The sequence below is a fragment of the Neofelis nebulosa genome, chromosome 10 (genome assembly GCF_028018385.1).
Source record: "Neofelis nebulosa isolate mNeoNeb1 chromosome 10, mNeoNeb1.pri, whole genome shotgun sequence".
Classification (NCBI taxonomy): Eukaryota; Metazoa; Chordata; class Mammalia; order Carnivora; family Felidae; genus Neofelis; species Neofelis nebulosa.
Genome location: NC_080791.1, coordinates 61137120 through 61209208, shown reverse-complemented (window position 1 = coordinate 61209208; position 72089 = coordinate 61137120). Strand labels below are relative to the sequence as shown.

Here is a 72089-nt window from a genome sequence, read left to right as displayed (position 1 = left end):
TACTGGATAGTGTAAGTCATATTCCAGTTTAATAAGGCATTTGACCAGTGTTTATGAATTATAATGTAGGGGTGCCAGGGTGGTTTACTCAGAGCTCATGAGTTTGGAGCCTGTTTCGGATTCTGTGTCTCCCTCTCTCTTGGCCCCTCCCCTGCCTGCACTCTGTCTCTTTCTCTCAAAAATAAACAGTAAAAAATTTAAAAAATTTTAAATTATAATGTAACAAACAGGATTCAGTATTTGTAATCTCATTATTATTATATTTAATAGGTCTCTTTCTAACTAATAAACAGTATACACACCATGTTAGAGGGATCAATACAATATTCTAGGATCATAAAAAGAATCCTGTTATTGGAATCTACTTACATCAAAATTATATTTCACTTGTTTTTATGTAGATGTATGTGTGTGGATAAATGCTTAATAATAACAAAAGAAACACATGATAATGATTATTTTAAAATGTTACAGATTATAAAGTTTAAATGAAAGGGCTAATTTTTTAATCATTTGTTTAAAATCTCTTTGAGAGTCTTCCTTGGGGCACCTGGGTGGCTCAGTTGATTAAGTGACTGACTTGATTTTGGCTCAGGTCATGATCTCACGGTTTGTGAATTCAAGCCCTGCATCAGGCTGTGCACTAATAGCACAGAACCTGCTTGTGATTCTCTCTCTCCCTCTATCTCTGCCCCTCCCCTGCTCGCTCTTTCTCTCTCAAACTAAATAACCTTTAAAAAAAATTAAATGAAATCATCTTGAGAAATCTGACTTGAAGATTGTGAAAAATATTAATAGGTTATAGTTGACTAAGACTGACCACTGTGCCACGAAATATTGAGTATAGCATAATGAAAATATCATGGATTTGGCAGTCATGCAGAGTTTTGTGTTAAGAGTTCTGATCTCTCGCCAGACTTTCTGTGCTGCCATTGCATTATCTGTAGCACTCTGGGCTTCTGTTTCCTAACTGGTAAAATTGGCAGAAAAATATTTGGTTTGCACTGGTTTTCTAGCTAAAATGAACAAATAGAAGGATTCCAGGACAATGTCTTTTTTTCATGTTAGGATCAACTAAGTATTACTTTTCTTCCTTACTTCGTATAAGAAATAATTTGAACTGAAATCACACTAATAGTGTAGAAATCAAAAGAGGTAACAAGTGCATGTATCTCTGTAGTGACTAGTATATTCAAATACAAGTAATAAAAGTTCAGAACTGGACACAGAATGTACAGAACAGAAGAGAACTTAGTGGAAGCATGAGTATTAAATGACTTTGTGAAGACTATGCAGAAGACAGGTGAGTCTGTAGTGCTCCATCAGAAAGGCCAGTAATGCCTTGCAGCTCCTGGGGCTTGGTTCTGTGACAGCACTAGAAAAAACAGGACTGTCTGAGAAATGAGTAACTATACTTGAGAAAGTGAGACATCGGCTAGAAAATTACATTTCAGGATGACATTGAGAAGGCTGCTGAACTAGATAAATTCTAAGATCCATTTTGCCTGTAACACCAGATATTTTAGCAAAAGCTAATCTGGCCTTATGACTGAATTGAATTGTGAATTCAAGGAGTGGCATTGAGTTTTATTGTACATGGATGTTACAAAGTTGGGTTTTTCTGCTTTGTTTTGAACAAATTTGTGAAATTCATGACTTGATTGAGAATAAGGGCTTTGTGTTGGGTTGCATAGTTTTGCCTAGTGTTACTAAGTTTTTTTCACTCTAAATTATAACCTGAATGTTTTCTAATGTGATATTTTGGGGTCTTCCAGTTTTGTTTTCCATTTGTTGCCAGATTTGATTGTGATGATCTTGCCAGAAAACTTTTGCCCTAAAAAGGAGGATTGCTTCCACAAAAGACAGAGAGCAGCAGTACTATGGGACCAGCCAATAAATCTCAAACATCTCCAGATACCTTCTTGCTGATGGGCATCCCAGGACTAGAGCACCTGCATATCTGGATTGGGATTCCCTTCTGCTCCATGTACATGGTGGCTGTGGTGGGGAATGTGACCATCCTGGCCGTGGTGAGGGCAGAGCGGAGTCTCCATGAGCCTATGTTCCTCTTTCTGTGCATGCTTTCTGTCACTGACCTGGTCCTCTCCACATCTACACTGCCTCGCATGCTCTGTCTCTTCTGGCTTGGAGCGCGTGACATTGCCTTTGATGCTTGCCTGGCTCAAATGTTCTTCATCCATAGCTTTACTGCTATGGAATCAGGATTTTTCCTGGCCATGGCCTTTGACCGTTACGTGGCCATTTGTCATCCACTGCACCATACCACGATTCTCACCCATGCTCGCATTGCCAAAATGGGAGCTTCTGTGGTACTCCGGGGAGTGGCCTTCTTTTCCCCACATCCTATCCTGCTCAGGCAGCTGCCCTACTGCAGAACACGAGTCATTACCCACACCTACTGTGAGTTCATGGCCGTGGTGAAGCTGGCGTGTGTGGACACAGGAGCTACCAAACGTTACAGCCTCAGTGTAGCCTCTGTCATTGGTTCCTGCGATGGCTTTTTCATTGCTGTCTCTTATGCCCTAATCCTCCGTGCAGTCTTTCGCCTTCCATCACAGGAAGCAAGTTTTAAAGCTCTAGGAACCTGTGGCTCTCATGTCTGTGTCATCCTTGTTTTCTACTCCACAGCTGTCTTTACCTTCCTCACTCACCGCTTTGGCCACAATGTGGCCCCCCAAATTCATATCTTTATTGCCAATATGTACCTTCTGGTACCACCTTTCCTTAACCCCATTGTTTATGGTATTAGAACCAAAAAAATTCGAGACCATGTCCTTAGTTCTCTAAAGGTAAAAGTCACTTGATTATCCTGGAATTGTTTGCAGAGATGGTATCATAATCAGAAGGGAAGTAGGGAAATAATTGATCCCATTTTCATAAATGACATGGAATTTTCTCCCACTGAAATCAGACACAGAGAAGAGTGACCACACATAATAGAAATTCCACAATTGTAGTGAAACTAGAGGGCATGAGACATTTTGTGCACACATGGATTTTAAGGAGCTTCCTTAAAGCTTTTTTAATTGGAAAGCAGTCCCCTTCTGCTCCTTGCTGCTACTGATCTGTGTTGTAACTGGGGGTGGTAGTTTATTTTGAAGTAGGCGTGATTTAAAAAAAAGTGAAGAAGCCCATGAGAACCTCAAAAATTCCATGTAAAGTATTTGCAATTGAAAATTTAATGATCACTATCAATATTCTGCAGAAGAGGCAATATAATAGGATTGATGTCTTTTTAATACAGGACATAGTAATTGTGTATTTTAGTCACAAGAATGGACACACACAAGACAAGTTGTCAAGCAGAAATGTGGAAAAGTTCAATAGTGCAATAATCAAGCCCACAGAATTTTTAAACATATTGCTCATAGAATATTCTGTCTCCACAAAGCATAACTTGTGCCTCTTATTGTTTTGTTATCTAAACTAAGACTGGGTCTCTTAAAGATATTCTCTTTACCTTCATCACAAATTATCCTGAAACCAGAAACAACTTTATGCTTGATGGTATGTATCTACTTGGGAATTTGCCCAGAGCTTAGGCCCAAGCCCACTGAACTAGATACAGATATTACATGTGCTTGCTCAAGGAGGTATCTATCATTATAAATAACTCAATTAATACATTTTTAGTGATTATGCTCCTGGTGATAATTAAAAATAAAATTATTAATGGGGCGCCTGGGTGGCGCAGTCGGTTAAGCGTCCGACTTCAGCCAGGTCACGATCTCGCGGTCCGTGAGTTCGAGCCCCGCGTCAGGCTCTGGGCTGATGGCTCAGAGCCTGGAGCCTGTTTCCGATTCTGTGTCTCCCTCTCTCTCTGCCCCTTCCCCGTTCATGCTCTGTCTCTCTCTGTCCCAAAAATAAATAAAAAACGTTGAAAAAAAAAAATTAAAAAAAAAATAAAATTATTAAAAAAGATATAAGTATTTTACTGGTAAAAGTCTGAATATTTTCTCTTTAAAAAATATGATTTCTTCACTTCCTGGCTTGTACAAAATGGAAATTACTCCAGAGTCACTCAATAAACACATGCTGAATTTCCTTGAATTGATGTTCTCTTTTGTGGTTTTCTATTTGTAAAGTATTATCTGTACCTTCTTTCTTCTGTTTAGTATAGGAGCTTCTTAGAAGTAAATATCTGGGCCGCTTCTCTGTATTCCTTTTCCTTAGACTCTGTTGCAATGTTGTTCAAGCTTTTATAATTTTAAATTTGGGATATTTCAACAGTTGCCACTGATATGTTCAAAGCATTAGCTTTTAATTACTATGTCTAATACATCCTTTACATTGAGATCATAGTTATCCTCATAAAAATTTAGAAAACAAACAGAATTGGGGCACCTGGGTGGCTCAGTCGGTTGAGCGTCCGACTTCGGCTCAGGTCATGATCTCGCAGTCCGTGAGTTTGAGCCCCGCGTCGGGCTCTGTGCTGACAGCTCAAAGCCTGGAGCCTGTTTCAGATTCTGTGTCTCCCTCTCTCTCTGCCCCTCCCCTATTCACGCTCTGTCTCTCTCTGTCTCAAAAATAAATAAACATTAAAAAAAATTAAAAAAAAAAGAAAACAAACAGAATTGATATGTCAGACCCATGTAAGCACCAGAATAGCAAAGCAAAACTTAATGAAATTCTTTTCTGCTCCTTCTCTTCTCATTCTTATATATCATTTGAACTGGTCCTGTTCATAAAGTCCCCCGCCTTCATTCAAACAATACGTCTCTCCATATCTTCATGTTTTGCTTAGAATGTTTCTCTCCTACCTATTCTCTTTGTCACCTGGGAAGAACTTAATTATCCTTCAAGATCCAGCTCTTGTTTAAACTCCCCCACCTTATCAGAAAGATTACGTTTCTTTCCTCAAGTCAAATTAACTAAAAATTCCCTCCACCTCTATTGTAAAAAATGCCATGATATATTTTAGTTAAATTCTTAATATGCCTTTTGCCAATTAAACTCTTGGTATGGTTTGGGGTTAAGTGCACTGGCTCTAGAAGCAGAGTGCTGAGTTCATTATTCATCTCTGTCACTTTCTATCTGTGTGCTCACAGGCAAGTTGTCCAAACTTTCTGGACCTTGTTGTCAAAATTAATAAAATGAGGATTGTAAGATTTCTTGCCCCGTAGAATTTTAAGGATTAAATGAATGAAAGCATATAAGACACTTAACATAGTTAACATCGTGGATTATCATAACAAGTATAATTTTGTGTATTTATTATATGTCAGATTTGCAAGACATAGGTGTGCATTTATATGTATATATGTGTGTGGGTAAATGTGTACATTGATACGTATACATGCAATTTAAATTATATAATTATCACCATAATCACTAGATTATTAGTCTTGATTTTACATGTGAGTAATTTAGACTCAGAGAGATTAAATAATTTGCTCATAGTCACATATTGACTAAGTGGTATAGTCTGGATTTAAACAAAAATGACAGTAATTAATCCCACTTTAAAATCCATTTACTTTTATTTTATTTTTTTTAATTTTATTTTAAATTCCAGCACAGTTAGCACACAATGTTGTATCTGTTTCAGGTGTACAATATAGTGATTCAGTAATTCTATAGATTACCCAGTGATCATCATGACATGTGTCCTCTTTAATCCCATCACCTATTTAACCCATCCTTCCACCCATCTCCCCTCTGGTAACCATCAGTTTGTTCTCTATAGTTAAGAGTCTTGTTTCTTGGTTTTCTTCTCCTTTTTTCCCCCTTGTTTGTTGTTTCTTAAATTCCACATATGAGTGAAATCATATGGTATTTGCCTTTTTATGACTGACTTATTTCACTTGGCATCATATTCTCTAGCTCCATCCATGTCATTGCAAATGGCAAGATTCATTCCTTTTTATGGCTGAGTAATATTCCATTGTGTATATATACCTCATCTTCTTTATCCACTCATCAGTTGGTGGATATTTGGGCTCTTCCATCATTTGGCTATTGTAAATAATGCTTCTATAAACTTAGGGGTGTGTATATCCTTTTGAATTAGTGTTTTTGTATTTTTTGAAATCCCATTTACTTTTTATCTATAACACCTCCAAGTGTCCTGTGAACCTATGTGTTCAGTGAATGATTCTGAAGGAATGAATAAAGCAATAAGATGTTTGAATTCACATTTCCTGTATTTTAGAACTCCCGATCATGTGATAGTTGTAATAAAGGGACCTGCATTAAAGCCATAAGGGTTATCTTTCAATGATCTTTTTTTGTAAGATAATGGAGAGTAATGACAATGACAGTAGAGACAGATCTCTCCCAGTCTAAAGAGAAAAGACGTCTTAAGGAAACGTAAACTCTGAGACTATTGCCATTATGTTGGATGTTTCGTGAAGACAAGTCTGGACCTTCTTGCTATATTTTTTGTTATTTGGAGTACCATGAACCATGGAATTTAATTATATATCCCCTGACAAGTATCAGCATTGCTTTACATGTTAGGTTTGGAAATAAAAACTAAGGAGTTATACTCACAGATTATATACCAATGGATGGCAAATAAGAAATGTCCAACAATAACAAACACAAAGCTAAATCTAAATCTTCAAAGATTCTGAATTGAATTCTAATTAAAGGAAGGAAGATATACAACTTATTCATATATTCATGCATCAAAAAATGATGGAGTGGCTAAAATGGGCCAGATTGTGCTAGGTTCTGAGAAGAGGTGAGCAAAACACAAGTCCATGTCTCAGGGACTTTACAGTCTGGGGAAATGTAATGTGAAATAATTAAATGATGCTCAAATGCATAATTACACTGGATACTAAGGGCTGTCAAGTAGAAACAAAGATTTCTGTAAGTGCACATAACATGGGGTTTTGCTCTAGTCTAAGGGAGTCAAGGAAAGCTTCCTTAACAATAATATTTGAGGGGCGCCTAGGTGGCTCAGTTGGTTGGGCTTCCGACTTTGGCTCAGGTCATGATCTCCCAGTCCGTGGGTTCGAGCCCCACATCAGACTCTGTGCTGACAGCTCAGAGCCTGGAGCCTGCTTTGGATTCTGTGTCTCCCTCTCTCTGCTCTGCCTCTGCTCGCACTCTCACTCGCTCTCTCTCTCTCTCTCTCTCTCAAAAATAAACATTAAAAAGAAAATTAAAGAAAAACATATTTGAATGCCAACTGGGAGTTAAGCAGCTGAGAAAAGAAAGATCATGAAATGGTACTGGTGATGTTACAGGGAAAGAGAACAGGATATGTGAACATGTGTGGGTGGATCTTTAGATAGGAAGTGGCACCATATGTTTGAAAATTTGGAGAGAGTCCATTTTGTGGGCTGAAGGACAGAGAGTGAAGTGAAGAGTGGATGTCTGGGGCTGAGGATTCTCAGTTTTATCCTAAAAATGAGAGGAAGACTGTGAACATTTTATGCACAGGAGTGACATCATGTTTGTGTTTTTAAAAGATCATTGTGGGGCACGTGGATAGCTTAGTCCATTAAGCATCCAACTTCGACTCAGGTAATGATCTCATGGTTTGTGAGTTCCACCCCACATGGGGATTTCTGCTGTCAGCACAGAGCCCATTTCAGATCCTCTGTCCCCTTCTCTCTCTCTCTCTTGCACATGCACACTCTCTCTCTTTCTCTCCCCCTCTCAAAAATAAGGAAACATGCAGGGAAAATAAAAAGACCATTGTGACTACAGTGAGGAAAATGTTTCGCGACAAAGAATGGAAGAAAGGAATGCAAAAGGCCTCTTAGAACATTATAAAAGTTTTTGAGGACAATATGATAATAATTTGATCCAATTGGTAGCAATCATGATAGAAAGAATTAAATTTATTTGAGTACCCTGAGTATACTTTAGGCTAGGAGAAAATGGCTTAATGAAGACTTTGACAAGCTCACAGGTTGCAGGACTGTTGGTTACCCTTCAGGTGTTGTTATAGGCCTAGAGTCTAGAGTGGAGACCTGTGGGAGCAGGGGCAGAGTGTGTGCATTTATTCATATGTAAACATTGAAAGACCTGCAATTCACCAGGTACTGGGGAAATAACAGTGAACAAACAAGATCCAGTCGCTATCATTAGGATCTTTATATTTGACCACCAGCAAAACAGTTAACAGATTTTCCCTCTCTTTACCATTTACTCTCAGATTGAGCTTCTGACTTCTGCCAAAGGTCTTTCTGAAACTCAGTCTCTCCTAAACCCAGTATTGTGCTTTTTAAAAATTTTTTTTATAGAGCTCCTCTCTTGTTCCTACTTTAATCTCACTCCTTTATGTTTCTTTTTATATATCTTACTTACCTAACAAGGGCCTTATTTAGTCACTTAAGATGTATTTCAGTGGATACATTTTTTGAAGCGTAACTAACATATAGTTATATTAGTTTCTGGTGTAGAGTATAATGATTCAGAAATTCTGGGAGCACCTGGGTGGCTCAGTCTGTTAAGCGTCCGACTTCCACTCAGGTCATGATCTCACAATTAGTGGGTTTGAGCCCCAAATCAGACTCTCTGCTATAAGCAAAGAACCCACTTTGGATCCTCTGCCCTCCTCTGTCCCTACCCCTCTCCTGCTTGGGCTCTCTCTCTCTCTGTCTCTCTCAAAAATTAATAAATAAACTTAAAAAAAATTCTGTACACTTCTCAGAGCTCATCAAGATAAGTGTGCTCTTAATCCCTCCTTTTTTTTCCAACTTTTTGTGGATTTTAATTGCATCTAGGAAATCAAGACTCCTAATTTTAGTTTAAGTTTTGCTTATAGAGGTCCCAAAGTCACTGGAAATGAAAATGATTTCAACTATTGGTTTGGAAGCAAGCTGTAGCAATTTTAAAATGCTTATAGCTTCACACACATCTGCCTTCTGTTACTCCAGGTGTGCTTTAATTTCCATCCTAAATGATTCTCCAGCCCTTACTCTTTCTCTCTAGGGTTTCTAAACCTTATGAACAGTTAGATTTACAGTGCTCCTTAATATCTGCTCTTATTCGTACGTGGTATCCTTAGTGATTGGCTCTAGGATTGGTTTTCCAGGATATCCAGGCTAAATAAGGCACTTTGCCAACAGAGAGGCCAGTAGGGATCCCCAAGGACCAGAACAAACAGCATAAATCTGCCTTTTATTCTGGTCATCAGCAGATCTTCCCCATACCTTCAGTAAATGAATGCTTTGCTGCTCCCAGTCCCACTGTGACTAGACTCACAACCATCTACAGGTACTACTTACTCTAGGAAAAGAGAGGAAAAGGAGGGAAAAGAGTAGAAAATCCTGGGATGCAAGGTCGTGGAGGGAAAAAGAGATTCTCTTTTAATCCACATACTACCATCACCAGCCCTTGTAAGGCCATGGTTGGAATCTACAATCTTTAGGATACCCAGTGACACTCTTTAGAAAATAAGTATATTTCTAATTTTTATGTCTAAATTGGTGGTGTCTTTACTTATGATTAATGTTGATATAGTTGTTCCTGGCAACTGTTTGTGATTGCTCAGACAGAACTTTACCATGTTGTTAAAACTCTATAATGTCCTAATGTCCCCATCACATGGAGAAATTTTATCTACATTATTCCTCATCGTTCATAATTCAATTTCTACCTGAAAACTCCAATTGATAGTGAGCTTCTGGTGTCACAGGACTGTCTTTTCTATTTGAATTTGTGATAGGATCATTTCCCCTATTGGACTAAAATGCACCTTTTAAAATTTTTTAACATCCTTTATTTGGCCAGATACCTATTTCTGGTGACACTATTTTTTTTTTTTTGCTCTTTAGTATTTGAAGATTAAGTTATTTAGGGCCATCAAATATTCCTTTTTATGGTGTCATTTAAAGAGTATTAATTATCCTCGTTACAGTTCTTTCCAAGAAACAACCAAAAGAACATTACTTTCTCCATATCTCACTTAAAATTTGTACTTCTAGAAAAAGAAGAAAATTTGCATTTATAGACTATCAAAACATTCGGAAAATTATGCCAGGATCATTGCATGTTTTATACAATATTGAAATTTAATCATGGATTTAATCCTCACTTCAAGCTTTGAAAGGTAAGCCTCATCCCAATTTTGAGATGAGGAAATGAGGCTTTGTCTTAAACGGCTTGATCAAGTCACTTAAGTGGCAGGACTGAGATTGTATCCCAGACATGTGTTTTCACAAAGGCTTTGCTATTTTAACTCCCAAGTTACCTTCGAGGAGGTCTGACTGTCCTGTGGCTATCGTGTGCTTTTTGGCAAATGCAGTTGACACATGAAATACTTAGATCTCAATTTATGATGTATAAACATTACAGTAGTATGTTAGCAGATATGCCACTCTTACTGGGGGCTCTTCAAAATTTAAAATTTATACCTGAGACTGCTTCTCCCTTCTTCAGTGAGAGTAGCCTAGGATTATCTCCCTCCACACCTTAAGTAACTGAAGCTTTTGATCATTAGTTTATGCAGTATAATTATGATTATTACCATAAGCTACTGAATACCCAGCATTTTAGGTGCAAATGATGCTGTGATTTCAAAATGTCCCTTGTTTCTTTCTCCCTAGGAATCAGACTGTTAGGAGTTCAGATTAGGGATGTCCTCTTGCAACAACTCCATTCCTCAACCCTTGACATTTGTCCTGGCTGGAATTCCTGGCTTGGAATCTTCCCATGGCTGGTTCTCTGTGCCTTTTTTCTTGGTATTTGTCATTACAATGATTGGGAATGCCGCCATCTTATGCATCATCTGGGTGGAGAAGAGTCTTCATGAGCCCGTGTTTCTCCTCCTGGCCATGCTGTCTGTTGTTGACCTGTCCCTGGTCAGTGTCACTGTGCCCCGCATGCTAGGGATCTTCTGGATGAATGCCAAAGACATCAGCTTTAATGCCTGCCTCGCACAGATGTTTTTCATCCCTTCATTTTATGTCATGGAGTCTGGGATCCTCCTAGCCATGGCTTTTGACAGATTTGTGGCTATCTGGTACCCTCTGAGATATACGACCATCCTTGCTAACAACATACTTGTGAAGATGGCCCTGGCTGTCCTGACAAGGGCAGTGGCAGTGCTGACTCCAGCACCCATCCTGGCAAAAAGACTGGAAAGCTTCCAAACCCACATCATCTCTTACTCCTACTGTGCCTACATGGCTGTGGTACAGATAGCCTGTGGGGACATCTCCAACCACATTGTCTATGGCCTCATGGTTATTGTAACATCTGTGGGATTTGATTTGCTTTTTATCATTCTGTCCTATGGGCTGATCCTTCATGCTGTCTTTCGGATCCCCTCTTGGGAGGCAGGGGGCAAAGCTCTCAGTACATGTGGCTCCCATCTTTGTGTCATAGCTCTCTTTTATTCTCCTGTTGTCTTCTCTGTCCTGGCCCAGATTTTAGGCTACCATATGGCTCCCTATATCCAGATTATCATTGACAACCTCTACTTCCTAGTGCCTCCCATGGCCAACCCCTTGATTTATGGAGCCCGGACTAAGCAAATGCGGGAGCGGGTACTACGGATCCTCCGCTGTCATAGAAACTGAGGATGATATCTGAGGTGGACAGGATACCTGTGATATGGAGCTGGAAATCTTGTTAGGTTGAAGGTAGAGATAATGGCTGCCTGATTTCAGGTTTCCTGGGCAAAGGAATAGCAAAGGCAAAAGAAGGATTCGGTGAGTGTGGGCACATAATGGGGGGCATGTTCTCTCCGTCAGAATGTAGTTTTTATGAAACTCTCATGACCAGAACCTTCCCCAAATGTTTATGTAAATTATAAAGTAGGAGATATTTTGTTGTTAATTCTATTATTTAATCCCATCAGAGAACATAAATTGTAAGCTCTTTTTTTTTCAAATGATGTAAAAAATGAATTTAGTCATACATTCTCATGATCTATGGGCAAAAATAATTATCCAAATTTTTTGTTGATTCCATGATTTTTCTTCCACACCTATGTTTTCAGATATTATACCAACATAAAATTATATATCATAAAAAACAATCCTAATGGGAATAAACATGTATAAATATCTATGATCATGTCTGAGTAATGAGCTCCTTTTTGGTCTGAATGGTTTTAATGCAGAAGAGTCATCTTTAGAGAGTTACTATTGGTGTCTAAATATGGAACCAATATACAGTGGGTTGGACTTGGTAGGTAAGTATTTAACAAAGGCGGGGGGCGGGGGGAAAGGCCTTTAACAAAGTTATTTTTTCACTAGCTTCGTTTTCTCCCTTCCACCTACCTGACCTCATATACTTTCATATATTCAAGACACCCGAATTTGTATCTTAAATCATGAATTATGTCTGTGTTCCAGAAAAAGAAAACCAACACATTATAATAGCCTTGTGAACAACTCTTCATATATACCCTCAACTTAAATCTTCCCAAACTAAACTCTTAGTCTTCTTCCTAGCTTGATTGTCCCTCTGCATTCCCCATTCTTTTCTTTTGACTTCAGTTAAATTAAATAAAAAAGCTTGAAATTACTTAGTTGTCTTTATTTCTTTTCTTTCATCCAACCAGTGACCAAGACATGCCTGCACATTTCCACTCTCTACTTCTCTACCTCATACTTTCATCAGTGTACTGCAGATTCTCCTAACTTTCCTATACCAAATCTCTCTCCTATCCAAAGTTGTTATTAGCACTGCAACACGTCTTTCCCAAGCAAATATCTCATTTTGTCCACTTAAATCTCCAGCAGCCTATGCCTCAAGACAAAGTCTAAACTCCCCAGCACTCAAGTTATTGCTTGACTTGATGCCCATCTGCCTTGCCAGGTGCTTTCTTTTCACTAAATCATAATTAGGCATCAATCCAGCTAAAGCTGACTGCTTTATTTGAAAAGAAACAACACATTCCTTGCTACTTTAGCTCATTCTTAATGCTATTTTGGAGGCATTTTCACTTGGTCTTTCTTACTCAAAATTCTTCCCATCTCACACTTCAATTTGTTTTCCTTAATGCCTGCCTTCAGATGATATCACTCAGTCATTTTCTGTATTGCCAGACACTAGGTTTCCTTGATCCGGCCTATACTTCAGATGCTGGTCTGCATGCCTTCCCATTACCCTTACACTGACATTTCTTTAAGGGCCATGCCCAGAAACTGAATTTTTCACTGCACATAAGCAGATTGTAATCCTCCTTGTCTTAGTTTTTCAGAAACAGTATTGAACATCAACTCATAAAACATGGGATAACCTATACATGTAAATCATACCCATCTTCCTATCTCTAATGTTCACAATTTAGATATCCCTAGGTCTAACTGGAACAAAATTACACAGATAACATTTATGTCGCACAAATGTATACAAATATACATGCTTTTTGTTTCATATACATGCTTACAATCATCATATTCGTCTATAAACATCTCTTTCTCTCAGTCTCTCTCTGAAACATGCTATCATATTCATATTTATACACATTCATACACCATACCTGAGAAACGCAAGCATTCACAAGCACATATATGTACACGTGTATCTGACGTACATATTAATTACGTCCATAAATATGCAAAACCACGATTAAACTCCTTGCAGTTTGCCTGAACAAGTTTTCAGAGACCTAACTTTGCTCAGATAAATTAACGACTCCTCTCCGAATGCCCCTACCACATGCTGTTCATCATTATCTGGGACCCATTTTATGCAATACTTTCTATGTAAGCCTTCCTTGACCTCCCCTCTCTTCTTTTTCTCTACTCTCTATTGGGTTCATTTTCAGTGGTCTCCAGTGTCACTCAATCCTTCCTTAATTGTAACACACGATTACTTCATATGACAATTGCCTCTTTACATGATCTTTTTCTACACTAAAATTAAATATATAATATTATAGTGAAATCTTTTCGACTCCATTTCTGAATATTATTTAGGGCATGTTCTTTCACCTTCAGTGTACCATTGGTGTTCCCTCAAATATAATTCCCCTTCTCAATTGTTATAATTAATTTAGCTAGGCTATAAACAACTCCCAAATTAAGAGTTTGGGATTGTTTGGGCTCAATACTCTCATTTCATTTTTCTCTCATGGTTGCATGGCAAAAAGGGTTGTGTAGGGCTAGAATCTTGTGAAGAGTCGGTGAGAATGGACATCCAATGTGGCTTCTTCATGGACAAGCCTGGTGCCATAGTGCTCCTCCCCCTAGGCTCTCTCTCCATAACATTAGCCTGGGTTTCTTACCTGGTGTTTCAGGGCTTCATGAGGTAAAGACCAGAAGCTGCTGGACCAGATATGGTCTATACCCAAGACTTAGCATCACTTTTGTAGTATCTTATTGCTCAAAGCAGTCAAAGGATTTGACCAAATCAAGGGGTTGGAAAGTAGACTCATTATTGATGATTAGATTGCAGAAAAACATTGAGTTTAGAAAATACTGTTATAGCCATCTTTGACAGATCCAGTCTGGCATAGTTTCTTCTCTGTCTACAACAGTTCACATCCCTTTCATAGGCAGCATATACTTAACATATCCTCTAAAATTCCAGGCCTCATCCTATTATGATATCTGTCCAGAATTTCATCATCTAAATCATACCCAGATGTAGGTGAGGCTTCAAAGGTTTGGTTCCTTAGATATAGTTCTTTGTGTACAATTTCCTTTTTCTATGAATATCTATTAACTGAAGAGATAAGTCTTCTGCCTCTTACACTGCCAACATAGAATGTTAGTACAGCAATTAGAAAACTGTAAAAACATTCCCATTCCAAAAGAGGAAGAAAGATGGAGCATGGGAGTCGCTGGTCCCTAGCATGCTAAAATCTAAGGCACACATTCTCAGCTTCTTGATTAAGTTCTTACCCTGCTCCATGAGGATAATTCTGCTTCTTTGTGGTTCTTGGCTTTACCTTCTGAGACCTAGACCCCGTACTCTGTATCATCACTCATTTTCTAAAAGAAGTGGACCACATTTTCATTTTATCTTCCTAAGCCTATAGTTTGGGGACTCCAGTGGTTCTTTTCATTTTGAGATGCCTGTGCTTTTCAATCTAACCAGGCAGTTCTTCTGACTAGTAAAGGATCTTGAAAATGCATACTTTTATCCAGAAGCTAGCTCATGCTTTAAGAGTATATAATGTCTAGAGAAAAAGTGAATGAGAAACAATTTTGTGTTCGAACTCAGAAATACCTGAGGCTTCTGTGGCTGTTATGAGTAGTGTTTGCAAGTTAAACACTTACTTCTTTAACTCATTTTTCTCTATACATATTTTATTACAAGTGGCATTGTCAACATTGTCTGGAAGTTTCCTTCATTTTTTATTTTCTACCTTAAAAAAGTTCCACCATCCACAGATAGCTTTATTCTCTGGTACACAATGACAAGTTTGTCATTCTATTTAATGCCTTCATTAACAGTCTTATTGGTATCCTTCAAGATTCTGTCCGTCCGCTCAAAGCCAGTGCTTCATATTCTAGGGGTTTCTGTTATTGCAGAATCTAGTTGTTAACATCATTTTTCATATGTATGTATGTGTGTGTGTGTGTGTGTGTGTGTGTTTTATTGTTTATTTATTTTTGAGGAGAGGAAGGGGCAGAGAGAGGGGAACAGAGAATCTGAAGTGGGCTCCACGCTGACAGCAGCAAACCTGATGTGGGGCTCGAACTCATGAACCGCAAGATCATGACCTGAGCCGAAGTCAGACATTCAACTGACTGAGCCACCCAGGCATCCCTTTATATTTTAACTGGTGATGTGTAATATAACACTGCGAAACTTAGTGGCTTTAAATGGTATTTTATGATTTTTTTTTTCTCTCAAGGTACTATTGATTGTCTGGACTCATCTGTATAGTTCTCACTTGGGAGTCTCTCAAGCAGTTGCAGATAATGTTTAGAACAGGAATCTAAGACTGGATACTCAAGCCTTCTTCATTCATATGTTAGGCATTGCAGTCTACCTCCACACTGACTCCTGTTCCTTCGGATTAGAATTAGGTGGGTTCTTACATGGTGGCATGAAAACAGAAAAGGTTGTGGTATTAGTTAAGGTCTCTACCAAGACCTGGCACAGATTGTTTTCTGTTGTATTCATGGCAGATGAAGGGCCTTAAACATATCAGGGTATAGGGAAGAGTCCATTCTTGACTGAGGAGTGGCAAGAGCACATAACAGAAAAGTGTGTGATGTGGAAGATATGGTTATTAGCCATTCTTGGAAGATAGAATTTGCCACACTCAACTTTTCTTTCACTTCCATCATAAATGATTTTTCAGTTTCTACCTCTTCTCAATGGTTCCATATTATGTTCCTAAACATTTCTATCATTGCTCACCAGTGATGATTTTCCAGTGCTTCCCATATTAGGTCTCATACATATAATCAGTCTACTCTCGATTTTGTGAATTAGTTTTATTCTTTAGAGATTCCAAGGCAGCCAAGGTGTTTTGGATACAGAGATTTATAGGGATTCATGACAGCCAGGGCACACCAGCACACACCTATTCCTTTCCAAGACAACATGCCTAATTCTATACAATAGCAATTTTCTTCCCATGACTCAAAAAATTAGCTTCCCTTCTGATTACTGCTCTATTGAGAAATGACTCTCAAACAACTCTAGTTTCTATTCTAGAAAAAAAAAAGTTGGAGTGGGTACAGTTATGGAATGTAAAGTCATATGGAAAAAAGAAATACTCAAATATTGTCACTGATTAAATACACCAACAACCAGTTGTTAGTTCATATGCCTACCCACTGAAAATAATTATCATTCCTTACAGCTCTGACTCAACCCAACCAGTGGTACTTATAGTTGCTGTGATTTTCTTCTAATTCCATCTGCCGCATGAAGAATGTCGATCCATAGAAAGGATTGCTCAATTCCTATTTGAAAATCTCCTCTGATAGAGAGCTTCCTCCACGTGCACACCTAATGGCACTATGTGGCATAATTTACCTAATTCACACTATGGCATTTGTGTTTCCGTCGAGTTCTTAGCAATAGTGAGCTCAAATTTACCTTCTTTTTATCATCCACTCCTGAAATATATAAGATCTGGTGGCCACAAAAGAAATATATTTTGTCTAGCGTATTCTTGCAATTGAAGTGACAGTTACCAGAGACTTCAAATTCTACTTTAATAAAGGTAAAAATTCAAAGTTCCTTAATAACATTAGTCACTTTCAATTCAATTACTCACAACAAATGTTTAGTTTGTAGATTACTTTCAAGGTTTTCCACCCCATAGGTAAGAAATATATTTTTACTTTTTTAAAAAATGTATTTTAGGGGCGCCTGGGTGGCGCAGTCGGTTAAGCGTCCGACTTCAGCCAGGTCACGATCTCGCGATCCGTGAGTTCGAGCCCCGCGTCGGGCTCTGGGCTGATGGCTCGGAGCCTGGAGCCTGTTTCCGATTCTGTGTCTCCCTCTCTCTCTGCCCCTCCCCCGTTCATGCTCTGTCTCTCTCTGTCCCAAAAATAAATAAAAAATGTTGAAAAAAAAAATTAAAAAAAAAAATGTATTTTAGAGAGAAACAGGGAGAGTGTGAGGCAGGGAGAGGGGCAAAGGAAAAGAGAGAATCTTTCTCCAGTCAGTGTGGAGCCTGATGTGGGGCTTGATCCCATGACCCTGGGATCATGACCTGAGCCAAAATCAAGAGTGAGACACTCAACCAACTGAGCCACCTGGGTGCCCCTATACTTTTTTAGTACAGATTAAGTGCAAGATTAAATTTTGCCATTTAACTATCTTATCACAATTGCAAAATTTATATTATTTTTTTCATCAAATTGGGACATTAAAGCATAAACTTAAAACAACCATGTCCAAAGTCACCTCTAATAAACTCTGAATGTATCTCAGATATGTGGTACTTCAAAGCCTTTGATCTTTGGGTTATACCAGCTTACCTTCCTACATGCCATTATCATTTAGCTGTGTTTTCCCTTGTACCAAATACAGCTAGCATTTAAAGCTCCTTGATCTGATTAATGTCATCAACCAAGAACAATACTGTATTAATCTTTAAACATCTGGGGCACATAAAGTTTGACTCAAGCAGTTTGAAATCAACAAGAGAGAAGAAACATTTTTTTTTCCCAAAATATGACACCATTTTTGTTATTTTTAAAATGAAAACAGGGACTGTTGGTGGGAATGTAAATTGGTATAGTCACTATGGAAGACAGTATGGAGGTTCCTCAAAAAACTAAAAATAGGGGCGCCTGGGTGGCGCAGTCGGTTAAGCGTCCGACTTCAGCTAGGTCACGATCTCGCGGTCCGTGAGTTCGAGCCCCGCGTCAGGCTCTGGGCTGATGGCTCGGAGCCTGGAGCCTGTTTCCGATTCTGTGTCTCCCTCTCTCTCTGCCCCTCCCCCGTTCATGCTCTGTCTCTCTCTGTCCCAAAAATAAATAAATAAAAAAAAGTTGAAAAAAAAAAAAAAATTTAAAAAAAAACTAAAAATAGAACTACCATATAATTCAGTAATCATACTTCAGGGTATATACCCAAGGGAAATGAAAAGAGAATATCAAAGAAATATTTCTACTCCCATGTTTATTACAGCAATATTAACAATAGCCATGATACGGAGACAATCTAAGTGTCAATCAGTGGATGAATGGACAAACACACACACACACACACACACACACACACACACACACACAATGGAAGATCATTCAGCTATGAGAAAGAAGGACATCCTATTGTTTGTCACAACATGGCTGGACCTTGAGGGCATTATGTTAAGTGAAATAAATCAGAAAAATACAAATACTATATGATATCACTTACATGTGGAATCTATAAAGGCCAAACTCATAGAAACAGAGTAGAATGGTGGTTACCAGGGGCTGGGGATGGAGGAAGGGGAGATGTTGATCAAAGAGTACAAATTTCCAGTTAATAAGATAAGTTCTGGGCATCTAATGCATATTATAGGGATTATAGCTAGCAATACTGTATTATATACTTGAAAGTTGTTGAGAGATAACATCTTAAATGTTCTTACAACAGAAAAGAGATGGTTATTATGTGACATGATGCTGGTGTTAGCTAACACTGTGGTGGTATCATTTTGCACTCTATGTGTTTTGAATCAACACATTGTACATCTTAAACCTGAACAGTGTTATATGTCGATTATATCTCCACAATGCTGGAAAAGAAATAAATGCAATGTAGAATTTAATTCTGCTGTGGTTATGAAGTAGGAGCTTGAGTCAGATTACACATAGGAATTTTCTCTCTAAATGATCTCACTTGGGCATTGGCACGTGAACATCTATTAACACATAATATGCTATGATTGTAAAGGCATAGACATTTATTGGAGTTTTTATAGAATTTAACTTCAGGTTTTCCCTAAAATCAACTTCCATTAGAAGTCATAAACTGTCCATGTATCAAATATTTCCTTTAGGATGTTTCAAATTTGCACGACTTTTTAAAATAGGTATTCTTATTTCCATTCAGAGCAAGAAGCTGCATATCAAGAGGACTAGAAAGGAAATATAAATTTTATTATAGTAAGATTTTCTTCAATATATTAAAATTTTATAGTGGAAGCAACAAAAAAATACACCGCAAGTGTTTCCTTACTCCATCTATTTTTCCTTATCTCAGGTCGCTGTCATAACAATGACTTCCTTGCATTTTATATTAAATTTTTAATGCCTGTCTTCATTATTATTGTTAACAATTTTAATAATGATAATAACTATCTTTGAAGCGCCTTATCATTATGTGCTATGCTTAAAACACATTTTAAATTGTTATGTCCATACAATCGTCCTTTAAGGGAATTATTATTATCCCAATTATAAAGATGAGGGAAACTAGGTTTAGACAATTAAAATATTTTTAAATTTTCTTTTTATAACACACAACTATTAGATAGTAGAGTCAAAAGTCAGGCTTACATCTGTCTGATCAAAATATCCATGTTTTTAATATTTTTACAGTACTGTTTTCCTGGAGAGAATTTCTTGAGGGCAGGGACTGCATGAACATTATTTAGGCTCTTTCAGAGCCTTTCATACTATGTACACAATATAGATACTGAGTTTAAACAAAATGAATGAATTAATAAATGGATAAATAGATTAATAGCTCTCACACCTGTTTTGGGTTTTGATTCAGATAGTGGCAGGAGGATTGAAAGTTTCCTTCACTAGTATATTCCATATTTTTTTTTTGAAGACAGCTAGTTTATCTTATTTGGAAATCTCACTCTTTTGGTCTACCTTTTGTATGTCTTTCTTTTAAAAGACTCTAGATGGGGGTGGGGGGATACCTGGGTGGTTTAGTTGGTTAAGCCTCTGACTTAGGCTCAGGTCATGATCTCATGGTTGGTGAGTTGGAGCCCTGCATCGGGCTTTGTGCTGACAACTCAGAGCCCAGAGCCTGCTTCAGATTCCGTGTCTCCCCCTCTCTCTGCCCCTCCCCTGCTCACACTCTGTCTCTGTCTCTCTCTCTCTCAAAAATAAATAAACATTAAACAAAATTTTTTAAAGTAAAAAACATAAAAGCCTCTAGATGGAATTCTAGTCCCACAAAATATATAAAAGAATCTTTCTTATTACAAAAATCACTTTAGGATAAGAATTTAATTCAATATGTCTCAATATTTCTTGTGAAGACACGCAAGATAATACCAAAAAAAAAAAAAAATCATCCAGTGAGCCTTATCTTGTCTGCCTGGGAAACAAAGGATGCCCCCTCCTTCCCAGTAGAAAGGCTATATAACCAAACTCAGTTTTCCATTGGCTCAGGTAACAGGGAAAATCTCCACATATTGGAAAACTAGTGTTTCCATTTGTTCTTCTAAATAGTTCGTACTTCAGAATTTTTCCCATAAATATCTGACTGCTTGGTACCTGAGACCTATGTATTAATTCTCCTACAAATCTATTTCATGGGGATTCTTTCTCTGGAGTACATGACACATTTAGCATTGTTCCATACCTTGTCTAAATCTGTGAAATCATGAAGGAACTTACTGTCTTCTGTTTACTTGTTTTTTTCATGTTTACCCAGAAAAACATTTTCTTACCTACATTATAAAAGACTGTCTGTCCATTTACCCTCAACCTGCTCCATATATTGCCTGTAGATAGTCTCTTCATTTCAGTGGATTCCCATGACTCCAAGACCTTTCTCTGACCTGGGGAGCATGCTCTGTCCATAAATAGTACATGTGAGAAGTGTTGGGAAGGTGATATTTTAGGAGTTACCATCTAACAAGAGGTGGAGATTTCTAGATAAATATGCTGTTTCTAGCCCCTCATTGGTACAGTTTCAAGGTGTGACCCTTACCTTTTCCAGATACCCTCAACAGGAAAGAGCTCTGGTAATCCATAGCGGTAACCTGCTCAGTCATGCACACATGAATGGCTTACTTCTCTTCATTATCTTTCTTGCTCAGTCCTTTGCAAACTTTTTTCTTGAAGCAAGTCCCAAATATACTACATACACTAAAATTATTGCTTTGATTTGCTTTTGGGGAAACCCTTGACAGACACTCTTATGCCATACTCACCTGTTTATATACTGAGATCATCATAGGATAAACTTTAATCTTCTATTCCTACTATAAGACATAGTATAAGTCTTTAGCTTGACCATCAAGAGGAGGGAGACAAACCACTATGGTAAATAGAAAAACCAACTGAGTTAAGATTATTGGTGTCCATATGGTGATAATAATGGTAGTGTGTATGCTCTCAAGCCACAGAGATGCCGGACAAGAAGGTCTGACATGAAAAGGTAACTAAAGGAGATATAGATAAACTTCAACGTCTTTGGATTTTCTTCACTAGCTTGTAAGCCCTTTGAGAAGTTTCATGCCCCTCATCAGAGAACTGCTCATGTTGATGGATTGCATCTCAAAAATGTTGGAAGTATCTCCTAATATCATTTAGGTAAAAAAAAAAATAAGTTCATAGAGAGTTACCAGACTATACAGAGAATGAACTCCTTCCAAGGCCATCACAAGCTAGTCAATGGCAACTCTGAGAAGTTGAGTTGTTCATTTATCCAATAAAAGGACTATATTTGTACAACTAAATAAAACCATGTGTCAGACATTGATATATTAATACATAATTCCCTACTTCAGAATTCTGTGTATTATTGATCACTAACAAAGGCACAGATGAGCCTGCTTTTTCCTGAATCACTGCTCAAGGAGGTTAGATGCACACACACCCGCACATACTTCTCCACATCTATATGAGTTATGATGATAGTCTTTTAAAAATGTGAAATCTTGGTTAATAACATTTTATCATTTTAAGTAAAATGCATTATTCAAATCTCACATTTGTCTTGACTTCCTATATGAGGTCTTCTCCGATTCTTTTTAAAATCTAAATTAGTTGCTTCTCACATGTGAAAGTAGATATTTTCTTATTCTTTTACCATGGCCTAAATAACATTAAATTATATTTGCTCAGTATTTTATATTGTAGCTATACTCTCATCTTTTGAAATCATGGAATCTGTCTTTGTCACTGTTACACATAAAGGATAAACTGCTTCTTGGTATTGCAGAAAGATACAATAGATGTGCAAATGAGGAAGGAAGAAAAAAACAAGAAAGATTGATAGAAGGAAGGAAGGTAAAAAGAAAAGATAAAGGAAGAAAGGAATAGAGAGATGGGGGATATTATAGGAATTAATGAGATGCTTATATACTTGTTACTCAAGTTTATCTCACCTTCTGATTCCTTTTGTTTGGGGAATATAGATTATTTAGGGGAGATCCTTATAATGTGAAAGTCCCACCAACATAGACATAGTACAAGGAGATTCCATCATAAATGGGTAAATATACATTTTTCCGGTGTCATTCTGTTCTTAGATCACTTCTGGGTGTCAGGCTTCAGAATACAAATCTGAGCAACCCGCATGCGGATCTCCTTGGTCTTTACACCATAGACAATGGGGTTAAGGGCAGGGGGCACAAGCAGATAGATAGTAGACAAGAGGATATGAACATAGGGTGATACATGTCCAAAACGGTGGCTGAAGAAGGAAAAAAAGGCAAGGATATAAAACTCCAGGAAGACAACAATATGGGCAGTACAAGTATTGAATGCTTTGCGTCGTGCCTCCTTCTGGGGAAGACGAAAAACAACCTGAAATATCAGAATGTAGGAGATGAAGACAAAGATCATGTCAAAACCTAGAATTGCAAAGGCCACAAAGAGCCCATATGATTTATTAATATGGACATCTTCTGCAGCCAACTTGACCACAGCCATGTGCTCACAGTAGGAATGGACAATGACCACAGATTGGAAAAGTTGCAGGCGTTTAAGCAGAATGGGTAAAATTCCAACAAGCACCGTTGCCCGGACTACTACCATCAGTACGATTTGAACTAGAAAGAGAGGTGTGAGGATGGATGTGTGCCTCAAAGGATCACAGATGGCAACATAGCGGTCAAAGGCCATGGCCAACAGGATACCAGATTCCATGCCCTGCAAGGCATGGATAAAGAAGAGCTGAGTGAGGCAAGCATCAAAAGCCATGGAGCACAAGCCAAACCAGAAGATGGCCAACATCTTGGGAGCAATGGCTACACAGAGACCTAGGTCAGTGCCTGCCAAAACTGCTAGGAAGATGTACATGGGTTGGTGAAGACTGCGTTCTGTAGGGATGATGATTAACAAGAAGATGTTCCCCAGCACAGCCACCAGGCACACTCCAAGGAAGGGAAATCCGATCCAAAACTGCACATGCTCTAGTCCAGGGATCCCAGTCAGGGTCACAGTCTTTGGGTTCAGATATGACATGTTGGTAGATCCCATCAGGGTGATAAATCCTTTTCTCTCCACTGACTCTGATACCTATTCAGAGAAAAATTATGGATGAAAAATAAGGGAATTCTCATCATGTCTTCTATAACATAAAAAAACATAGATGGAAATGTGGCCACTACTTTTAATTTTGGGGAATCAACAAGTCACTATTAGAACAGGATTCTTGAATATCTTTTCCCAAAGCCTGTGTGGGTATCTGCATGAAGAAATTGTAGAAATGGAGTTTATGATTCTAAGAGCATTGATCTTGCTAGGTTCTGAAGTGTTCTCAGATGGTGCCATAGAGGACAATATTAGCTCCTTTGTCTATATCTATCTCCAAACTCCAGACACCTTTCAGATTAAGAGAAATCCCTCGGTGGCACTTGAAGGCATAGGATAGATTCTCAATCCCATAGACCTGTCCATTGTTTTCAAAGCTCAGAATCTCCAGAAAGTGGCAGCCTTTCCCGGTCTTCCCATTTTTTTTGTGGTTTAGGGAGTAAAATACTGTCCCACAGATCTTAGGAATTGACTCTCAGAGTGGGGAATGAGGATATTTGTTCTTTCTGCAAATACTGGTTGAGCTGACTATGTGCAGACCCATTATCCAGGTTCATGGAAATGATATGGAGGAGTTGTTCTTTTATCAGTAGAGGCAGAGTGTATTTGACTCACTGAGATAATTCTGTTTGGTTAGCTTTCAAAGTGGATATATAAGCAGAATGGGGTAGATGGTGATATAAGTAGTCACAGATCCTAGAGAAGACAGAAAGTTGTGAAGATTGATAGGAAGTCAATTGAATAAACAGGCACCATAAATTAGGATAGGATAGTAACCCACAGAAACAGATCAATTGGAAAACCAGTGTAGCTTAAATATTCTGACGATATTAATGTGTTTCAGATGCAAAAAGGCAGGGTTGGCTGTGAGCCACTGTAATGTCCATAATGGAGCTCGACCTAACCTAGGTGCTTTCGTGCATTTTACTGGTGTTATTTGGCCAAGAAAATAATTACTCCTTTTGATTGTACTGTCCCATTTCACACCCACCTCAAACTTCTGGAATTGTTATAATTTGCTCTCTTTCCTTATAAATTTATTCAGTAAACCTTATGTACTCTTTTTTACTTTTTCATTAGCCATTCTACAAGCTTAAAATCATCCAAAAGTTTCATTTTGTTTTCCTTATGATTTTGTCATAGCCAAATCATTGAATAGAGAATACCGCTCCGAATGAGATTTTACACATTTTCTTTGAAGGGAAACTAGAAGGATTACTGTTATAACATCATAGGAAAAAACAGACTGGTTCACAGTCAGTAGGAATATAGATGTGGCTATCACTAAGAAGTCCCTAATGCAATAAAATCTAAAATACTGCTTGATTGAAAGTAGGAGATCATTATATGACCTTCTGTAGCTACATATACCAATGGACTATGACCAAGGCAATAAAAAGCTATATATTATAGAAATTTTGTGAAAGGAAATTCCCTATGATGCCCAAATAACGAGGTTAGGTGAGGAAGTAGTGGATTCTCTAGAAGAGATTACTGATAAACATGAATATATCTTACTAAGGTGACATGAGTAGACAAAGGCAGAACCTAAAGGAACAGTAAAAGGCCACTAGATATATTTATAATGCTTGATGGTATAAGGATAAAATGCTAAATAGTATAGCATATGCTATATATAAATAATATAAATGTGTATTATATAAACGCAAATACATATATGCATTATTTGTATATTTATAATGCATAAAATAATTATAATAGTTATACAAGTAATATGAATACATATTATATAAAATAAATTTATATTAGACAAATACATATTTATATAAACATTTGTGTATGTAATTTATATTATATAAATATATAAGAAAATATAAAAATATAAAATGTATAAATGTAAACAAAATATATATAAAAATTAAATTTGTATATGATAAAATATACATTACATGTAAGGTTTTATATTATATATATAAATATATATGTATATGTAATTTTTTGTATATTATGATGTTTTGATATCTTACAAAACCTTTCTGGCTGGGAGAGACCCACCTCTCTCTGGCTGGGTTAGTTAATTCTTAAAGTAACAAAGGGTCCAGCCAGGATCATACCTTCGATATGCAAACTAACCAGTCCATACCTCCTTTATCTGCCAGGAAACAGTATCCTTCTGCCTTAATTATCTTGGGGCCAAGTACCAGGAAACTAGACACTATACCTCTAACACAAAATCCACCAAACTTATTCCAACTAACCAATTCTAAACTGTTCACACTTTCCTTCCTTCCTTTCCTGTGGAAATACCAACAAAGTCCAGAGCTTAAGCACTTAAATGCTCTGCCTTTGCCACTCTCCCCACCTCCCCCTCCTTTCCTCTGCCTCCTGATCACCCTGGTGATTTTCTATTTGGCCCTGCAAGGCCTCTGTGTCTCCTGTCTCTAGGACCTATTGGTATGATTACCTCTGTTTTCCTGAGCCTCTCCACTGTTTTTTCTTGAGGCTGCAGCATACTGATAATCTGATAAAAAGATAAATAGTATGTAAAATCATGGGATAAGAATTTAGAAATATAGCATATCATCTATTGCTGGCACTATGATATGTTACATGGAATCTTACCCAGTTCCTTAATTTTTCTCAACTGTAAATGGGAGTAGTAATGGCACTTAACTCACTGAATTATTGTGAGAACTGTGTTAGTTTATATGTGAAGAACTCAGGACAATGTATGAAAGAAAGTAAACACTCAATGTTTGGTAGTTAGTGCTTGTCAGAACCTGTATAGAACTTCTTAGAATACAGACACATCACTGCCTTCTTGAGAAAGACAAAACAAAAGGTAAAACAAAAATATGGAAATGAGGGAACCCGGGTGGTTCAGTCGGTTGGGGATCTAACTCTTGATTTGGCTCAGGTCAGGTCATGGTCTCACGGTTTATTAGATCGACCCCCACATCGGGCTCACGCTGACACCTCCTCCAATCCTGCACATGAGAAACTTCCTGAAAAAAGAGTTGATTAAAACTTCATGAGATGTTGAATTTTCTGGAGTGGAATACACTCCCTCAGTTTGATCTCTGGGATTGGACATTCGTGTAAGCAGATGAAATGATCATTGTTACAACAACAAAAAAATGACTTCCCAATCATGTGCAGACTGTGGTGGAGTCAATATATTTCACTGATTTTAATTAATTTGACCACTTCACCTGATAAATAATCATGTACTCCTTTAAAGTCTTAGTAGGTAGGGGCACCTGGGTGGCTCAGTCAGTTAAGCATTGGACTCTTGATTTCAGCTCAGGTCATGATCTCATGGTTTGTGAGTTTGAGTCCTGCATTGGGCTCCACACTGACAATGTGGAGTCTGCTTGGGGCTCTCTCTCCCTCTCTCTGCACCCCCCAAAAAAATTAAATTAAAAAAAAACCTTAAAAATAAATAAAGTCAGTAGGTAGATGGAAAACCCATAAATAGGAAAACTAATTTCTAGTAGCTTCTAAGGCCATAAAGGCATACATCTTATGCAATCTTTCTGTATTAATCAGATCAGAAAAATATTCATTCCTGGTCCCTGAGTAAAAGAGAAGGAGAGAAGAATAGGAAGATGTCTTAAATGGAGGCAGGGTAAAGTATAAAAAACAAGAGACAAATACACTAGATTTTGATGCCCCAGATAAAGAGAAAACTATATTTAGGGAGATGAGTTATGAGCTATGCTTATGGTGGCAACAAGCCCAGATAGCAAAACTATTAAAGGCAATAAATAGGACGTTCCCATTTTTTACTTTCTCTTCATATCTTACAAGCTTTCCTGCTCAAACTGCAAACACGCGCACACACAAACACACACCATTCAAAAACATGGATTATCTTCTTATTTTTTATAAACCAAGCAATGCTAGAACTACTTTGTAGTAAACACTAGAGAAGGAGCTTGAAAACCTTATTTTATTTTATTTTATTTTATTTTATTTTATTTTATTTTTGCCCCGCCACTAATTAACTGGGATGGCAGTTCATAGTTTTCTTCACATGGGATTAAGAAGATGGTACTGGATTACCTTTGCATCTCTTCCATCTCTAAATGACATGAATCTAGTCCATCTCTAATATTATTGACAAATCTACTTGGGTCAGAGAAAATGTGACATGTCAAAGGAAAGTATGCCACTGAAAGAGGCAGGATTAGGATCATCTAATTCACTATCCTTCCTGGTTCCTCTTAAAATTTGCTACAATTAGAAACACTGAGCCATACTCAGGTCCCAGTTAGTGGAGAAGAAATTTACCCAGAGAAAGAGAGAGCTGGCTACAATGTAAGATCAATGGATGAAGCAGCTTTTCTTCTTCTTTTCTTTTTTTTCTTTTCTTTTTTTTTGCTAGGCTTTGATTTGGAAAGGTACTAATAGCTAAGTGTCTTTTATCATCTGTCTTTAGCTGTTGCTTTTCTTGGCCTTTGAATTTGAGGTGATCCCAGGGCAATTTTCAGACCTGGCCTAGAGAGCTCACCACCTGACTGAAACTCAGCCCCATTTTGGAGGAGAACGGTATCTTTTGCTGGAGGGCACATAGCCAGAAAGTACTGTTACTCCGTAAGAAGTTATTTTCAAAGAATGAAAATCAGGGAATCTCAAATTATGGGTCATGTTCAGATCATGGTGAATCTGAGATCATTAGAAATGTGGGGGGGGCGGGGAACATCTAGGAAGTGGAAAATTTGTAGATGGAAAAGAGGGAAGACAATTTAGTTCACCCTCTGGCCTATGGCCAGACTTGTGGCTTAAGGGAATAGAAAAGATGCTTATCTTTATAAATACTACTCATAGCATGCAAAATTATGTTGGAAACTTAAAATTGAAACTAAAGGACCTCTATAAAACTATCTCCCCCTTTTTGCTAAAGCAAAGTTTTCATTTCCCAGTTACTCTTGTTTTCATCACAACATTGTATTGTTTTCTTTGTCTCTATTAAATATTTGGACTCATTTTGTTGAGGCCACTCATGCTTATAATTAGCAACCTGAGCAAGTGCTTCCTTGTCTCCATGAAAGTTATTACCGTGTTCATAATTCTTTTACATGACTAACACAAACTTTGAAATTACTTACTATATTTATTTTATGCCAACATTGTCAAATGCCTCACATTTTCATTCTCTCACTATTCATTTCTTGGAGATTAATTTTAAAAATGGATATTAGGTTCCCCTAATGATGAGGGTTAAAACTGTAGGAACAAGTTTTTTCGATCTCTCTCTTTCTGAATGTGTGGGTGTGGGTGTCTACACACGTGTGTATAAGGGTATAGACAAGGATTAGAGAGCAGGTGAATTGCAATAGTGTGTTCCAGTATAGGGTATGTATGGGCCTCATGGATACTGGGGGAAGGGTGTTGCAGTCAAGGACAACAGAAAATGCAAAGACATTGAAGTTGAATATACAATGCATGCTTGGTAGCTGTAAGGAGGCATGGGTAACTGGAAAGGAATAAGCAAGGGGGATTCACTTATAAAGGATAATTTCGAGGGGTGCCTGGGTGACTCAGTCAGTTAAGCGTTTCAACTCTTGATGTTAGCTCAGGTCATGACCTCACGCTTCCTGATCTAGCTGCACATTGGGCTCTGCCCTGACACCATGGAGCCTGGTTGGAATTTCTCTTCTCCATCTCTCTCTGCCCCTCCCCCACTCATGCTCTTTCCTTCTCTCTCAAAATAAACATTAAAAACTAAAATAAAAGATAATTTTGAGAGATAAGAGTGGGGCAATTGTAAGACCTAGGCTCTAATTCTTAAAAAAAAAAAAAAAGGCGAGAAATTGAGTTTGGTTTTGTAGTAGAGAAGTGTTAATGTTCTCAACTGTATTTAAGTAAGCTTCCTGGCTATTCCTTTGGTAATTGATATAAGTGGAAAATAGTTGAGACAGGGAGCCATTTATAACCTGCATCAATCAACATAGACCAACTAATGTTGTAGTAAAATAAATTCCCTAAATCTCAGGAACTTGTAACAACAAAGATATACTTCTCACCTATGTGTCAGTTTTGCTGCTTTGATCCAGGGCTTAGGCTGGAGGCGGAGCCCTTTTATTAACCACTGCTATTGTTGTGTCACCAGAGAAAGAGAAAGAGAGACTATGAAAGTAAATGATGAACTTAATGTTTATTTATTTTTGAGAGAGAGAGAGAGAAAGAGAGAAACAGAGTGCTAGCAGGGTAGGGGCAGAGAAAGAGGGAGACACAGAATTCAAAGCAAGCTCCAGGCTCAGAGCTGTCAGCACAGAGCTTGACCCGGGGCTTGAACCCACAAGCGTTGAGATCATGACCTGAGCTGAAGTCAGACGCTTAACTGACTGGAACATCCAGACACCTCAGTAAATGATGAATTTTAAATTATTAGTTCATAAGTGACATAAGTCTCTCCATTTCTATTTCACTGACAAGGAAGTCACATGATGTAATACTGATGCAATTAATATGGAAAAAAATGTAATTAATATGGCACAGACTGATATGGGTGACATTATTAAGAAAGTTTCATAAATATTAGGGACTAATAATACAATCTACTACATTGTGACTGCAATGTCCAGAAAAAAATTAATGGTTTGTACCAGGTAGTTATTTAAGTAAATGAGGTGGCCAGAAGCACTTGTTCTGGATATTTTAATAGGAACCCAACACAATAAGATTTAACCAGAAACAAAAGTTCATATCAATATATGCAGAAAAAGAATTTTCAAAAGTTCTATATGCAATCTTCATTTAAAAAATAAATATCTACAGGTGCCTGGGTGGCTCAGTTGGTTAAATGTCCAACTTTGACTCAGGTCATGATCTCACAGTTTGTGAGTTCTAGCCCCACATCAGGCTCTGTTCTGACATTTCAGAACCTGGAGCCTGCTTCAGATTCTGTGTCTCCCTCTCTCTCTCTGCCTCTCCCCACCTCATTCATGCTGTGTCTCTTTCTGTCTCTCAAAAATAAATAAAAACATTTTTAAAAGTATAAAAATAAATTTAAAATATAAATAAACAAACAAACAAACAAGCATATATCCAGGGGCACCTTGGTGACTCAGTCAGTTAAGCGTCTTACTTCGGCTCAGGCCATGATCTTAGGGTTTGTGAGTTTGAACCCCACATCAAGCTCACTGCTGTCAGCCTGTCAGCTCAGAGCCCGCTTTGGATCCTCTATCCCCCTCTCATTGCCCCTCCCCTGCTTGCACTTGCCCTAAAATAAATAAATATTTTTTTCAAGCAAAAAATAAAAAATAAATATCTAGTCATGAGCAAAATAGGAATATCACTCACATAGCCAATTAGAAAACACAGCTGCCCCTTCCAGCCTGGCTCTTAAAAATATCCTCACTTTTGATGTCAGGAGAGCTGAGTGTTTATGCTTAGTCTGTGCTTTCTTACTTTTTTTTTTTTTCTTTAGCAGATGGCAAAAAGAATATTTGATTGTCAGCTATATAGGTGATGGCTGCTGTGAGCACAACACTCACTAAAGATAAATGGCTGACTGGTCCTGCTTGTATATTGTGTTCCCAGTGCATGTACCAACAACTTTATTATTTGCCATGAAGCGCGTGCTGGTTAATGATTCATTGCCTCTCAGCTCCAAGTTCACTTTTTGCCTTCTCTGTGAAAATGTGCCTTGGCCCTCTGATTACTTTGTCTTCACAGCTCGTGCAATGCTACACTTTGTCCGTGGATGGCATGGGTAAGGAACTGAAGGAGGGGAGGGTTTTGCTTCCTGGTTCCTACATGGTCACTCCACAGACTCAGTGCAGTTTGTTTGCCATCTGTAGTCGACAGTAGGCTCCTGCAGCTCTTGCAACTCCTCCAGGGCCCAAATTCTGCAATAAATGAAGGAGGCAGCACCCAGTGGCCAGCCGTTTCCTCATGAGCCCTGGCATCCTACAAGGTGGACTTGTGGCACGTTCCACTGAAGCAGTATCACAGCCACTTTTCTGTCTCTCAGTGATCCAAGGCTCTTCCTTCTGTAATGAGGTCTGGTTAACAGACCGGAGCTTTACAGTTTTTTTCATCAATGCTTAGGTCTATGATTCACCTTAAGTTAATTTTGCTATGTCATATGAGGTAGATGTCAAGTTCATTTTCTCCTACAATTATTTGCTCCAGCTCTCCATTTCAGGAAGACTATCTAATCTCCATTACATCACTTATCTATCTTCTTCAAAAAACAAATGACCTTACATGTATGAGTATATTGCATATTTCACGGTTAACAGAAGTCACAATAAATATTAATTTTATTTGTAATTGAATAAATGAAAACAGAGGATATCAAAATGTGTAACATGTGAAAAAGCAATGGTTAAAATAAATCCCTACTTGAAAATGCATAAATTCCAAAAGGGAAAGTTTGAAAACCAATAATCAAAGCTTCTTTATGAATAAGTAAAAAGAACTGCAAATTAAACACAAAGAAAGTAAAAGGAAAGACATGATAAAGATTGGATTAGAAGTCAAATGCATTACAGATAGAAAGTACCATTGTTAGTCTGGATACTTTTTATGTCAACCTAGCTGTGGTTTTGGAGCTAAAAGCTTTTAAGATAGAGCCTAATGATGTGAATCCCCAACAGTGAATGCACGGAGTCCAAACTCTCTCCATCTCTAGGAAATAAAAGTATTCTCTACCTGACCACAAACATTTGATAGATCACGGTGGGATCCATGACTCAGAATAAAAATCCATGCCACACGCTTACGAATTACCTTATTTTTTACACCATAGACAATAGGGTTGAGTGGCACAAGGAGATAGATGGTAGACAGGAGAATGTGGGTAGGGCGAGCTACATGTCCAAAACGGTGGCTGAAAAAGGAGAAGAAGGCAAGAATATAAAACTCAAGGAAAACAAAAATATGAGCTGTGCATGTGTTAAATGCTGTGAGCCGTGCCTCCTTTTGGTGTAGACAAAAAACAGCCTGGAAAATAAGGATATAGGAAATGAGGACAAAAATCATGTCAAATCCCAGTATTGTAAAACCTACTAGGAGACCACATGTTTTATTGACTTGGATGTCTTCTGCAGCTAGCTTGACCATGGCCATGTGCTCACAGTAAGAGTGGGGCAATCAGAATGGAATGAAAAACATGAAATCTTTTGATTAGAGTGGGTGACAGACCAACCAGCACTGTAGCTTGGATCGCCACTGTTGCTATCATCTGATCCAGGATGGAAGGCGTGAGGATGGATGTGTCTCAGTGGATCACAGATGGCAATGTAGCGGTCAAAAGCCATGGCCAACAGAATGCCAGACTCCATGCACTGCAAGTCATGAATGAAGAACAGCTGGGTCAGGCAGCTGTCAAAGGCCATGGAACAAGATCTGAACCAGAAGATGGCCAACATCCTGGGAGCAATGGCTGCGCAGAGTCCTATGTCAGTGGCCGCCAGCACTGCCAGGAAGTTATACATGGGCTGATGCAGGCTGCGTTCTGTAGCAATGATGATTAGTAAAATAATATTTCCCAGAAGAGCCACTATGCACACAGCAAAGAAGGGAAACCCAGTCCAAAACTGCACATGTTCTAGTCCAGGAATTCTGATTAAGATTACAGTTCTGGGGTCAAATATGATGTATTGATGGATGCCATAGACATTGGTATTCTGTCTTCTTGCTGCTGATTCTGACACCTGCAGAAGGAAACTTGGATGAGAAATGAAGAGGCTTCATCCCTCACTATCATTCAACCATTATCTTTCAACCATTGAGCATTGAGCAAATAAGTTCAGATCTATGGATGGCAGTATGGCGAGAATGTTCTGATGAAGTTCTATAATAATAATGTCAGAGCAGTAGAAGCAAACAATCCTGCAGACCTTAACCTGAGCTAAAAAATGGGAACATTTCAATATTCCTGCCTTCGTTTTTGTGGAAATGGAAACCATGAGATGGAGAACACTGATTTTTGCCATCTGTCATCAGCTCTAGCCTAGTTTGCCTGAAAGCCACCATGAAGTGTTCCTTCTTTATCTACCTAGATGCCAACCCAGTTTCACTGCAGTTGGAAATTCTCCTGGCAGTCTTGATGTCCTAGAAGAAATCTTGTTTCTGTCACTGTGTGTGCATTAATATATAATCCTATGAGAGCCTTCAATATTACTTCAATATTACTCCTGGTGCCAGAGAGGGAGTTATTTATCTCAGAGTCATTAACATTGGTTCCCCATGGGATTTGTTAGAAGAGTTTATCTTCCTTATATTAACTCATTCGTTTATCAAAATGTTGAACAAACTACTGCTTTTCCAGGCACTCAGCGTGGTCCTTAGAAGAAATTTGAAGAGGGTGTTCATCTTTCAGATACAGCCAGATGAAATTAATTCTCTAAAGTAATTAAGGCTCACTTATTTAGGGTAGATTTGTGGAATAGGGAATGTGAAATAGTCTGTTTTTACTGGGGCTTAGGAAAAGGAAGGAGAAGAAGAAAGAGAAGGGAAAAAAAAGAAAAGGATGCACAGTCACCAAATTCAAGAAGAATGGACAATTTAAAATATGGTAGTGTATTAAAAAAAAAAATGCAGGGGTGCCTGGGTGGCTCAGTCAGTTATGCCTCCAACTTTGGCTCAGGTCATAAACTCATGGTTCATGAGTTAGAGCCCCAAGTCAAGCTCTCTGCTGGCAGCACAGAGCCCAATTCGAATCCTCTGTCCCCCACTCTCTCTGCACTTACTCTGCTACTCTCTCTCTCAAAAATAAATAAATAATAAATAAAAAAAATAAAAGAAAAGCAGAATCTGGCTACTTTAGACATACTCTGAAGCGAGGTTAGTGTAATTATGTTTTCTTCCCTGTTAAAGATCACTGGATCACTAGACTTCTTGAGCTCTGGTTAAGATTGCATATCCTGTTTTGCATGGTAGACTCTCTACTTTTGCTTTTTAATACCTTTACACTGTATTGTGAATGATTAGCTGTGGTTTAAATCCTGAAGCACCTCTGACTGTGATGTCTTACAATATGAGTAGTACCTGATATTGAATGTCACATCGAATGTCACAACTGAGCTAATGGTTCTTGAAGTAAAACTCAAAAAAGTGTAGGGACCCATCAATGACTGTGTTCGCCTGGAGTTTATCTCTCATGTTTTCCCAGACTAAGCCCCCAGCAACTTGTCAATTATAGTTTGTATTTTCTTTTTTTTTTTTTTTAAGTTTATTTATTTTTGAGACACAGAGAGACAGAGCATGAACGGGGGAGAGGCAGAGAGAGAGGGAGACACAGAATCGGAAGCAGGCTCCAGGCTCTGAGCCATCAGCCCAGAGCCCGACGCAGGGCTCGAATTCACAGACCGCGAGATCGTGACCAGAGCTGAAGTCAGACGCTTAACCCAGTGAGCCACCCAGGCGCCCCTATAGTTTGTATTTTCTTATCCTGGCACTGCTTCTCTTAGAGATTTCTGCTCTGGTAAATTATAATTTTTCTGTCTTCACTTATTGGTTTCTCCAGTTTGGGGGACAGCAGTTTGCCCTGTGACCTTACCTCTGAGTCTAGGAAGAGTTGCTGACTTCTCAGTTGGTTCAGCTTTTTACTTGTTGTTAGGGTAGAGTGTGAACTTCCAGATTCTCATATGCCAGACTGGAAAACTGAAGTCTGAATCCTGCTGTTTTCATCCATTCTATCACTCTTCATTTTGACTGGGGATTTTAAAACATTTACATTTATTTTTTATTTTTTTTAATTATTTTTTTTTAACGTTTATTCATTCTTGAGAGACAGAGCATGAGCAGGGAAGGGGCAGAGAGAGGGAGACACAGAATCGGAAACAGGCTCCAGGCTCCGAGCTGTCAGCACCGAGCCCGACACTGGGCTTGAACCCACAAACTGGAAGATCCTGACCTGAGCAGAAGTCAGATGCTCAACCGACTGAGCCACCCAGGCTCCCCGAAACATTTACATTTAAAATAATTATTCCTAAGGAAGGATTTACCATTACTGTTTTGTTATTTATTTCCTTTATGTCTTATAACTTTCTTGTCCCTCGTTTCCTCTTTTATTGCCTGTCTTTGTGTTTGCTTAATTTTTGTAATGACACTTTTTGGATTCCTTGACATTTCCTTTTGTGTATAGTTTACAAATATTTTCTTTGTGATTGCCACAGGAATTACATATAACATCCCAAAGTTATAACAATATATTTTAAACTAAACTTCAGTCCCAAACAAAAGCTCTACTCCCTTCTTTAGAACTCCACCACCCACATAATGGCATTATGTTATTAATGTTACAAAGTACATCCTTATATATTTTGTATGCATTAACTTAGATTTATAATTGTTTGTGCTTTTGTCTTTCATATCTTGTGGAAGAATAAAAAGTTGAGTTATGAACCAAAATTGGGATAATACTGATTTTTATACCTGTGTATGTATTTATCTTTGCTGAAGAACTTTATATTTTTGTATAGATTTGAGTTACTCTCTAGCTTCCTTTCATTTCAACAGAAAGGACTCCCTTTAGCATTCCTTGTAAAGCAGGTTTAGAGATAATGAACTCTCTCAGCTTTTGTGTGCCTGGGAATATCCTATTGTCCTCATTTGGAAGGGCACTTTTGCTAGATAAGGAATTCTTGAATATTTTTTAAATAATTTACATATAGCGCCCCCCTCTGTTCTGGCCTGCAATGTTTATGTCCCAAGTTGCAATGGAATGAAGCTGATGTGTTAAAGGAATAAAGAATGTGTTCTCTATCTTTTCAGTTCCCTTCAAGTCCTGTTAAGTGGTTGACAGATTATATCAAAATACTAAGAGATGGCTATATCTGCAACTGTAAACCCAAGGGAGTGTACAGATAAACTATGATTCCTGCAATTAGGAAGATTATCAAATATTTACCAACAATACAAATACCCCCCTCCCCTTTCTTAGTGATTCCATGAGGACCTTGTCACTTGTTATTCTTGCTTATCCTCTGAGATTACCATGCTGAAGCTACTATATATGGAAACTACATGTTTAGGTTGCTTCTTGGTTCCGAGTCCGTTTCCTTGTGAGATAGTTAAGGTTATGAAACTAAAGAAGGATGGAGAGAAAGATAGTCTGAGCAATCTAAGGAAAACTTTCAAAGGCATGGGATTTTCTTAACATTTTTTTACTTTCCAAATGTCCTAGTTTCAAGAAAGAAGATATAATTCTTTGAAACAGAGGGAATACACATTTTTCATTCTTTATGGATGAAATGAAGAAAAAAATAGATTGTAGGAAACGAAGATCTTTTTTAAGGATCTCATAGAAAGTTTTCTCTCATTTTGACCATATTTCATATTGTGTGAATCTATTGAAGGAACAAGAAGAAGGATACCTCATGATCTCCATACTCAACCTCAGGTTGGCATTTTCAGGGAGATGATCTCACAGACATTATATCATGTGTTTTTGTACAAAAAAAAAGTGTTTTAGAAACCAGTGTGCGTATCTCTGAGTGTGTGCACTTTCTACTTCTGTGCTTACAATGCTCTGCATTGTATCTGTAACTCCAACAGTTACTAGTAAGCACCTGACAACCACTGCATTGGTCTAGATTATAAAATTTCCTGCTGGTTATGTACTTACACATGAATGTGTAGGGACCTTTGTTTACCCACAGAATTTTATCTCACTTTAATTTCTTTATAATCATTTTTTAAATTTTTTTAAATGTTTATTTTTGAGAGAGAGAGAGAGAGAGAGAGAGAGAGAGAGAGAAACAGGGCCTGAGCAGGGGAGGGGTAGAGAGATAGGGAAATACAGAATCCAAAACAGGCTTCAGGCTCCAAGCTGTCAGCACATAACATGACACAGGGCTTGAACCCACAAACCATGAGATCATGGCCTGAATTCAAGTGGGATGCTTAACCGACTGAGCCACCCAGGCACCCCATCGCTTTGTAATCTTTGAGTCTCAACTACACTAGATTTAATTCATTACATCATGATTGTTCTTCCCAGTGGAACTTTGTTTATGCCCCTTTCCTTTGCTTTGTTTATGTGTGTGTGCATGTGGGTGCAGATAGATGGATACATATTATCTTTATCTATACCTAAATATCTATATTCAGATTCCATAGGACCAAGTCATATAATCTTCACATTCCAACCTAAGTTCCATTTACTCAAGAAGACTTTTTTTGACTCATGAAGCTTAATTTGATCCTTTGGTATCATTTCTGTATAACTCATCCTTCCCTTAGCTTTGGGATAAGCTTTGGCCATATAAATTATGTGTTGAAAGTTACACTACCATTACTTGTTTAAAGCTAAATCAGGAAAAAGACATATTTTTGTTTTTCACTGTAATAAAGCTAGGTTATAGTACATATAAAAGCCTGGAAAAAATTGTTTGGTTAATAATATATGGGGGATATAATAAGTATTCTGGCATGATTCAGAAAGCATATGTATTGGTAACTCTGTGTAAGTTCTTATTAGTACATATTATATTTATAAGGATTTGTTTGGGACAGAAGGAGAGCATATTATCTTTAAAAACTGATGGAAGTTCTACATAAGTACTATGTACTGCCTTGATGGGAGCTAGGAGAAGCAGAAAACTAGTAACCAAGGGTTACTCTACAACTGAAGCATTTGTGGTGACTTAGAAGTTAGTTTTTCTCTTTAACCTTCTCAACTCCTGCCTCATGCTCACCCACTTTATCCCAGGACTTCTCTGCTATGGGGATTTGACTATTGCTTGGAATTATAGGACGAAGCATAAAGAAATCTACTATAGTCCATAACTGATATCTCAAGCATCATCAGGTATAAATTTACCAATCCAATAAATAAACCGTTGTGCATGTTTGAGAATTTGAGTTTCTAGATCAACAAATGAAGGAGCACAATTAGTATCCGTCTGTACTGTGAAATAATCTAAATCTGGAAAAAAAATGAGAATAAAAGGGTAGTGAGTGGGGTTAATGTTAAGAAATATCCTTACCAATAGATATCTGTTGGTTCAAAAGAACATAACATGTGCCTACTTGAACAGTACATGATAGAAAGAAATAAACAATAGGAAAAAAGCAAGTTGTAATCTTGTCAGATTAGTCACGTGTGCACAGTGGTAAATGAAAGGCTAAAGATAAAGACTGAGTTGATTCTACTTCAAAAGCTGTGTCAAAGACTTCAATATCATGTCCAGAGAGGGACAAAGACCATTTATTTCTATTCCCCATGTGAATGCCAGATTGGACTATAAGGGTCCTTTCAATAACTACTTGATGTTTTCACAGTGCCTCTGCTTGATCACTTCTAGTTAGGGGAAAGCCCACTGACATACGGGAAATAATGAATGGTAACTCAAGGAAGACATTCAGTAAATATTAGTTGACTTACGTTCAGGTATGACTACAGATGGAATCTTTTACTGGAAATGAAGGGACAAGGTAATTTATAAGTCCCTGGGATAATATAAGTATTATCTTTCTGTACTTCTAAACACAGTCATTTGGTTAGTTACTACTAATTTTGGTATTATGGTCCTAGTGAATTTAAATACACCTGATTATGAATTTGAATTGTTTTTAGCAATAGATCATTAAGGGTCTTCCTGAACTGAATCTCCATGTTTTTAGCATCTGGTTGTGATCATCTGTCATAGCAACTTTATCTTTAGAAGTACTGATAAGCCCGGGAAAAAGCATCATGCCTCCTTTCAACACCTCTCATCCTTCTCCTGTCACCTTCTTGCTGATGGGCATCCCAGGACTAGAGCACCTGCATGTCTGGATTGGGATTCCCTTCTGCTCCATGTACGTGGTGGCTGTGGTGGGGAATGTGAGCATCCTGGCCGTGGTGAAGGCAGAGCGGAGTCTCCATGAGCCTATGTTCTTCTTTTTGTGCATGCTCTCCGTCACTGACCTGGTCCTCTCCACATCTACACTGCCTCGGATGCTGTGTCTCTTCTGGCTTGGAGTCCATGACATTGCCTTTGATGTCTGTCTAGCCCAAATGTTCTTCATTCATAGTTTTACTGCTATGGAATCTGGCTTTTTTCTGGCCATGGCCTTTGACCGTTACGTGGCCATTTGTCATCCACTGCACCACACTACCATTCTCACCCATGCGCGCATCACCATAATGAGTATTATTGTGGTGATTAGGGGTGTAGCCTTCTTTTCTCCACATCCCATCCTGCTCAAACAACTTCCCTACTGCAGATCACGAATTATTGCCCACACCTATTGTGAGTTCATGGCCGTGGTGAAGCTGGCATGTATGGACATAGGGGCCACCAAGAGTTATAGCCTCAGTATGGCGTCTATCATTGGCTCATGTGATGCAATTCTCATTGCTGTATCCTATGCCTTCATCCTCCGCTCTGTATTCCGTCTGCCATCCCGAGAAGCTAGCTTTAAGGCTCTGGGCACATGTGGGTCACATGTCTGTGTTATTCTTGTCTTCTATTCCACAGCTGGTTTTTCCATTTTCACTCACCGTTTTGGGAAAAATGTGCCTGCACATGTCCATATTTTTATTGCAAATATGTACCTTTTGGTGCCCCCTTTTCTCAACCCTATTGTATATGGAGTAAGGACCAAGAAAATACGGGAACATGTTATTAGGACATTAATGGTCAAAGTTGCTTGATTGTAGTTGAATTGATAAAATAAATGGAAATAAAAGAAGTGATATAATTAAAATAACTAGCTGCTCTTACTCTCACAAGCAGAATTGCATTTACCATCTGAAAGTTCTTTTATTTAGTATATGTCTGTGAATTCCAAAAATTCTAATCAAACAAGTTATTTCGGCCTTTTCATTTATTAAATATTCGAGGACAAATTGTCAATCTCCTTCTAACTGTATGTCTTATGGAGGATAATTACAAACAGAGAGTGAACAGTGGAAGGAGAAAAAGGATAAGTAAACAATATAGAAAAAAAAGATTTCTATAGAGAACTAAATGATGGACAGTTTCCCACTTGTATTTATGGAACAGTTCAGTGTACAACTGCAATAAGCTTCTCTTGATGTTTCTCTTTGTTAATATATATTTGTATGTTGGTAATAAAGAAAAGACCATGAAGATCAGTCTATCATCGATCTATATATCCATGTATCTATGTATCTATCCAATATCACCACTTATGCTTTTTGCATTAAGATAAGAATGTAACTAAAGGACATTTACTGGTGGCCTTTTTAGTATTGTGGTAAAATATACATAACATAATAGTTGTTATTTTAACCATTTTTAATTGTCCAGTTCAGTGTAATTCATGCATTCACATTGCTGTGCAGTCATCACCACCATTCTTCTTCAGAGATTTTTATCTTTCCCATCTGAAATCTATCCATTAACATTAACTTCCCATTCCCTTTATTATGTTGAGGTTGAGGTTGCTGGTCATTTTTTATTGTCCTCTTTCTAATATTTAATAACAGTTAACTAGGAAATACCGTCATTCTTTCAAATCAACTAATTACCAAAGCCCTATAGAATTATTAAAGGTATCTATATTAGTAAGAATCTAACCAGGACACAAAAAAAATTTGAATATTTAGGACAGGACATCTTTAATACTGATAATTATTTATATAATTATATAGCTTCTAGAAGTGAAATATTAAAAATAAAGACTCCCAGAAATTAAGAACTATAGGAAGCCATACCAGCTCTAGGTCAGTGAAACAGAGGGGGCAGCCAGCAGTTCCAGACTCAAAGATATGAGTCTCCCAGTGGAAGGTGAAACCATGGAAGTCCTCTCTGGCAGGATCTGGAGCCCTGGAGTAGATGCAGTTGAAGAGAGTGAGAAATAGGGAGAAATAACCTGACCTTTCTTTCCTCTTCCCTAATATTTTCCTGCCAGTACCTACACTGAACAAACCCAGCATAAATACAGATGATCTGTGATCCTGGAAAACATAGCCTGCAATGGTCAATGCTCCTGAAATACAGAAAAAGGAGAAGAAGTTGAGGAAGGACAAGTTTATAAGGAACACATATTTAATATATGCATAACATTGCAACGAAAATGCACATAATGATTCTTTTGTATATAGGGATAATGAATATCCTTTACTTGATTAAACAAGTAAAATTCAAGAAGATTCAGTAATAGAAACATGACTAGAAAGTATCCTGGAGCTTTGGTTGTTTTTCAGAACTAGATAAGATTCAAGTAAGTTACTTAATATCTGGAGACATATGGGGATATTAATATGGATACCCTAATTAATTAATAACCATGTGCCTCTCTGATATTCTCCATTCTGTCTAGCTGTCATCACATATGTTGTGAGAAGGCATTAATTCGCAGTGCCTACATGTGCTTAAGCCCTAGAAGTGTAATAAATCAAGTATCTCAAGAGACTCGGAGTCCAGAGACCATCTCTTCTTGGTTTCTAAGTTCAGAGCTAGCTTGGGTGGCAATGACACTACAAGATTGATTCCCTTCAAGAGACCAAACTGTTCCTGAAGAGACTAGGAGAAATTATTGAAATTGCTTATAATCAGACAACATTCTCGAAGGAGGTGATAGGTAGGATATTCCTTGCAGGCATCTGGTCCCCCAGGATAAGAGATATAATGAAACTTGCTGTAGTATAGCATATATTAAGCTGACCTTCACGGTGAACAATGGGGCCATCTCATTATAGAGGTAAGATAACCTGGTTACAGGCTGCAGAGTTGTAGTTGAGTTGGGATTGGAAAACTCAATGCTTCCATAAGAAGGGAATGATGGAACCTAGGATGGGGTTCTAGGTCCAGTCTTAAGTGGTGAAGACAGCACTTGTGGCTCTCTGAAAGATGGTTGAACTTCTTGACAAAAAATAAGGTAGAACAAGATGAACTCAATATTTAAGCTGAAATGAACAGTTTTTTCATTCATAATTTTTGTTAATCTACTTCTAGGATTTAGTCCTAAACTGAACTGGTCAAAACATTTTTTTAAAAATAATTCTTTTATTCAGAGTGAAAGGATACTTCATGTTATAAAAGCTCACCATATACCAATATTTGAACCAAGATAATTATTTATCAATTCAAAATTTAGTATTGTTAGGATATCCTTCCAAAATAATTGCTCACAAACTCTAAGGAGTGATTTCTGGTAAGCCAATTTCTGGAAATCAAGAGTTGCATTTAAAAGTTTTCTTAAGGAATCAGACCTCTAAACCCAGACAGCAAACTGATGGTTGCTAGAGGGAAGAGGGGTGGGAGATGGAAGATAGAGCCATCCAGTTATGGAATGAGTAAGTTATAGGAATAAAAGGCACAGCATTGGGCATATAGGGAAAAAATTTTAGCTTTGGAAACAGAAGTCAGTGTGAAGTGTACTGTGTGATTGAAAAATGTATTATTCACCTTCTGGAAGAATTTGATTGATCTTTTACAAAACAGCACAAATATCTGGTAATCTGAATACCCATGTTTTCCAGACTTAGTCATTTTTTCTATTGGATAGTCCTTTGCTAAGTGATTTTCTTATTGTTCAGTTGAGCTGATTTTATGAAGATAAGGGTCCTTGATTTATTAGCTCAATGACTCACCTTTAAAAATAGGACCAGTTTGGTTCATACTTCTTCATTCTCCTTTTTTTTAGCTAATTTCCCCAATTGTTCTTTAGTATTTCCCAAGTCACCTTTTCATTATATCTATAAGCCCTATCATTGAGAAGGGGGTGAGAGAGGTTAAATATCACAAATCACTGATCTCAATCATAATGGTTGGACTTACCCTTTTTTGCTTGTCTCAAATTATAGAAAATTATATCTTCATACTCAGCAATATATCACCTGTTACCTCTCTAATACTATAATACTACTGAAATGCATCTGGCTAACTGAACAACACTTTCTGGAAAAAAAAAAGGCAAGGAGATAGATAGATGATAGATAGATACTTTTCTACTAATTTTTCTTACCCAAAAAAGCACAATCCCATTTATTTAATGCATTGCGAGATTATACTACTGAAGAAATAATTCAATAACTGGCATCTCTCCAAACCCATAGTAATGGAAGAAAAACATTGATATTCATATATTTGTAATCTTTGTGATTTTTAATTTGGACAGGGTCATGGAATATCTACTGTTTGCATAATGTTAAATTACAACAGGACCAGTCTTCACCCTACCAGCTTTCTACTGCTTGGCATTCCAGGATTGGAGGCTGTTCACATATGGATTTCTATCCCTTTTTGTCTAGTCTACCTCGTGTCACTAATGGGAAATGTTGCCCTTCTATTAATTGTCAAGACAGACCACAAACTACATGAACCTATGTACCTCTTTCTATGCATGCTTTCAGTGGCTGATTTGATTCTTACTTCTTCTACACTTCCCAAGATACTTAGCCTCTTCTGGTTCAATTACAGAGAGATCTACTTTGAAGCCTGCCTCACTCAAATGTATCTTATTCATTCTCTGTCTACTATGGAATCTGGATTTATCCTGGCCATGGCTTTTGACCGCTACATAGCCATTTGCCACCCATTAAGACATTCCACTATCCTGACCCCTGCAGTGATTATAGGCTTTGGTTTGGGCATTGTCTTTAGAGGAGCTGTACTCCTCAGTCCACATCCCTTTCTACTGAGGTGGCTTTCCTACTGCAGAACTAATGTCATCTCCCATACGTACTGTGAGTTTATGGCTGTGATAAAGCTAGTTTGCACTGAAACCAAGATTCGTAGAGCCTACAGCCTAATTGTGGCATTCCTGACAGGGGGATTGGATTTCATATTGATCATCTGTTCTTATGTCCTTATTCTTTTCACTGTCTTTAATCTGCCTTCGAAAGCTGCCCGCCTCAAGACCTTAAGTACATGTGTCTCCCATGTATGGGTCATCTTAGTGTTTTATACACCAGCCTTTTTCTCTTTTCTCACTCATAGGTTTGGCCACCACATCGCTCCACATATCCATATTTTTATAGCCAATATATATCTTCTTATTCCACCTATGATGAACCCTATTATTTATGGGGTAAAAACCAAGAGAATCCGGGAGGGATTCTTTAAATTCTTAATAATCAAATGTGTTTGAAAGCATATATTGCTGCTTTCAAGATTCTCCCTTTGTCTTTTTCTTTTAAACATTTGACTGATACTTTAGGTAAGGATATCTTGTTTTCATTCTGCTTAGAATTTGTTGAGCTTCTTGTTTGTGAGGATTGAAGTGTTGTTTTTTTTTTATCAATTTTTGAAAAATTTCAGCCATTATTTCTTCAAATGTTATTTCTGTCTCTCCTGTCCTTCTAGGATTTTCTTTATAGGCTTTTTTTTTTTTTTTTTTTTTTTTTTTTTGCGTTTCAGGCTGAATAATTTCCATTGGCCTCTCTTCAAGCTTGCTCATTCATTTTTTTCTCTAAGTTTAAATATGCTTTTGAGCACCTATTGTGGATTTTACATTCATTTATTATACATTTCCATTATATTTGGTTCTTTTTAAATAATTCCTGTCTATTTATACTCTGTATTTGGTGACACATGATTCTCAAACTTTTCCTTTTCTTCTTTAGACTTGGTTTATTTTAGTTCTTGGAACTTATTTGTAATAGCTGATATCAAGTCTGATTCGTAAGCAAGATTTTTACTTGGAGTGGGTTTTGTTTGTTTGTTTTGTTTTGTTTTGTTTTTGAAATCTTGTGCATGCACTATGCACATGGGTAGGTGGCCTTCTATATTCCTAAAAATATGTTGGGACTTTTCAAATCCTCCTATGAACATCTCATTCTCTGTTTTTATTTGTTTGCTTGTTTTTGTTTTGTTTGTTTGTTGGCTGGTTTGTTTTGAGTTTTATAGTCTTTTGTTAACCCAATTAGTAAGTTTGTCTTAGGACACTTTAATGTTAAACAATTGACATTACAAATGCCTTTTTCTCATAGGTTGATTTCTGAGTCATGTCAAATAAAAACAAGCCTTTTGAATAGAGCATTTTTCAAGCTTCCTGTTGTGTCAAATAGTGACAGTTTATTTTGATGGTGATTTTTGGACTGCCAAACCAATTTTGTCCCTTCTTTTGGATGCTAGGATGCTGGTTTTCAAAGACATAGAATGCATTTCTAAAAACTTTAAATGCCTGTGTCGATTAACTTTAATATCTGTGTCATTTCTGGGTCAGTTTCAATTGATTAATTTTTGTTACTTATAATGAATTTTCTTTTTCTATTACTTTTCATGACTTATAGGTTGGAATGGATTATATACATAATTATATATGATAATATATAAAACATATATAAACATATAAAATATGAAAAAACAATATATATTTTACCCTGTGGGATGCTAAATTCTTTTTTGTATTTCTATGTTTTCAGGCTTTGTTCTGGGACTTAATTAGATTGAATATTGGTCAAGCTTGTCAGGTTTTGTTTTAGGCTGTACAGTGTGAAACCAGAGCAATATTTCATCTAGTACTCATTTTGTCTCACTGTTTGGTTTCCCTATATTTTCCTATATCACAATAAATTATGAAAAATTCCTCAGTGACTTCTCAAAAAGGGTTGGCTTCAAATATTGTCCCAATTTTGTGTGTGTGGTTTTGGGTAGATTGGTTCACAGAGGTTTTGCTCCAACTAATCTGAACTAATTAGTTCACAATGAACTAATCAGTATTGAAGTAATTTTTAAAGCAGTCCTTCTGAAGAACAAAGAAGTTGTCTCTCTGCAGATTTCTTCTCTTTGGTACACTGATTTACTGTTTCTGTTTTATTCTTCCAAGAATCCCAGATCCAGGGGCACCTGGGTGGCTCATTCGATTAAGCATCCAACTCTTGACTTCAGCTCATGTTATGATCTCATGGGGTCGTGAGTTCAAGATTCGCATTAGGCTCTGCGCTGACAGCAGGATTCTCTGTCTCCCTCTCTCTCTCTCTCTCTCTGCCCCTTCACCACTCACTCTCTCTCAAAAATAAAAATAGAAATAAATTCCTTTTTTTTCAAAAATTAAAAAAAAATAATGTTTATTTATTTTTGAGAGACAGAGAAACAGAGGATGAGCAGGGGAGGAGCAGATAGAGAGAGACACACACAGAAAGAATCCAAAGCAGACCCCAGGCTCTGAGCTGTCAGCACACGATGCAGGGCTCAAACTCAATGAACTGAACTGTGAGATCATGACCTGAGCCAAGCTTGGAAGTTGGATGGTTAACCGACTAAGCCACCTAGGCACCCCAAACAAACAAACAGAAATCTTAAAAGAAGAAGAAGGAGAAGAAGAAAGAAGAGGAAGAAGAGGAAGGGAAAGAAGAGGAGGAAGAGGAAGAAGAAAAAAGAAGAAAGCTGAAAGAGGAAAGAAGAAGAATCCCAGCTCCAGATCCTGAATTTAAGAATCATGTTGTACTCTGCCTGGGCTCTACCTTTCCCTAATGTGTTTTGGTAACGTTCCCTATGCAGTAAGCTTGGGCAATTGAAAGGATAACCTCATTAGTTTCCCATCCCACAGATTCCATTGTCTTTCATTATCTGATGTCCAATACCTTGAGTGCCTTTACTTCATATATTTTATGGTACTTTAGTTCTTTCATGCACATTCCTGTTACTCCAACTTGTCCAAAAACAAATGTCCCCACATATTCCTTTAAGTTCAAATTTAGAAATCCTCAACTATCTAAATTCTTGTATCTGATTCTTCACTATACAAATTGTGAAACATTTTCTCATACTGTTCACTAATTGAGTAAACACACACAGACACACTCATACACACATACAAACACACACAGTGTATCTGTATAGACTGATATAAAATACTTTGGTTGATAGGGTGCCTGGGTGGCTCAGTCGGTTGACATCTAGCTCTTGATTTCGGTTCAGGTCATGATCTCACATTTTGTGAGTTCAAGCCCCAGGTAGGGCTCTGTGTGGACAGTGGGAAGCCTGCTTGGGATTCACTCTTTCCTTCTGTCTGTGCCCCTCCCCTGCTTGTTCTCTCTCTCTCTCTCTCTTTCTCTCTCTCAAAAGAAATAGATAAACTTAATAAAATTATTTTAAAATGTTTTTTAACATTTATTCATTATTGAGAGACAGAGAGAGACAGAGCATGGGAGGAGCAGAAAGAGGAGGAGACACAGAATCTGAAGCAGGCTCCAGACACTGAGCTGTCAGCACAGAGCCTGATGCGGGGCTCAAACTCACAAACTGCGAGATCATGACTTGAGCCGAAGTCAGATGCTTAACCAACAGGTGCCCCCTAATAAAAATTATTTTAAAAATATTTAAAAATAAAGCAAATACTTTGTTTTAAATATACCTTTATTAAAAATAGAGCTGCTTTTGGAGGATGTTGCTTTCATCTGCATGAACTTTGCCTTTATTTTTATTGTAATGAAATCTAGACGTAGTTACCAGTCATCCATGGTCAGTGCTTTATTGCTATCCATTTTTTATTAAGTTTATTTATTTATTTTGAGAGAGAGAGCAGGGGAGGGGCAGGGAGAGAGGGAGAGAGAGAATCACAAGCAGACTCCACACTGTCAGCACAGAGCCTGACGCAGGGCTTGAACTCACCAACAGTGAGATCATGACCTAAGCAGAAACAAAGAGACGCTTAACCGACTGAGCCATCCAGGTGCCCCTGCTATCCATCTTTGTATGTCAAATTTATAGCCTAGACCAGCTGACATAATTGGAACTCCCTAAAGGCAACTGGCTGTAGGGGGTAAGGGATTTCCCTTTCCAATGAGGAAATCTTTAAATCCAATGAGTCTCAGAGGAGGACAATCTATGTACCATTTATTATTACCACTTCAATTCCCATCATGATTAGTTGCCACTACCACTTATTAACGTGATTATTATGTTATTCATTGTATTAAATACCATAACCATATTAATTCATTAAGCTTCATATAGACAATATGATATATGTACTACTAGTATTCATATCTTAAAGTTCAAGAAATTTGAGATTGTAAAGATGAAATTACATGAAAACAGTTATACAACCAATACTAGCAGAGCCAACTCTGAAGACAGGTCTTCCTCTACAGCATGAGGTTCATCACATTTTACCTAATGACACTCATGCTGGTGTTAACAGCAAAGGGAAGGTCTGCCCATTTAGAAGCATTAGCCACTTAGTTCCCTCCGTTTCCAGAAGACTAAAAGCCTTTCGTTCAAAGTATTCTAGATTATTTTGGTAATCAGAGATGTAGAAATATATGTCTGCATATCTATCTGCATATCGATATATCTATATCTTTTTAATTAAATATTTAAAAAAAGAAGAGAAGAAATAGGATATGCAATCCCTGATATTTAACGCTATCTATGGAGTAGACTCCTGGTGTTAATAACACTATGCTTTCCTTGTACTTTACACATCAAATAGGGGCCTTTTACACCATACTGACTGAGAAAAAGGAAACAGGGAATTTTGTCTTTAAGAAGGGAAACTCAGATCCTGGAATAAAATATGTTATATAGCACTACATATATATTTTTTTTCCCTTCCATTCAAGTTGACATATTAAATCTCACAGTGCTAAATGTGTTCTTTTGAGACATCCTTAGTCACTCTTTGTTTGATTTTGGCAAATCATTTATCCTATGAGCTCTAGTGAAGCTATCTCGATGGATAATATAAACATCAGAGGCAAAATAAATGATACAGTGGGTGGCAAGGGAAGTCTGCAAGTGTAGACTGGTCAGAGAAGACTAAGGACAGGAGAAGTGGTAGAAAAGGGGACAAAATGCCTCATTATGTTTTCTGTGTTGGCTTACGTCTGGTATACCTCATCCATTGGTCATCAGTGTTTGTTAGTTCTAATTTCACAGATTCCTTCCAATGCTAGCAACTGAAGAGCAACAGGGAATTTAATTACACTACTTGACATTGTTACCTAGTCCCTCACATCCATTTGGAAATGGAAATCCCAGGCTTACATTTGAAAGGCAAAATTAAATAACGAAAGTAATAGTAAATAAAAAATGACTTTTTATTTGTCAAACAGTAAATGGGGAATTTTGTTGTATACATTATTAATTTTCATATTATATAACTCCTGAAAAGAAGATATTATTATCCTCCTCTTTAAGATAAGGAACTAGCATCAACTAAGCTGTTGTACCTCATGCAATGTCTGGGGAAATATGAAATTTTAGGGAATATCTGGGTAAAGATGATCATTTCAGGTGATTATGAGGCAGCCACTGCATGGGTAACACTTTATTCACACTGCTTTAAACAATACTGACTTATAACTCTGTTCGAAAATGTGGGACTATAGAAAGTTTATTCAGCTTCATGCTGTGAAGACCGATGTTTTCCTTATACAATCTGCAATGTTCAGTTCCACAAAAGTACAATTAAACAATCATCATTGTGACCCTAGTACCCACACACTCTTTTGATTATTGGTTCCTGAGGTTAGTCCTCTAATGACTGCAAAAGTCTCAGAAGGCTGTAATCTGTCTGGTCAGTGAGATTCCTCTAGAAGAACAAAGAGAGACATTCTCATTGGTGATCATTGACAGCCATCCCCATGGGGCATTCATTTTGCATAACCCTCCTAAAACCTATGGCTCCAGAGCAAGAAGCAGCAGGCAGCTGGTTTGTCTTGTAGGCGTCTACAAGATGAGTGCAACCCCAGGCAAAACCCAGCCAGATGAAGAAATAGGACTACATGAGACAGGCATTTCTACTTGAGAGAAAAACAGAAGAATTAAAAATACTTAATAGCTTATATGACAAGGATAGTGAGCAACAAATGGACTCCAACCATAGCACAGACGCAGCATCAGGAAGGTCTCCTGCCATGCCAGTCTTTACTTCCATGGCTAAATTGTAGGGGCATCTACAGGGTCTCCCATGGAGGGTAAGGTGACTAAAGGAAAGGCAGCACTTAGGGAATTTAAGATGGAGACTATTTATAAACAAGAACAGAATTAATTAAACGTAGTATTTTATGGGCTTACTGGTGCATGCAACTGAACAAAATGTTTTCTAGGTTTGAAAGGTATTTAAGACCAGAAGTAATGGTCAGTGAGGTAGTTAAACTCTGAAGTAGTGCACACTGCCTGCCACTCTGGCAATGCATCTGAGAGGTATGGCTAGATGCTTTGTTTGAACTTTACAAAGTGAGAGTAACATAAAGATCAAGTAAAACCATAAATCAAGGTCCGTTTAAATGGCCCAAATATTCATATTTGTCTTTGCATATCAGTCTGATCACATTCACAGAAATTGATTTATGCTAGGTTCAGTAAGTGTTTTCAATCCAAAATAGCAATTTGCTTTTATAAACAGTTTCTAAGTAAAACGACAGTTTTCCAATGAAGAGAAAAAATAAGCGTGATGGGGAAAAGATGTTTTAGAGACATAATCAGGGCAATAACTATCAGTTTTCACTTGAAAATCAGCCTCTTTTTGTTCTTATTTATTTGTTTAATGAAACTATAAGCAAAATAAATCCATGCTGTTTTCAGTAATTACGGGGCGGTGTTTATGAAGTGGATATACGGAGCAAATTATGACTTTAGGTAGTGTGTTTTCTTTTCCTAGGGTAACGTTTACGCTTTCTTTCACTTTTTGAATTTTAAGATTAAAACAAATATTACTGGCTAATTCCAAAATCCTCACCCTCCATACCTGTTTCTGGCACAAACTTTCCTTCCCTCTATAGATTATCATAAGATATGGGTCACATATTTGAGGTACAAAGAGTATTTTTTAAAATATTTATTTCTTTACTTTTGAGAGAGAGGGAGCACAAGCAGGGGAGGAGCAGAGAGATAGGGAGACACAGAAACCCAGGTGCCCCACGAAGGGTATTTTTTTTAATTTTTTTAATCTTTATTTTTGAGAGAGAGAGACAGAGCATGAGCAGGGGGAGGAACAGAGAGAAAGGGAGGAACAGAGAGAAAGGGAGGCACAGAATCCAAAGCAGGCTCCAGGCTCTGAGCTGTCAGCACAGAGCCCGATGTGGGGCTCGAACCCATGAACCGTAAGATCATGACCTGAGCTGAAGTCGGACGCTTAACTGACTGAGCCACCCAGGCACCCCAACTATCTTTTTACTCCATTTGCTTTTAAGATCTCTATGATTTCTGAAACTCTATTAGCTTTTTAAAAAATGTGTCTATATGGAGATGCAGTTGATTTATAACATTGTAAAATTTAAGGTGTACGGTTGTTAATTTGGCAGATTTATATATTGCATTATGATTACCACATAGCATTAGCTAACACCTTTAATCATATCTTTTTTATCATTTCTTATTTTTTTATCTTATTTTGTATATTTTTATTATCTTATTACCATTTCTGTTTTGGAGTTAGGAAAAATTAAAATCTAATCGCTTAGCTACCTTGAAGTTTATAATAGCAACATTTTTGTCTATAATCATTTTGCAGTGAATTAGATCTCCAGAACATATTACTAGTTGCAAATTTCCACTGACTCTTTGTTAACTTTTTAAAGTTATTCCTGATTTTTAAAATCCATTTTAAAGTCTCGCTCAAATCAAATTTCATTGTCCACGGACATCATGTGATAGAGTAATTGTGTACTTCCTCTGGCACCATTTATACTTCTCAGAAGCTACAGAAACATCTGTTGCTGTGCTTGAGCCGTTGGAACTCTCCAGTGGAGCTATAAAATCTGAAGTTAGCATTTCATGAGGGAATAATTCAAATCTCTGAATTCCTGGCTTTAATTCAACACAACACAATTAATCTGGAGGGATATAGACAACTTGTCTATGTTTACTCAAACCTAAGACATGAGAGAGGCAGTGATGAGGGTACTGTAGCATATTGGTGTGAAGAATGACTTTCTAGAACTCAGGCATAAATATTCAAAATTACTTTGGACTCTTGAGACTCAGCTGTGCTGAAAATAAACTGAGAGCATGCAATAGAGGAAGACACGGTGGTCCCTCTGAAGATAAGTTGGAGACTTCTCTGTATTGCCTCCTTGTTGACAGGTAAATTGGTGTAGTCCCACCACGTAGAACTAGCCACTAATAAGTTAGATCAGGATGCTCTTGGCATTTTCCCCAATCATCCTTTAGAAATTCTGGTCCACAAGGTACCTGGTACCAACTCTGGGAAAGTAAGTGTATGCAGGTATATTCTCTGGGCTTAAGAATAATTTAGTAAGAAATAACATACTAACCATTAGTTTCACAGTGAACAGCTGGTATCAACTGAGATGTTGGAATGTAAATTTTATATTATATATTTGTATATTAGATATTATATTAATATTGCATATATTTATTTATATCATATATATATATTTGTATGAATTATCATGAAAGCATGGACAATCTGCCAAAGTAACATTTTTCCAGGGATCCTGGAAAATCCAGGGAGCATACATTTTGGATGTAAGGTCAATGACTTTGTTGCTATCTTAAAGCTATTATGCATTTAAGTGATCAGATGCTGGTTCTTTTATGGCCAGAAATTCACCAGGGCAGCAAATTTCAAAAGTATTGTCCTTTGAAGCATTGCAAGTGTGGAATGCTTATTATTCCTTCATGTCTTGCTTTTAAAAATCTCTATTTAGAATTTATCTCATGCCAAATTCTCCAACACCATAATTACTTTGGAGGGGTACTTCTCAGAGAAGGCATTGTTACAGGTTCCTGGTTAGAATGTGAGGAACTTGAGTTATTTATCAGAAATTTTGCAAAAGGAAGGAAGGAAAGAAGAAAGAAAGAAAAGAAAGAAAGAAAGGAAAAGAAAAGAAAAAGAGATTTTGCTCAGCCTGGCTATCACAGACAGAAGGAGAAGACTTAGTGTCAGGCAGAATGTTGTGGAGTTTCTGAGCTTAAGGAGATAGTCTTTACTCAAGCTAGTCCTTAATGAGATTAATAGCTGACAGTGAGTAATGCAATACATGTAATTTCAGAGAAGCTCACCAAGGAGGACTTAAAATATGAATAAAATTGCTCAGTTGCACTTTTACCTAAGTAATCCTACTGTATATTTACCAGAGTATATATGCACTTGACCACTCCAGGGACAAAGGAAGGAAAGAAAGCAAGACTATATCTTCACGTAGCCAGAATCACCATGATTGACTTTAACTCCACTGCATTCACCAATCCTAGTACCTTCTTCCTGATGGGCATACCTGGCCTAGAATATTTGCATATTTGGATAGCCATCCCTTTCTGCTCAATGTATATTGTGGCGCTCATGGGAAACATACTTATCCTTTTTATCATCAAAGCTGAGACTGTTCTCCATGAACCCATGTTCTATTTTCTTTCCATGTTGGCCATCACAGACCTCATCTTGTCAACCTCCACTCTTCCCAAGATGTTGGGTATGTTCTGGTTCAATTATCATGAAATCGGCTTCCATGCCTGTCTCACTCAGATGTTTTTCATCCATGCTTTCTCTGGGGTGGAGTCAGGGCTTCTTGTGGCCATGGCATTTGACCGGTATGTGGCAATCTGCAATCCGCTGAGACACACATCCATTCTTACAAATACTGTGGTGGCTCAAGTTGGCATAGTGGCACTTCTACGTGGGTTAGTACTAATGACACCACATCCATTTCTGGTAAGGAGATGGCCATATTGCCAGTCCAATGTAGTCCCCCACACATACTGTGAGCACATGGCTGTGGTGAAATTGGCTTGTGCTGACATTTCCATCAATAGTCTTTATAGTTTGGCAGTCATTGTCTTAATTGTTGGGACTGATGTGACATGCATCTCTCTGTCCTATGTACAGATACTTCGTACTGTATTTAATCTCCCTTCTAATGATGCCAGGTTGAAGACCCTCAGCACTTGTGGGTCCCATGTGTGTGTCATCCTCACCTTCTACATCCCTGCTCTTTTTTCCTTCCTCACCCACCGTTTTAGTAAGCATATACCACGCCACACCCACATCCTGCTGGCCAACATGTACTTGTTGGTACCACCTATGCTGAACCCTATCATCTATGGAGTAAGGACCAGACAGATCCGAGAATGTGTTCAACAATTATTCATGACTAAAATCAGCTGAGAATTCTGGGTCTTATTTTTCCACTTATTCCCATCCTCCTGTAATTCTGTGGTATAAATTTCTTGGATTCTAGCTTCAGCAAGACCAAGTATTAGAATCTTAATTCTTACTTACTATTTCCATAAGTGGAAGTTATATTTAACTAACATGCATATGTAAAACAGATACAGCAATACCTATGTCATAAGTTAATGGTTACAAAGTGTTTAGTACTGTTTCTAGTATGTTGTAGCACCTAATAAAGATATTATTTCAGTCTGTGAAATAATTCTTCTTGTGTTATGTGTTTGTTTTCTCAGTGTTTTTATGAAACATGTTTATTAGTTTATTTTATAAGATTAACCAAATAAGAACATCAATCTCACTGTGGCTTTTTTTTTAAAGTTTATTTATTTTTGAAGAAGAGAGAGACAGAGCATGAACTGGGGAAGGGCAGAGAGAGGGAGACACAGAATTCTAAGCGGGCTCTAGGCTCTGAGCTGTCAGCACAGAGCCTGACGCAGGGCTCGGACTCAAGAACCATGAGAATGACCCAAGCCAAAGTCTGAGGCTTAACTGACTGAGCCACCCAGATGCCCCTTTTTATCTTTTTCAATGGGGGAATTTTCAACTAGATAATCCAGATGGCAGTCTGCATTGGGTTGATTTGTCCTCTCACTGTAACCATAGGGAAAGTTGGTGAGAGATGGGCAGAAGAGAAAAATGTTGGGTAGGCCATAGAGCTTTCAGCTTGCAACTTATGAGAAGGGTGCATGTTAGGAACTCCCTTGAGAATTGATATGGATTGCAAAGTGAGTCATTCCCACTGCTAGTGCAAACACTGTGTATCTTTCAAACTTGTGGAAAATTTCAAAGAATTAGAATTGTTATTCCTGAAATGAGCAAATAAAATAAAATGGTGACTGATTTTGCATTCATCTATCCACTCAGTAAGTATCTAGTAAGTATCTGTAATGTGCCCAACACTTATATGGGCATAGAAGACATGACAGTAAACAAAAGAAGCCAAATTATTTCCCTTAGTGAAGCTGATAGGCAATAAGTAAAGATGGTAAATGAAAGTAATTAATGTATACTGATTATAAGGGGGACTTTTCTAGTAATATTTAATGTTACAAATTTTAGTCTAATCTACTTCTGGTTGTATCCCACACCTTTTGATTGCTGATGGATACTGAAAGAGGAATCTTAAATTTTCCAAATACAGTAGTGGATTTGACAATATTTTCTTTCATTTCATCAATTTTCTTCATGTAATTTGAACTCTGCACTTAAGTGCATATGCATTTATCTTCTTTTATCTTGATATAATATCCGTCTTTATCCTTGACAGTATCTCTTATTCTGAATTCTTTGTCTTATATTAATATAGCCACTTCCGCCTCTTTTACATACTGTCTGCATGGCATGTATTTTCCAACTTTTTAATTTAACCTATCTATGTATTTATATTTAAAGGAGTTTTTTGTACACAAATACAGTTGGATCTTGTTCTTTTATCCGATTTCACTATCTCTGTCTTAAATTGGTGTGTTTAGACCAGTACCATTTAATGTGATTAATGATATGGTTGAGCTTAAGTTTACATTTTTGTATGTGTTTCCCATAAGTCTGATCTGTTTGTTGTTCTTATTCATCCCCTCCCCCCACTGCTTACTTTTGGATTTAAGTAGTTTTAGTATTGAGTTTTAATTTATCTATTGGTTTTTGGCTATAATCTATTTTATTTTATTTTATTTTATTTTTTAGGGACTGCTCTAGATCACAGTTTTCCAACTGTGACACTGTTACTATTTTCAGCCAGATAATAATTTGATGGAAAGTTTGTCCTGTGCACTGCAGGATGTTTAGCACCTTCTCTGGTCTATGGCTGCTAGATACTGCTAACAACTAATGGTATCTCTAGAAATTACCAAATGTCTGACTGGGAGCAAATAGGACTGAGAACCACTGATATACAGATTGTGACATACATACCTAACCTTTCACAATTGACTTAGAGTTAATATATTACCACTTCAAGTGAAATGTAAAAGAACCTTACTTTTATGGGATCCTGTACTTCCCTACATGTTGCAGTTGTCAAATGTACATCTGCATGCATGGAAACCCCACAAAGGCTATGTAAAAGTTATCTTAAACAACTGGAGCAAGTGAGTTTCATATTTAACCATATAATTATAATTTCTGTTGCTCTCCCTTTACTACTGATCTCCTAATTTTCAAATTTGTATAACCTCTTTTCAACCATAAGTCATTTTAGAATTTCATTTTGAGACTGGCTGCTGGTGATGGATTCTCTCAGATTTTCCTCAGCTGGCAAAGCCTTTATTTCATCTGCATTCCTGAAATATATTTTCTCTGTGTATTGAATTTTGAGTTAACTGTTGTTGTTTTTTTTAATAAATTTTAGCGCTTAAAAATACTGTTCCACTGTCTTCTGGACTTTAAGCTTCCTTATGAGAAATTACACTCATTCAAATTGTTCATCTTCACATAATGACTTATTTTTCTGGCTCTTTGCAATAAATTTTCTTTATCTTTGATTTTTACCAATTCAATATGTTCTTTCTATATGTATGCTGTTCTTTAAGTTTACTTGTTTAGGGATCAAGAAGTTTTAAAAATCTATGAATTTATATCTTTTACCAAGTTTAAAAATAATTTCCTATTGTTTCACTAAATGTATTTCTCTGCCCAATATTTTTTTTCCTCCTTCTGGGACACCAGTGACATGAATATTAGAGATTTTTATGTGTTCTACATCCTTGAAGCTCTGTTCATGATTTTAATATTTTTTCTCTATTCTCCAGATTGAATCATTTTCTTAATCGAGTTTACACTTTCTTCTTCATTCTGCTATTGAGCTAATCTGATGAATTTCAGATTTAAGACTTTTACTTATAAAATGATGACATTGTTCTTTTTTTATACTTTGTTATCTCTGTGTACGACCTCTCTTTCATATACTTCAACAGTGTTTACCTTTAAGTCATAAAGAATAATTGTCATAACTGCTTTAGAGTTTTTGTATGACAGTTCCAACATCTGACTGATATTGGGATTGGAATCTGTGGATCATTCCTTCCCTTAATAGTCACATGTTTTCTGGTTTTTCATATGTTTAATATTTTAAAAAATTTTTATCATGAACATTTTGAATATAGATCTTGTTAAAATCCTTTGTATAAAGTTGATTTTATCTTTTCCGGGAAATCAATTTGGTTATGTTCAGACTGCAAGTCCTATCTTGCTTCCTGTAATGGTTCTAATGGATGCTTTTGTCCCTCATCCTGAGATTTGGAGATGGTTTATATAGTAATTGAGTTCTCAGTGCCTTTACTGTGTTTTGTTGGATCTGTCCTATGCATGTGCAGCTCAGGAGTAAGTTCATAGTTGGTGTCAGTTCATATACAGAATTTAAGGAGCTACTTATTCAGCTCTCTCTTCTCCAGGATTCTTTTCATACTCTGTAGTTGTCAGGAGTCACCTCTCACATTTCCATGACCAGAAAGACAGCCTTTCTGGTAGAATTTAGCGGTATGTATCACCATATCATCAAAATGGGTACCGCCCTTGGGGAAGTAGGAAAGGAAGGAAGGAAGGGAGAAGAAAGAAAGAAAGAAAGAAAGAAAGAAAGAAAGAAAGAAAGAAAGAAGAAAGAAAGAAGAAAGAAAACAAAGGATAACAATAAGAATTTCACACACATTCTCAAATATTAGCCTTCTCTTTTCTTCCCTTCCCCCTTCCTTTCTCCCTTCCTTTCTTCCTTCTTTCTTTCCCTTTTTCTATCCATCTCTTCCTTCCTCTCTCCCTCCTTCTTTTTTTCTTTATTTCCTTATTTCTTTATTTTCCTTATTTCTCTTTCTTTTTTTATTTCTTTCTGGCCAGAAAGATAAACCTTCTCTTGGGGTTTTAGCTGTTTGTATTATTCTGTGACTGAGATATAACTTTCAGTCAGATCTAGTAGAAAAACAAAGAAGAAACAGGAGGATCCTCCTCTTTGTCTCCAGCTCACAGACACATTTCTCCTGATTCTCTGTCTAGAAAACAACGAGGTATATCTTGCATTTTTGCTCCCTGTACAATCTATTGTCTCTCTGTTGGATACTTGCTTTCTAATCAATGGAAGGAAATACATAGGGGAAAAATTTTCTTGAGAACCTACATGATACAAGTTGCTTCTTCAAAATTTACTTCCTGTTTTGACTTGATTGATTTGCTAACTTTATAGAAATCTGTGGCAACTGTTTTGTATTTTGTTCAGATTTTAGTTTTAATCTGTTGGAGAAATTGGCTATAGTGGACTCATTGCATTTTGGCAAGACTGGCCTGTATTATCAATATAAAATTTTAAGCATAAATATAGTAAAACAGAGATAAATGCTATGGAAAAAAATAAAGATAGCAGACTGAGAGGTTATTGTGCATGTGGTGGAAGGTATATTTCTATTTAGGGTTATCAAGAAAACATCATTTAGTAGATGGTATGTAAGAAAGTATTTGAAAACAACAGAAGATTTAACAGGGCAAACTCTGATAAGAGGAAATTGGAAGAAAAAAGCACTACATTTTTCACTGTCTTTTAAATTTAAAAGAAATGAGGAAGTGAATATAGTTTGAGAGTCATATGGAGAATGCAAAGGAGAAATAGTAGAAGAAAAAGTTCAAGGATATTTCAACCCCACATGTAGAACACCCAGGTAATGCTAATGTCTTTGCCTTATATTATGAGTAAGAATGGCAGTCACTGAGGATATTTTTCATATGCTTTTACAAATTTATTCCTTTCTGATATACAGTAGTGTGTATACATTTAAAATATACAATTTAGTATATTTTTCCATATGTATTCAACTGTGAAAGAATTCCCAAGATAATAAATATACCTTTTATTAAATTTCTTCATGTGACTATGAAATACACACTTATTGCCTTGTCCTGAAATCCACCCTGCTTTCCCAAGCAATAGTAGTTCATCTGTAGATTAGTTTGGGGTTTTTTGTTTTGTTTTGGTTGTTTTTTGTTTGTTTGTTTTGCTTTCAAATTTTATATAGATGTAATTATACAGTATGTCTATTTTCTTCTGGTATATTCTTTTTTCACTAAGCATATTATTTTAAGATTTATCCACATGTGGTATGTATCATCAATTTATTCCTTTATAATTCTGAATGGTATTATAGTATGTGGATATACCTGAGTTTTTCCATCAAGTCATAATTGATAAATATTTGAGTTGGCTCCAGTTTTTGGACATTGTGAGTAAAGCAACTCTGAATGTTTGTGTATAAAACTGTCTGTGGACGTATGATGCAATTATTATAGGTAAAATTGCATAGCAGTAATAAGCAAGGTTGCAGAATACAAGGTTAATATACAAAAGTCAATTACTTCCCAGACTTCTTGGAAAGATGGCAGAGTAGGAGGACCCTGGGCTCACCTCATCCCACAGATACAACTAGATAACGCTCACATCAGTGGTAATACCCCAGAAAATGACCTGAAGACTGGCAGAAGAAACTCCACAACTAAATATAAAGAAGAGACCACACCTAAAAGGGTAGAAAGGCAATGCAGTTGGAACTAATAGACTTTTGGGACTGTCCACAAGAGTGAGGGATGCTGCAGGCATATAGAGGGGAAAGAATCAAACCCTCATACCAGGGGGCCCACATGAAGAAGACAAATCACCATAACATTACCACAACACCAAGTTTCTTACCAGAAAGACTTAAAACCTGGAATTAAAAAACAAACAAACAAACAAACAAACAAACAGTGTGTTGGCCTCTGGGAGAGCCTGGAAGGAGAGGACACTGAGTACTTGCCCTTAAAGAGACAGCACAACAAACAACCTAGAAGCAGCAGTTTGAAAGACGCCTAGGAGTGAGTTATTTACTAATCTCAAAATGTGTCCTGGAGGGATAGAAATCTCTAGGGAACTCCTCCAGGAAGACAACTGGCAAACACCATTTCCTTTCCCCAGGGTAAACACAGGGTCAACTGTGGACTCCCTACCTAACTTGCTAGCACTGCCTCACCCTCCACCCCTCCACACACACACTGTGGTTCCACCAATCCACCCCTCTGGACAGCCAGCCTCAGTCTGGGTGATGTAGGTGCCCAGGCACATGGCACCCTGCTGCACTGTACTTCAGCAGATCTGCCTTCACCAATATGCTATTGGCAAGAGTCCATACAAAGAGGTGCCATAGACCAGGCAGTGTGCAAGCAACACTACAGTGTCAACACCATTCCTAAGTGAGTCCTGCCCTAGAGAAAAGGAAAGATAACCCCGTATACCAGTTAGATAGAGACCCAGCAGTGGGCTGAAAGGAGACAACTGGTCTGATTGCAGGCTCCTCCCAACAAAAAAAAGCTTCTCAGGACACCACAGGAAAAACACTATTTGGTGCTACTGCGTCTCTGGAAAATGCCTGATCTGAGTCAGCTAAAGCCCACGGTATCCCCAGACTGGCCCACTAACACCACAGGGACCAAACACTGCCCAAAAGGCAAAGAGAGCCATTGCAGATGACTGGACTGAAGGAAAAAGTGTCCCAGCCACAATAGTAGGGCACACACATCACACATAAAAGACACCTATGAAGTGCCAGTTTCCAGTGAACAAAGGACACTGCACAGCAAAGCACTACAGGACTTCTTCATAAGGCCATTACTTTCAAGTGCAGGAGATATAGCTATCTTTTCCAACACACAGAAACAGACACAGAGCTAAACAAAATGAGGATACAGAAGAGTATATATCAAAGAACAGGACAAAATCATAGCAAAATACTTAAGCAAAATGGAGGTAAGTAATATGCCTGATAGAGAATATAAAGTCATGATCATAGAGGCACCTGGGTGGCTCAGTCAGTTAAGTGTCTGACTCTTGATTTCAGCTCAGGTCAAGATCTTGCAGTTGATGAGTTTGAACCCAGCACCAGGCTGTGCACTGATATTGCAGAGCCTCCTTTGGGTTCTGTCTCTCCTTCTCTCTGCCCCTCCCTTGCTCTCTCTCTCTCTCTCTCTCTCTCTCTTGCTCTCAAAAATAAATAAATAAACTTTAAAAAAGTCATTATTATAAAGATACTGGACTTGAGAAAAGAGTAGAAGACATCAGTGAGACCCTTAACAATGGAATAAGAAAGAACCAAACAGAGATGAAGAATACAATAAATGAAATTAAAAATACTCTAGATGGAATAAATAGTAAATTTGACAAAGCAGAAGAACAAATCAAACTGGAGGACAGAGAAATGGAAAATAATCAAGCAGAGCAGGGGAGAGGAAAAAATATTATGCAAAATGAGAATAGACTTAGAGAACTTGGTGCCACCATCAAGTGCAATAATATTTGCATTATAGGAATCTTAGAAGGAGAAGAGAAAGAAAAGGGATCAGAAAATTTGAAGAAATAATAGCTTAAAACATTCTGAATTTGGGGACGGAAACAGAAATCCAGATCCAGGATGCACAGAAAATGCCAAACAAAATCAACCCAAAGAGGTCTATAACAAGACACATAGCAATTAAGATGGCAAAATTTATTGATAAAAAGAGAATTTTAAAAGCAGTAAGAGAAAAGAAAGCAGTTATATATAAGGGAAAACCCATAAGGCTCTCAGCTGATTTTTCAGCAAAAACTTTGCAGGCCAGAAGGGAGTGGCAAAACATATTCAAAATGATGAAAAGAAAAAAAAAAATCTACAACCAATGGAGCACCTAGGTGGCTCAGTCAGTCGAGTGTCCTACTCTTGATTTTGGCTCAGCTCATGATTCCAGGGTCTTGGGATCAAGCCCTGCATTGGTCTTTGCACTGGGCATAGAGCCTGCATTAGATATTCTCTCTCTCTTCCTCTGTCCCTCTCCCCCACTCATGCTGCTCTCTCTCTGTAAAATAAAAAATAAAAAATAAAAAAATAGGAAAAATCTATAGCCAAGAATACTCTATCCAACAAGGTTATCATGAAGGAGATATAAAGAGTTTCTCGAACAAAAAAAGTTAAAGGAATTCATGACCCCTAAACCACCCCTACAAGAAATGTTAAAGAAGAATCTTTGAGTAGAAAGACCATAAGCAAGAGTTAGAAAAGCAAGAAGCACAAAAGCAGTAAAAATAAGCATATCTATAAAAATCAATCAAGGGACTCACAAAACAAAAGGATGTAAAGTGTGACACTTTTTCCCAAAAAGTGGTGGGGAGGAGAGGAGTAAGAATGGGTTCAAACCCAAGCTACCATCAACTTAAATATAGACTGCTATATATGGAAGGTGGTATATACAAACTGAATGGTAACCACAAATCAAAAATCAATAAAGATATGCAAAAAATAAAGATATAGTCATCTAAATATATCACTAAAGAAAACCAACTTACTGTGAGTGAAGAGAGCAAGGGAAGAAAGCAGAAAAGAATTACAAAACAACCATAAAACAGGCAGCAAAATGGCAATAAATACACACCTATTAATAATTAGTTCGATTGTAAATAGACTAAAAACATCAATTAAAAGACATAGGGTGACAGAATGGATTTAAAAAAAAAAGACCCATCTATATGCTGCCTACAAGAGACTCATTTCAGACCTAAAGACACATGCAGATTGCAAGTGAGGAGATGGAAAAGCATTTATCATGCAAATTGACATGAAAAAAAAAGCCAAGTCAGCAATATTTATCTCAGACAAAATAAACTTTAAAACGAAGATTGTAACAAGAGACAAAGAAGGACACTATACAATCATTTAGGGGGCAATCCAACAAGAAGATGTAACAATTATAAATATTGGGGCACCTGAGTGGCTCAGTTGGTTGAGCATTTGACTCTTGATTTTAGCTCAGATCATGATCTCACCATTGTGAGATCAACCCCTGCATCAGACTCTGTGCTGGGTGTGGTGGAGCCTGCTTAAGAGTCTCTCTCCTCTGCCCCTCCCATTCACGAGCTCTCTCTTTCTCTTTAAAATAAAAACAATGGGGAGCCTGGTTGGCACAGTCGGTTAAGCATCCGACTTCAGCCAGGTCACGATCTCGCGGTCCGTGAGTTCGAGCCCCGCGTCAGGCTCTGGGCCGATGGCTCGGAGCCTGGAGCCTATTTCCGATTCTGTGTCTCCCTCTCTCTCTGCCCCTCCCCCGTTCATGCTCTGTCTCTCTCTGTCCCAAAAATAAATAAAAAACGTTGGAAAAAAAATTAAAATAAAATAAAATAAAATAAAAACAAAACAAAAAACAATTTAAAATATTTATGCACCTAACAGGAAAGCAAACATAAAGGGGCACCTAGTGGCTCAGTCAGCTGAGCATCAGACTCTTGATTTTGACTCAGGCCATGATCCCAGGACTGTGGGATCAAGCCCCACACTGGGCTCTGTGCTGGGCATGGATCCTGCTTGGGATTCACTCTCTCCCTACGCCCCTCTCCCCTGCTCTCATACAAACTCTCTCTCTCTCTTCCTAAAATAAAAAATAACTAATAAAAATTTTTTTAATGAAGGAAATAATTGATAGTGATACAATAACAGTAGGGGACTTTAACATCCCACATACATCGATGGACAGATCATCCAAACAGAAAACCATCAAGGAACCAGTGGCTTTGAATGTCACATTGGATCAGATGTATTTAATAGATATGTTCAAAATATTCCATCCTAAAACAGCAGAATACACATTCTTTTCAAGTGAACATGGAAAATTCTCCAGAATAGATCACATAGTAGCTCACAACACAGGCCTCAACAAATTCAAGAATATTAAAGTAATACCATTCATCTTTTCTGACCACAATGTTAATGAAACTGCAAATAACCACCAGGAAAAATCTGGAAAGGCCAAAAACACAAGAAAGTTAAACAATATGCTACTAAACAATGAATGAGTTAATGAAGAAATCAAAGAGGAAATAAGAAAAGTGCATAGGAACAAACAAAAATGAAAATACAATGGTCCAAAATCTTTGGGATACAGCAAAAAATTTCTAACAGGTTAGTTTAGAGCAATACAGGCATACATCAAGAAGCAGGAAAAATCTCAAATAAACAGCCTAACCTTACACCTAAAGGAGCTAGAAAAAGAAGAACAAAAAAACACAAACCTAGCAAAATGAAGAAAATAATAAAGATTATACCAGAAAAAATTGACATAGGAACTAAGAAAATAATAGTTTCATTATTATTATTGAACTGTTGTTCAACGAAACCAATAGTTGTTTCTTTGAAAAGATCAATAAAATTGATAAATCTCTAGCCAGACTTATAAAGAAAAGAAATAAATCAAATAAACAAACTCACAAGTTAAAGAGACAAAATAATAACCAACACCACAGAAATACAAATGATTGTAAGAGAATATTATGACAACTATATGCCAATAAAGTAGACAACTAAGAATAAATGGATAAATTCCTAGAAACATATATCCTACCAAAACTAAAGCAGCAAGAAATAAAAAAATATGAACAGACTTATTAGCAGCAAGGAGATTGAATCAGTAAAAGAAAACACAAACAAACAAAAACAAAACAAAACAAAACAAAACAAACAAAAGAAAACAATAAACAGAAGTCCTGAACCAGATGACATACTGTCAAGATGTTAGATCTTCCCAACTTGATGTATAGATTTCTTATAATCCCAATCAATATCCCAGGAAGTTACTTGTGTATACTGGAAAACTGATTTTATAGTTTATATGAAGTGGAACAAGAGTCCCAGAGTAGCCAATGCAATATTGAAGGAAAAGAACAAAGTTGGAGAAGTTACACTTCCTGACCTGAAGACTTTCTGTAAGTCTACAATAATTAAGACAGTATGGTATTGGTAAAAGAATAAATACATAGGTCAATGGAACAGAATAGAGCCAGAAATAGGTCCCCATAAATATAGTCAACACATTTTTCAGTCAGTATCTTTAATTTTTGGACATCATAATAGTGTGTTGTATGTCACTGAGATTTTAAATAGATTTCCTAATTACTAATGATACTGAGAATGTTTTATGCAGTGATTTTCAATCTGTATATACCTTTTGATGAAAAATTCACTAAAATATCTTTTCCAATTCTATTGAATGGTTAGTTTTCTTTAATTTTGAAACTACTCTGTGTATACTAAATGAAAGTCCATTATCACATATTTAATTTGCAAAATTTTCTTGAACTCTGTAACCTGTGTTTACCTGTGTTTGTATTCTCTTAATTGCATTTTGGAAAAACAAAAACTCTTAAATTTTATGAAATTCAGTTCAATAATTTAAAAAGTATATCTGATTATTATTCTTTAATATAATGTGTCCTAGAAGTTTTTTTAATTTTAAGTTTTACATTTAAATTTATGATCCACTTTTACTTTATTTTTGTATGGGATGTAAGGTATAGTTTGGGGTGCATATTTTTGTATATGATCATCTAATTGTTCCAAATCTATCCATTTTGTATTGAATTACCTTATCATTTTCTTGAAAATCAACTAAGACTATATGTGCAGGTCTAGTTGGGGCTTCCTATGCTAATTTACTGATTAATTTTCATATCTTTATGCCACTAGCATTCTGTCTTTATTACGTCCTCCAATTTTGTTAACATTGTTCAGTTACTTTACATTTCTATATAGATTTTAGAATCAGCTTTTCAATTTCTATAAGAAAAAGTCTGCTGGAAATTATATTGAAATGTGATTAAATCTATATATCAACTTGGAGAGAATAGAAATATTCACAATATCAAGACTTGGATATATGATGATTGTATATGTCTCCTTTTATATATGCCTTCATCAGTTTATCTTAGCAATACTTTTTAGTTATCTCTCTTCAGGTCTTACTTTTCTTTTTTTATCAAATGTGTCCCTAAATATTCTCTTTTTAGGCTATGGCAAGCAATATTTTTATTTAACTTTCTAATAGAATGCCATTAAAATAAGAAATTTAACTGTTTGTATAGTAAACTTGTATCCTCTGAACTCGATAAACTCACATATTAGATCTAGTAGGTTTAGTATGTTACATAAGATTTTCCTACATAGAAAAAAACAGATCATCAGGTAATTTCTTCCTAATATCAATGATTTTTATCACCTTTTACTTACCTTAATGCATTGGCTAGAATCCCCAGTACAAAAGCAAATAGACATTATAAGAACAGGCAGCCTTGTATTTTTTTATAACAGAGACAAAATATTCAGTCTTTCTTCACTGTGATGTAATCTATCAAATTTCATAGGCTTCCTTTATCCTATTTGTAAGTTCCTTTCTCTTTCTAGTTTTCTGAAATTTTTATCAGGAATTCATGATGGATTTTGTCAAATGTTTTTTATGCATTTATTAACATCACATGTAGTTACTTTTGTCTGAAATTATGGGGGAAACATTAATTGATTTTTAAATGCAAAAATTTCCCCTGCATTTGTAAGATAAGTGCTTCTTGGTCATGATACAGGATAATGTTATATATCATTAAACTCAATTTGCATAATTTTGTTAATACTTTTTATAGCTGCATTTATGAAGGAATTTGATAACTAATTTTATTTTCATGAATGTTTTCCTCTGCCTTTGGTATCATTATAAAGATGGCAATATAGAATGGGTTCAACTCTTTAAGAAGATAAATTGAGTGATAATTAGCATGCACATTGCAATAACCCTCTGAGTGAAATTAAGAAATAGCTCCAAGATGAAAGTAACATTGGCAGACAAATAGGTAGTTGAAGGACATATTCTAAAATATTGATGCATGAATATTTCCAAAACCTGAAAAATTTTATACCACCAAAATCTTCTTTTTTATCAAATCTGTACATAAATTTTACTGCTGGCATGTCCACATGCATTCAAGAATTTGATTACATCTTTTACAAGGCCCCACAATCTTCTCTCACCTTCAGTGAGACAAAGTAGTATATAATCTATTGAAAAAATGGAAATTACATAAAGGCACCAATAAGTGTGAGTTTAAGAGACAATAATAAAGGCTGAAGTAATGTCTGAATGACCTTTACATAATCCCAATTTGGGACACCCTGAGAGATGTACAAGTTTAAGGTTAGCCTAGAAGAATTTATTAATTTTTTAATACATTTGGGTCATTCTTTATTTACAAATATTTTCACAACTCGGTCCTGAATTTGCTTTGTCCTGATTCCATAAATGACTGGATTTAAACAAGGGGGAACAACCACATACAGATTGGCCAGGAGGATGTGGATGTAGCAAGGAATATTACTACCAAATCAGTGAGTCATAAAAGAGAAAAATGCTGGTGTGTAAAATGCTAAAACGACACAGACTTAGGAGCCACATGTGCTGAGTGCTTTGAGTCTGGCATCCCTGGAAGGAAGGTGGAAAACAGCTTGTAGGATCTGAACATAGGAGAGGGCAATAAGGATCAAGTCAAAAATCAGGGCAGCAATGGTATATAAGCCATAGATGATGTTGACCCTTATGTTAGCACAGGAAAGATGCACGATTCCCATGTGTTCACAGTAGGTGTGAGGAATAATGTAGTATCCACAAAAAGGCAATCATTTGAGAAGAGGGCAGAAAGGGATGACAAGAAGGACTGGCCTCCCCACTACAACAGAGGCCATGATGGCTACCACTCTGTTGGTGAGAATAGTGGTATATGTCAGTGGATAACAGATGGCAACAAAGCAGTCAGTTGCCATGCCAGCAGTACAACGGATTCCATGCCAGTGTAGGTATGGATAAAGAACATTTGGATGAGGCAGCCTTCAAATTTTATCTCCCTGAAGTTGAACCAGAAGATAGAGAGCATCTTGGGAATGGTAGAAGTCGAGAGGCCTAGATCAATAAAGGAGAGAAGAGCCAAAAAATAGAACATAGGTTGATGAAGACTCTGCTCAGTCTTGATCACAACCAGGATTGTGACATTTCCCACAAGTGCTATCAGATAAACAACAAAGAAAGGGAAACCAATCCAGATATGGAAAGCTTCCAGACCAGGTATACCCAGCAGAAGGAAGGCAGAGGGATTTGAAGCAGTGTCATTGACAGAGGACATCCTGCTGAGAACTATTGGAAAATATTCTATGCTCTTCTTCAGTATTTCTGGGGAGACATAAGGCAATATATGGTGTTTGGATATCACTATATATAGTAGCATACCAATTAGACACTAAAAATCATAATGGAAAGTCATTTGAGGACAATTGACTATTAAATTCAAATTATTGACTATCCCACTTAATATTCCATGGGAACTGTGGAAGTTAGAAACAGTCATTTCTGGTGGTAGTGTGGTGTAGTGATCCATGATCATCTTTAGCTCATTCTTTTGTGAAATCCTCGTCTATATTCACTAGTACCAGCTGAAAACGCTGCCAGTAAGCAAAACTTGTATTACATTTTCAAGTTACTTTGATTAGTTGAGTGGAAACATAAGAGAAAACTACAATATGTTGTGAAAAACTACAATATATTGAGGAATTGGAATGGGAAGAAACTTTGGATATGAGGATCAAGAATGTCTACATATAAGGCTTATTTACCTGTCATAGTCCCTTCTTTGTTAAGTGTTACTTTTCCCTTTATTTGCTTTAATGAGACTGTGTTTGTGTATATATATATATATATATATATATATATATATATATATATATGTCTTTTAATAAAATGGTGATTTTATGCTATGGTTGGTGAATTTATTATCAGTATTTTTCTACTTTTACAGTAAAAAATTCACCACATAAACAACTCAAAGAAAAGATAATTTTAAAACAAGTAAAAACTAGTAATTAAATTTAGCATCCATATATGATACTTTAAAAAAGAAACTTAAAGCAAATTAGGCAAAAACTAAAAGTGGTTCAATTTAGTGAAAGGAATATATGAAAAATCTGCAGCTAATATCATACTGAATGGTGAAACACAGAAAGATTTGTTTCTAAGATTGGGAATAAGACAAACATATCGACTGGCATCAATTATATTAATATTTTACTGGAAGTTCCAACAAGGTCAATATATCAAGAAAAAATAAATAAAAAGACAATAAAAAGATTGGAATGAAAGAAGTCAACTTTCCCATTCATAAGCCACATGAACACTTATATAAAAATCAAAGAATTTAAAACCATTTAGCTTATCAATTAATCAGGTATAGAATCAATACTTTTCTATATACTGTTAGCAAACAATGAGAAATTAAAATTTAAGTTAAAATTCTGTGAAAATTCATACTACCACTTACAGTGGCATCAAAAGCATGGAGTAGTTAGCCATAAGCACTTAAAGTTATAAAACATGACAGTAATTAAAAAGACCTAAAAAAGTTTTAAAAGTGGTTTGAAAGACTGAAATATGTTAAGATGTCAGTTCTTCCTAAGTTGCTTAATAAAACAACTTCAATCAATAACCAAGAAATTTAAGCTCATTCTAAAATAATTATACGAATACCCTAAATTCATTGGAAAAAGAATAACAAAATATCGGAACTTAAAATAAAAGACTTCAAACTTTAAACAGTATAGTAAGTCATTATGATAACGGACAAATAGATAGGGAGTGCTTAATAGAAAGAACAGAATAGACATATTTTACGTCCTCAGTCAAATGTTCTAAAGTGACCAATGTAGTAATTCAGTGAAGATAGCACAGTTTCTTATACCAATAATTCTGGTGCAACTGAATATATATTTTTTATATATATACATGTATGTGTACACACATACACACACACACAGACACACAGACACACACACACACACACACACACACACACACACACACATATATATATAGAACCTTGATTCGAATGTCACAACAAAATCAAATATTAATTACATTTCTAAATTAGAACTAAATATTCAAAACAAAACAAAACTCCAATTTTAACATGTGTGAAATCAAAGGAAGAAGAGTATCTTTGCAACCCGGTAGGAAGTAATATTTTTTTAGAACACAAAAGCAATAACCATAAGAAAATAGCCTTGTTACATGTTATTAAATTTTGAAATTTACTGTTAAGTGGACTTAGAGGACAAAGACTGGGAGAAAGCATTCACAATCCCTTACTTCTGTAAGAGAATTTGTGTTAGGAACACACGGCAATGCTTATAACTAACAAAATAAGAAAACAAGCAATGGGAAAAGGAGAGACCTACACTGACATTTAGCAGAGAAAAATATACAAATGACACTGAATGTCTGAAAATTATTAGGCTTCAGGAATTGTACATTAAAACTAACATGACATCTTGTTACATACCTACTAGAATGACCAAAATTAAAAAGCACAACACCAAATTTTGGCAAGGATGTGGAGCAACAGATTCTCCTAATTACCTATGACTGAACTCCTAAGAGCTTACTCAAGATGAGGAAAGCATATGTCCACACAAAGACTTGTATAAGAATGTTCGTAGCAGCTTTATCCACAACTGCCCTGTGTGGAAAAAACACAAATACTCATCAACAGTGGATAGACAAATCAATTTTGGAATGTTTACCCAATGAAATTCTACTCAGCAATAAAAATGGATTGACTGTATGTGCAATAACATAGATGACTCTATATCATTATATTGAGCTATCGACTGCTACTAGTTACTAAAGAGTACTAATTATATAATTTCATTTATATGAAGATCCAGAGCATACAAAGAAAATGGGTATCTGGTTGGCTCAGTCAATAGATCCTGCGACTCTTGATCTCTGGGTTGTGAGTTTGAGCCCCATGTTGGGTGTAGAGATTACTTAAAAATAAAATCTTAAAAAAAAAATGGGTACTGAAAATATCCATTCACTGGTTGCCTGGGGATTGAAATGGGTCACAGACAGATTGGGAAGGAACAAAGAGGATTTTTTGAGGTGATAGAAAAATATTATATCTTTATAAAGGTGTGGGATATATAGGTATATCCTTTTTCAAAACTGTACAGATAAGATTTGTATATTTAAACACATGCAAATTTTACTTTAAAAAATCAAATCCAAGCCTGGAGAGTATAGAATGTTTACAGTTGTTGACATTGTATGATGAGAGCATTATGCATTTGTGTTCATCTGTAGATGTTTGAAATGCTCCATAATTAAATGGTTTGATACATAAAACTAGTGAAAATAAGTGCCATCTTTTTATGAAGTATGGTGTCATTTGCTTTAATAGAATATTCTGTTTTGGAGCTTATTTTATTTTATTTTATTTTTTTAAGTTTATTTATTTTGAGAGAGAGAGAGGGAGAGTGAGAGGGAGGGAGGGACAGAGAGAAGGAGAGACAGAATCCCAAGTGGCCCTGCGTCATCAGTGCAGAGACCTATGTGGGGCTCAAACTCACAAACTGTGAGATCATGACATGAGCAGAGATCAAGATTCGGACACTTAACCAACTCAGCCTCCAGGGTGCCCTGGAGCTTATTTTAAATACAGAATTATTT

General features: G+C 36.9%; 6 protein-coding genes and 2 pseudogenes across 6 annotated transcripts; 5 read left to right on the top strand and 3 right to left on the bottom strand.

Annotated features, from left to right (window-relative positions):
• The first annotated feature begins 1880 nt into the window (after window positions 1–1880).
• On the top strand, window positions 1881–3606 carry LOC131488618 (olfactory receptor 52D1-like). The gene has a single exon (XM_058690478.1). The coding sequence runs from the start codon at window positions 1881–1883 to the stop codon at window positions 2823–2825; it is 945 nt and encodes a 314-aa protein (XP_058546461.1). The 3' UTR covers window positions 2826–3606.
• A 6953-nt stretch (window positions 3607–10559) lies between these two features.
• On the top strand, window positions 10560–11581 carry LOC131488617 (olfactory receptor 52D1-like). Its single transcript, XM_058690477.1, has one exon. The coding sequence runs from the start codon at window positions 10560–10562 to the stop codon at window positions 11502–11504; it is 945 nt and encodes a 314-aa protein (XP_058546460.1). The 3' UTR covers window positions 11505–11581.
• An 11108-nt stretch (window positions 11582–22689) lies between these two features.
• On the bottom strand, window positions 22690–23738 carry LOC131488616 (olfactory receptor 52A1-like). The gene has a single exon (XM_058690476.1). It carries the CDS (start codon window positions 23736–23738, stop codon window positions 22788–22790), a length of 951 nt encoding a protein of 316 aa, XP_058546459.1. The 3' UTR covers window positions 22690–22787.
• A 7796-nt stretch (window positions 23739–31534) lies between these two features.
• On the bottom strand, window positions 31535–34837 carry LOC131486581 (olfactory receptor 52A1-like; annotated as a pseudogene).
• A 4567-nt stretch (window positions 34838–39404) lies between these two features.
• Window positions 39405–40353, top strand: LOC131488615 (olfactory receptor 52E4-like). The gene has a single exon (XM_058690475.1). The coding sequence runs from the start codon at window positions 39409–39411 to the stop codon at window positions 40351–40353; it is 945 nt and encodes a 314-aa protein (XP_058546458.1). The 5' UTR covers window positions 39405–39408.
• A 3461-nt stretch (window positions 40354–43814) lies between these two features.
• Window positions 43815–44759, top strand: LOC131488614 (olfactory receptor 52K2-like). Its single transcript, XM_058690474.1, has one exon. The coding sequence runs from the start codon at window positions 43815–43817 to the stop codon at window positions 44757–44759; it is 945 nt and encodes a 314-aa protein (XP_058546457.1).
• An 8910-nt stretch (window positions 44760–53669) lies between these two features.
• Window positions 53670–54689, top strand: LOC131488613 (olfactory receptor 52E4-like). The gene has a single exon (XM_058690473.1). The coding sequence runs from the start codon at window positions 53670–53672 to the stop codon at window positions 54687–54689; it is 1020 nt and encodes a 339-aa protein (XP_058546456.1).
• A 13088-nt stretch (window positions 54690–67777) lies between these two features.
• LOC131488612 (olfactory receptor 52E4-like) lies at window positions 67778–68721 on the bottom strand (annotated as a pseudogene).
• Window positions 68722–72089: the final 3368 nt, after the last annotated feature.

Bases quoted from the DNA above. Each gene is read 5' to 3' on its own strand.
- LOC131488618 (XM_058690478.1), top strand. From the start codon at position 1,881: ATGGGACCAGCCAATAAATCTCAAACATCTCCAGATACCTTCTTGCTG.
- LOC131488617 (XM_058690477.1), top strand. From the start codon at position 10,560: ATGTCCTCTTGCAACAACTCCATTCCTCAACCCTTGACATTTGTCCTG.
- LOC131488616 (XM_058690476.1), bottom strand. From the start codon at position 23,738: ATGGGATCTACCAACATGTCATATCTGAACCCAAAGACTGTGACCCTG.
- LOC131488615 (XM_058690475.1), top strand. From the start codon at position 39,409: ATGCCTCCTTTCAACACCTCTCATCCTTCTCCTGTCACCTTCTTGCTG.
- LOC131488614 (XM_058690474.1), top strand. From the start codon at position 43,815: ATGTTAAATTACAACAGGACCAGTCTTCACCCTACCAGCTTTCTACTG.
- LOC131488613 (XM_058690473.1), top strand. From the start codon at position 53,670: ATGCACTTGACCACTCCAGGGACAAAGGAAGGAAAGAAAGCAAGACTA.